This window comes from Anolis carolinensis, chromosome 4 (assembly GCF_035594765.1).
Source record: "Anolis carolinensis isolate JA03-04 chromosome 4, rAnoCar3.1.pri, whole genome shotgun sequence".
NCBI lineage: Eukaryota > Metazoa > Chordata > Lepidosauria > Squamata > Dactyloidae > Anolis > Anolis carolinensis.
This window is the reverse complement of record NC_085844.1, coordinates 226,530,888-226,590,173: the sequence shown is the minus strand read 5'-3', so window position 1 is coordinate 226,590,173 and position 59,286 is coordinate 226,530,888. Positions and strand designations below refer to the sequence as shown.

General features: G+C 40.1%; 1 protein-coding gene and 1 long non-coding RNA gene across 4 annotated transcripts; one reads left to right on the top strand and one right to left on the bottom strand.

The window, feature by feature from the left end:
- Positions 1 to 5,961: 5,961 nt before the first annotated feature.
- LOC100558475 (uncharacterized) lies at positions 5,962 to 9,136 on the bottom strand. The gene is made up of 2 exons (XR_506323.2): positions 8,116 to 9,136; positions 5,962 to 6,906 (listed from the first exon to the last, which is right to left on the bottom strand). It is a non-coding gene; the product is annotated as an uncharacterized LOC100558475 (long non-coding RNA).
- A 7,223-nt stretch (positions 9,137 to 16,359) lies between these two features.
- LOC107982815 (gremlin-1-like) lies at positions 16,360 to 19,341 on the top strand. Of its 3 annotated transcripts, XM_062978900.1 has the most exons (4): positions 16,399 to 16,468; positions 16,686 to 16,724; positions 17,241 to 17,288; positions 18,374 to 19,341. In XM_062978900.1, exon 4 carries the CDS (start codon positions 18,375 to 18,377, stop codon positions 18,951 to 18,953), a length of 579 nt encoding a protein of 192 aa, XP_062834970.1. In that variant the 5' UTR covers positions 16,399 to 16,468; positions 16,686 to 16,724; positions 17,241 to 17,288; position 18,374; the 3' UTR covers positions 18,954 to 19,341. The 3 variants fall into 3 exon arrangements, with proteins under 3 accessions (XP_062834972.1, XP_062834971.1, XP_062834970.1); XM_062978901.1 differs by lacking the exon at positions 17,241 to 17,288 and having other exon boundaries at positions 16,394 to 16,468; XM_062978902.1 differs by lacking the exons at positions 16,686 to 16,724; positions 17,241 to 17,288 and having other exon boundaries at positions 16,360 to 16,468.
- The last annotated feature ends 39,945 nt before the right edge of the window (positions 19,342 to 59,286 follow it).

Below are 59,286 nucleotides of genomic sequence, written 5' to 3'. Positions count from 1 at the left end.
ATTACTTTTTGGACTACATTTCACAGACTAGTCCCACCAGCATGGATCATAGAAGCTGAAATCTAGAAATTATAAAACTCATATAAGTACTGATGCATAAGTGATTAGAAGAATTATATCTTTGGCTTGGAAACATACATTTTCAGCGAACCAGGACCCCCAAAGTGATGTATAATTGATAAAAAGCAATTAAAACATTAAACACTACATATACTCATTTATAAGTCAGCCTCATGTATGTTTTAAGGGCATTTGGGGGGGGGGCACAATTATGGATTTTGATATGACATAATTGATAAGTCTGGGGAGGAAAAGTCTATGGAGAGGGGAAAGCATCCAATGCCACTGCAGGGGACCAGTTGCCCCAGTCACTGCTGCCATTTCTGCACCCAGGCATTCACAAAGGCAGAGAGAGTAGAGGATGCCAGGCCTTCTTTTATGCCCTTTCTGCAAAGGAGAGATGGTTCCTTTCTGCATAAGAGTTACAAAACAGTACTCAGAGCAACCTGTGGGTAATTGAAAGTACATATTCTGGGAATTGGGTTTTTGATTAAAATTTCTAAACTTATGCATGAATATATAGAGTGCATAAAAGCTTTTGAGAACAGCTTTAAAAACAGACTAGGAATACTTCTTGATAATAGTTTGAAACCAGAAAGATAAAACAACCAGAACTCTGAAAGTCAAGCAAAACAGTACTATCTTAGCTACCTGCCATAATTTTAAAAAGGGAAGAAGCCAACATGACTTCCCTTACTGCTATGAAAAGAATCCTGTGATGTCTTCCTTCCAAGCTAGCTTTGCCAAGAGGTGGAACTCATAACCAGGTCTGCACGGATCACAAATTTCACAGATTCATATGGCATATCCTCCAGTAGTCCCACATTATCTTGTTCATTTCTGATTAATCCTATGTCATTCCACTTTTTAAGATGCTTTTAAAATGTCTGAGTTTTTCTTCCACCCAGAGCCGGCCCTAGGTATTTTTCAAGTGTAGGCAAACAGAATTTTGGCACCCCACCCCAAACCAATTACTGAAAAATAAAAGTGCTGGATAAGCTAAAATGTTTGATAATAAGGAGAGATTAAGGAAAAGCCTATTAAACATCAAATTACATTAAGATTTTACAAATTAAGCACTAAAACATCATGTTTTACAACAAATCAACAGAATAAGCAGTTCAATACCTAGCGGAGGCAGGCCGCAGGAGACAGGAGTTGCCTCGATGGCGCCCCCAACAAGATGGCGCCACAGGCAACCGCCTCTGCTTCCACCCACTTTATCTTTTTATCCTGAGTGGCAAGCAAAGTGAAAAAGTAGGTTGATCTGTTAACTAGAGAAGTCTGTCAGCTCAGGCAAAAGCAAACTGCTACAGCATGTCGTAGTCTAGCATATCTGCTTTTTCCTCACTAGTAACGGTTGCCATCTTGAGCACAATCTGATTCTGCTTGGCCACAGGTGACCAGGTTTTCATCTGTGAAGTTGTGAATGGTATGATATGGAAGGAAACTAAATGAGATATGGAAGGAGGCAGTCTTTGAAATGTGTTGGGTCTAAACTACTTAGGAATTTCAAAATAAGTGTCTTGACCTGAGCAACTGGGAAGCTGGTGCAGTTCTTGTAAGATAAGGGTTATATGGTTTCTGAAATGCACACCTGGCAGCTGTAGTTTCAGAGTACATAAATACAAGTCTTAGATTCTGTCTCTATGATAACCACTTTCTCTGTGCAGCATACATATAACCTGAATATTTTCTTCCCCTCTCTTTGTTGTTATCAACTGGTGAGTGCATGATGTCTTCACCGACATGTTAATCCTTTCAAAGTGATCAGCTGGGATTTTTGCTAATTCTTAGAGATGTTCCTATATTGTTTGCACTTAAAAGCTGGTGAGAACGGAAGGATTTTCCCCTTCTGCTTTGTGCTAAATCATGACAGCTTGAGACACCCTTGTTAGCAAATGAAAGCAGAAATGTTACAGAGCCCGATAACTTATTCATAGAATAGCCTGTATCACCATGCAGCAGCTATTTAGATCCTTAGACAGCCTCAGGATGTGTGACTCACACTTGCTGCTTGAACCACTTGGCATTTTGAAAAGCAAGGCAGTATTCAGGGCTACTGTGCCACTTTGCACCTATGGGGGCACTGACATCACTTAAAGGAGCCTACATATATATATTTTAGAGTTGCTCAGAAAACTGCATGCCAACACTTATCAGTGAAAACAATGGCTCAATACAGTAGAGTCTCACTTATCCAACATTCTGGATTATCCAACACATTTTCGTAGTCAGTGTTTTCAATATATCGTGATATTTTGGTGCTAAATTCGTAAATACAGTAATTACTACATAGCATTACTGCATATTGAACTACTTTTTCTGTCAAATTTGTTGTATAACATGATGTTTTGGTGCTTAATTTGTAAAATCATAACCTAATTTGATGTTTAATAGGCCTTTCCTTAATCTCTCCTTATTATCCAACATATTCGCTTATCCAACGTTCTGCCGGCCTGTTTATGTTGGATAAGCGAGACTCTACTGTATAAACTTTTCTCATGTGCCTAATCGCAGAGGAAACAAGCACAGCATATACTCTCATTATGGCTCTGACAGGATGTTTTATTAACTACACATCAACCCATGGCTGTCAGGAGGGAACAAAGCTAGTGACAATTTGGAAAGTCTGTTTTGGAACAAACAGAGACTAATTAAAAACAGAGAAGCGCAATGTGATTTCTTTGTTATTATCATTTTCATTGTGCCCCTACCCTTTCCATTTAGGGAAAGTGAGTGTAGCTTCATAAAGCAAAGCCCTTATTCAAATGTAAATTGTGACTGGAGATATTGATGTGTTTTGGTGGTCTGAATCATCCAGTGTTGATTAGCTAGTCATTTCTTCCATTCAATTCTTCCTTTCCATAAGGAATGGTGCAGCAATGCAAATTGCAGGGTTTAATAATATAATAAAAGTATCAGTACTTCTAGAAAAGAAGTAGCATATATCTAGCATGTATTTTCAAACTATCAGCAGCATCTTAAAGCAAGTAATGTGTTCTTTTTCACTATTCATTTTGCAGTTAAAGAATGGAGAAGGGTGGCAGCGGTGATGTGTAATTTCAGGACAATAGGTGAATAGGCTGCCAAAGAATTATAAAGCACATTGCAAAAGCAAGGACAGAACAACAATTCAATCAAAAGAAAGGTACAAAGCAATATAAATATACAAGAGGCCATACAAAGCTATGTGACTTTGCTGAGAAATAGAGCATACTCTATCCAAGGGAGGTTACAAGCATAAGATGGTTTAATCAGAACATAGAAGAGTTACCTTTCGAATTACAGCTTCCAGAATCCTCTGGCAAACAGATCCAATAGATTTTTAAAAAAAGTTTAGTTCTGATTCTAGTTTTTTCACCCATTAGAAGCAGAAAGACCGTCTAAACAGGGCTGCCAACCTCAAGCCCATTATCCACATATTGAACACAGATATTTGAGCCATAGAAGCCAATGTGCGTACACACACTTCTATGGCAGTCTTAACCCTAACAATTGAGAGTCCTTGCTCTTATGGCAGGCTATGCAGAGAGGTCCACAAAACATTGGCTGTCCTGGTTTGGGTATCTATTCTTGCCAGTGGTGGGAAGCTACATGATTTGCAAAGGAAAACAATGGGGTGACTTCCCTAAGCATGTGGTCAGCTTTCATATGTATGAGAACTTGGATTTGCTTTTATAGGTTTTGCCCATTGTTTAATGTGTATAATATACCATGTATGTATTGCTTATTGTAGAACTCTTGCTAATGGGATGTGCCTTAAAAGTATCAAGTAGATTAAAGGTTCTTCTATCAGTCCCAACCCTATTTTCTTTGCAAACTTCTTGCTACTGCTGCTATTTTCAGGCTGCCCTGCAATTTCTAAGCTTGTCTTTGATGCATGTATCTTGTCAAGAGCTGTCAACTCAACCAACGTTGTTGTCATTTATCATAGATTTTCACAAATCAACAGGTTTATAAAGAATTTATAAATATAAAATCTCATGTTTTCTCTCAAAATTCTTCTACAACTTTATCCATAAAGTCCCTTAAGAATTCACCTGTAATTCTTCATAAGTTTTGCTACAAAAAGCTCCTTTATGAGATGTTAAAATTGCATTGTGTGGCACAAAATATAGGAAGAAAAATAAATACTAACCAATCTCACACAAGTCAAAACAAGACAGTATCTAAACCCTTGCCCAGAAGCAATTAGATAAAACCACTTCAATCTTGTGAAAGTGACAATGCCACTGTTCAATTGGACTAATTTCACACAGCAGAATCTGCTAGTGTCTCCTGTAATGCAGAAATTAGGAGGTTTCTACAGGAGCAGTTGTTGTGAACCTTCAAGCCACTTTTGACTTATAGTGAACCTATAATGGGATTTTATTGGCAAAATTTATTCTGAGGCTATGTGCCATTGTTTTCATCTTAGCCATAGAGTGTGTGACATGACCAAGGTTACCAACCAGTTATTAATTTTTAAATGAAGATTTGAGCCTTAGCTTTCTAGAGTCCTAATAGAACATTTAAACCACTACATCACCCATGCTCTCCAAGTCTGAGGTCACCTCTATAAAAGGCTGCAATTTAGGACATATCCCTGAAATGTCCATGTTTAAGTTTGTTTTGACTTTCCTAATTGCCATGTATTTGTTAGTTGCATATTAATATATGTAAAACTTGAAAGAGACATGAGAGATACATTCAGTGAATTCTTTGCTGTGTGTCAAGTCATTTCCAATTTACGGCAATTCTATCTCAGCAGAGCCTCTGGTGGCGTAGCAGGTTAAATTGCTGAGCTGCTAAACTTGCTGGCCAAAAGGTTAGTGGTGCAAATCCAAGGAGTGAGGTGAGCTCCTGCTGTTAGCCCCAGCTTCTGACAACCTAGCGGTTTGGAAACATGCAAATGTAAGTAGATCAATAGGCACTGCTCTGGTGGGAAAGTAATGATGCTCCAAGCAGTCATGCTGGCCACATGACCTTGGAGGGGTCTACGGACAATGCTGGCTCTTTGGCTTAGAAATGGAGATGAGCACTAACCCCCAGACTAAGACATGGCTAGACTTAATGTCAGAGGAAAACCTTTAACTTCACCTATCACATGGTGGTCTAACTTCCTCTGAGACTCAAAGAGATTTCAAATTACCACAGCTCCCCTCTTAGCATTTTCCATGTCTGAGAAGTGATTCAAACCCTGGTCCTCCATGGTCATACAGTAGTCCCATAGTTAAACAACAATACCATACTGGCTCCCATGAATTCGGCATTTTGAATGAAGCTGTGAATCTTCTTCAAGGTGAATTTGAAGTTTAACTAATTTACGACCTGGAATGAGGAAGTGCCGTCAGAGTGGATGATGAAGCAGCTGCTCCCCCCTGTGGCCAGAATCGAACATCCCCTCAGAAGAAGGTTAAATTGCCTCTGCATCTGTCTGTCTCGGTCTCTGTTTGATGTGTTTATGGGCATTGAATGTTTGCCCTATGTGTGTATAATGTGATCCACCCTGAGTCCCCTTCGGGGTGAGAAGGGCATAATATAAATACTGTAAATAAATAAATAAATAAATAAATAAATAAATAAATAAATAAATAGGTTGAACAGAAAATGTACACAAGAACATGGAAGCCAACTTTATCTGGAAAGGAACTAAGACCTGGAGTTAATGGCGGGAGTGCAAATTTTACAGAGAGGCAGAAGACTAAGTGGTGGGTGGACATGCCAGAACACAAAGTAAAAGAATAATAACAATGAGAGGGTGTCTGAAGCAGCAGCATCTAACTTAGCATGCAGTATGCTTTGAACAACTTTTTTTTGCTTCTCATAAAAATATACATTACGTTTAAGATCACAAGCAATGACTATGCTGAATAGGAAGGTCTTGAGAATTATAGTTCAAAAATATATTTCTCAAGCTTCTTTAAAATCACAATTGAAGCCTTTATTATTGTCATTAAATATTATTTACAAAAGGTGTTTCAATAACAATCCCCAACAGCATTCCTTTTAACTGCTCCTTTAGGAAGCAACAACTCTGAGCCCAATACACACCAGTGCCCTCCCCGCCTCCCTCCCCAACATGTTACTGAATATCATGAAAGTCAATAGTATAGATCCCGGCAGGAAGCTTAGCATGCAGGTGAATTGGTGAGAGACAGGGCCTGAAAGAAAAAGATTGTAAGTATGCAAGTAACAACCTACAGTCCAAAGTAGTAGTGTGACTCTGTACGCATGATTTTGAGATCGATATTTCTACATAAGCCTTCTCAATGAAGTTATTTAAGGAGTTGCCATGTTGTGAACTAGAAGATATCTCAGTAGACATCCACAGGCACACAGTGGCAGTCCTCAGCTTGCCTGACCCTCATTCTCTTCCTCGGGGGTAAAAGGTCTGGGCAGTGCAATATCACTGTGATGGTGGTGAATCGCTTCGGTTTGCAGAAATAACAAGCTTGGAAAACACCTCTCTTATCGTGGATGTGCCATGGGATGTAGAAGGAATTGCACTGGCCATAACAGAACCTGTTGATAAAGGTGTAGCTCTTGCAGCCTTCTTCATGGATTGTTTGACTTATCTCTTGTGTTTTGCACCAGCCTTGATTTAGGTAATTTTCCTCTGTTACATGTAGTGTGGCTGGGATTGGCTCAGTCTCTTCATCACAAGATAGAATTGTTTTCCCATTATCGCTGAACTTGGAGTCCTGGCATTGCTGTAACAGGTATGAATTATTAGCCATCCTTTTGTCCAGATCTTTCCCATGAATAAAGCTTTCACGAACTTGGATTTTCTGTCCCTCAAGTATGTGCAGCAGAAGTCCAAGCAGGACGAGAACTCCAGTAGCTGAAGATTTGTAATCCATCCTAGACGCATGGAAGGGAATTCAATTAGTTTCACATGCAAACAGCCTAAACTCTTAAGTTCCCAACTCTTAAAAACAACACGAAATCATTGCCATAAAATATCTCCAAAATACAATTTTGAATAAGAATTTTCTTCCACCTTAACTTCCCCTCATTTTCTCACCATCTTCACATGCTGACAAAATGGTGTTCCACAGAGACCATCCCATGATTTACAGCCACTTCTGGTGGCTGCCTATGAGCCACTTCTGGTGGCTGCATCTTGCCAGTGTGCGAAGATGGTAAGACGACTCCACTTTCAGGAGGTGGGTGTTTTGAAGAGGTGGAAAGTGGATGAAAGCCAGAAGAAGATGAGAAACATTGTGGGATGGCTGGCCATCCCTGAAGACGGACCTTGCCAGGTTAGATGGGTCCCCACTCCCCCACTTCCATAGAATCATAGAGTTGGAAGAGACCTCATTGGCCATCCAGTCCAACCCTTTGCCAAGAAGCAGGAAATCGCATTCAAAGCACTCCTGACAGATGGTCATCCAGCTTCTGCTTAAAAGCCTCCAAAGAAGGAGCCTTTCCCTCCCTCTCCCTTCCCATCTGTGGGATAATGTCATACATTTTAGATTCATGTTGGGCATTCAACAATATGATAAAAGATTAAAAAAACACTACAAGATACCCCCAGAGTCACTGACTTTACCTTTTGTGATTGGTCAGTTCAGTTTAATATTTGTTAAATATTTTAACAGCAAATTTAATTTCCTCCTTTCTATGTGTTCAACCTATTTCAAAGCACAGTTTATTTCCTCAAAAGATCAATATTGGCCAAAGTTCAGAGTTGCACAATTGAGTGCAAAGTACTATTTTGAGCTTGGGTTGCACCAACTTAAGTAATCTGAAGACAAATAGGGAGCATGGGGGAAGAAGAGAGAAGCTGGGATGTTTTAAAAGCACTTCAAAATGACAAGAGGATTATTTGAAATTGTCCCTGTGAAGTCAGGATAGTTGAAGAGTATGGTCATACTTCCATTTAATAACTGGGAAAAAACCAATGGACTTGCCATTTAAATACCACCAACTCCTTAGTCAAGGTTAAAACACTCTTTCACAGAACTTTTTGGAAAAAAAATACTAATTACTAAAGCTTAACAATAAATTTAACAAGATATTTTTAAACTAATACTGTACCTCAAAATTATGTTTCAGCAAAACACTAACCTTATGAAGAGCCTTCCTCTGGGAGAGATAAGCTTCAATCTATACTCTTTTCTTTCGTGTAGAGATATATATACACCAGCAAATGTCAATTACCTAATCATTAAATAGCAACACCAGACTTTTGACTGATCCTTTAAAAATTGCTCTCAAGGAATCCCTTTATACAGATATACTGCTACTTATGTGGAAACCTATGAAGAAAAAAAATCTTTAAGCAATCTGTCTTGCGCTTTTTCAAAGTTTATCTTCAGCAAGTTGGCCATGTGCAAATGAGATTGGTGAAAGAGAGAATGTCTTCAAATGACACTTGCATGAAAAATTCCACCTGCCATGCCTTCCAACCCAACACACACAAACAACTATTAAAGATACAACAGCCCTGTGCTTATTGTATCTGGCACCCTATTTTATTTACATTTTACCTACCATATAACTACAAGGTAGGTAAGAAATGTGTTTAAAAATTCAAATCTGCAAAAGGACAAACAATATACTATACCTGCATGCACTCTGGAATTAGAATTTGGGTGTATCTTCGCTGCAGAATTAATGAAGTTTGATGCCACCTGAAGTGCCATGACATAATCTTATGGAATCATGGCAATTGTAGTTTGGCGAGAAATTAGCACTCTTCAGTAGAAAAGGCAGAAGATCTTGTAAAACTAGAACTACCAGGATGACACAGCATTAAGCCACATCAGTGAAAGTGGTTTCAAACTGCATTAATTCTAAAGTGTGGTTGTACCCTTTGTTGTTGTTGTTTACCTTCGAGCAATTTCTGATCTATGGTGACCCTAAGGTCAATGTATCACAGAGTTTTCTTGACAAGACTGTATTTTACTATAGGCGATCACTCAAGGCCGAGTAGGATTCTCTTCTAAAGATAGAGTCCTGGTGGTGGGTTCATAAGTGACTCTTGTTGACCTATTCTAGATCCACATGGCTTGTCACAATGAGAACATAAGTTTTCAGGTGGAAGGCAGTCACAACAAAGGTTTGCTTCACTTGCCTTTCTCTCTTCACATTTCTCCCTTTCACCCTCTAGTCCAGGCATAAGCAAATTTTGGCCTCCAGGGGTTTGGACTTCAACTCTCAGAAGTCCCAGCCAATTTACCAGCTGTTAAGAATTATGGGATTTGAAGTCCAAAACATCTGGAGGGTCAAAGTTTACCTATGCCTGCTCTAGCCCTTCAAGAGACTTCTAAATGAACCCTTCTCCAAACAATACTTAAGGATCATATATGGAACACCCTGAAAATGTTGAGGAACATTGGAATGAACCAAAGACCTCTATCATTACAGTCTGTGAACAAACCATTGCATACCAAACTAAGAAACATCAGGACTGGTTTGATGGGAATGATAACAAGATCCAACAATCAATAAGAAAAGGGAAGCCTTCCAAGTATGGCAAGGAGTCATCAACTGTGCTGTTAATTTATTTATTTATTTTTCAAACTTATATGCCGCCACTCCCCTAGGGCTCGGAGCGGCTTACAAGAACCGGCTAAAATCAACAATTTAAAAAACATCTTAAAAACATCTTTAAAAACATCTTTAAAATATCCTAAAAGCACCTTTTAAAACATCAACAACAGAACTCAAAAGCCTGTCGAAACAGATGTGTCTTACATGCCCTGCGGAAGGCCAACAAGTCCCGCAAGGCACGAACTTCAGGTGGCAAGGTGTTCCAGAGCGATGGCGCCACTACTGAAAAGGCTCTGCGTCTAGTTGCAGTTAGATGCAAAGTCTTAAAACTGGGGACTTCCAGTAGGTCTTGGTCCTCAGAACAGAGGGATCTCTGGGGTTTGTAGGGAGTGAGGCAGTCCCTCAGGTACATTGGCCCTAGACCATGTAAGGCCTTGAAGGTAAGCACCATCACTTTGAAAGTGATCCGGTGCTCAATTGGTAACCAGTGCAGCTGGTTAAGAAAAACACCCTATGCTAGTGCAAAAGTTGAGGTCCAAAGAAGGACCATAGAATGTAAGAACATCTGGGGAACAAAAAAGATTCAAGAAATCCAACACTTTGCAGATGTCTACAACACACTGAGATTATTTTAAAGCCACAAACGCCATTTGGTAAGACTACACAGCTTCAAATTGCAAGTTAAGACACCAAGGAGACACTACACAGTGGTTCTCAATCTGGGGTCCCAGATGTTTTTGGCCTACAACACCCAGAAATCCCAGTCAGTTTACCTGCTGTTAGGATTTCTGGGAGTTGAAGGCCAAAAACATCTGGGGACCCCAAGTTGAGAACCACTGCAAGCAGACCCAGGCCTCCCTGATTAAAGCCATGTGGCCTGCACCTGATTCCAGGCAGAGGATTTCAGAACACACCTGTCTAGTTAAATTCTAGTGAAAAAGACTGTGACCCCAGTGAAGAAATCTTTGTTCAAAAGTCCCTTGCCTACATTCTGCAGAAAAAGGTTTTTGAGGCACTCACAATGCATTAAATGTTTTTCCCCCTGTGTTCAGGCATCCACAAAGGTCCATGAAATTATGAATTATCTGCATTCCCAATGTGTAGTTCTATGTCTCTGTAGGTAGACAAGCGAGTAAGACTAGGCAGCAGCTTTAGTCTCCCAGGTGACCTTGGAGGCCTGTATCTTCCCAAGAAAACCATTTATTTTGTCATCAAATGCCATCTAGGAAGTAGGGATAATTTCCCAAGTTTTTAGAACCCCAGTGCCATTTTAGCATATATAAGGTATCTATTAACAACAGCCTTTACAAAAAGATGGGGGTAGGGCAAAATTTTGCAAACATGCAGCTGTGGAGCAAAATAGTATGAATCTTTGGAAGGGGCACGTGTGGCCTGTACCTGTTTAATGTCTTCCTATTACTTCATGGCCACAAAATATGTTTGTTATACATATTTGGTAATGATGAAGTTGTCTTGTCTGGGCCTCTCTACATGTGAGGTGTCTGCAGTATTTTGATGTTCTTTCCATGCACAACTGTTTTTAAATATGTCAATTTCATGCATAAGCAACTCTGGACAAGCTCCTTGATTGCCTCAGTGTAACATAGACATTTTGCAATTACATTGAGCTAGTACTATACCATCCTTATGCTGAATATTACTAGGTTTGCAATATGATGAGCTGTCTATGAAATATTTACATGGTATATACTCCAAAATGAGTTAAAATGCATAGTTTAATCTATCAATTGTGGCTCAGGAAAGAGAACTACAAACTTTGCGCAGATTTTAAAGAATGAATTTTAATCAATGTAATTACATACTGAGATCATGCAGTCACAGGCAGATGTTTTGGGACACAAAGCATGATCCTACCATTGCTCAGATAAGTATGAATTGCTTTACTATATCATAATACTCATCCCTCTGAAAAGTAATGTTGCAAGATATATTTTTATTACCATTAACAGCCTCTAAATGAAGAATTGCAGTAGTGACTCAAGAAACATGAAAAATTTACATGGTATATATTCCAAAATTAGTTAAAATTCATAGTTTAATCTATCGATCCTTTCTGCTGCGTTCAGGGAAAAGTACTACAAACCTTACTCAGAGTTTGAAAAATGAATTTTTAGTAATGTAATTACATACTGAGATCATCCAGTCATTAGTGGATGCTTTGGGATAGAAACATTATCATACTGTTGCTCAGTTAAGAATGAATGGCTTCACTGTATTATTAGACTCGTTCCTCTCAAAAGTGATAATACAAAATGCCATGAACAGCATCTAAGTGTGATCAAGAATTGCAACAGTGACTCAAGAAACAAACCTCTTTATATAACAATGGTAGACCTCCAGTTGTGGGATTACAGCACTCAGAATCCTCCATCATTGCCTATGGTATGGATGAGAGATGCAGTCCTGCTTCATATGGAGGGCTATGCTGCCTATATGTGTTATATAGTACGGTAAGTTGAAAAGTGCTCCAGTTAAGGCTGGCCTTTAGAAACATCACTGAGCAAAGATAGTTAGTCAAGAGCTTGTTAGCCGAAACTAACAAAATGAAGTTCAACAGGGATAAATGCAAGATACTTCACTTAGGCAGAAAAAATGGAATGCAAAGATACAGAATGGGGGACGCCTGGCTTGACAGCAGTGTGTGCAAAAAAGACCTTGGAGTCCTCGTGGACAACAAGTTAAACATGAGCCAACAATGTGATGTGGCAGTTAAAAAAGCCAATGGGATTCTGGCCTGCATCAATAGGGGAATAGCATCTAGATCCAGGGAAGTCATGCTCCCCCTCTATTCTGCTTTGGTCAGACCACACCTGGAATACTGTGTCCAATTTTGGGCACCGCAGTTGAAGGGAGATATTGACAAGCTGGAAAGCATACAGAGGAGGGCGACTAAAATGATTAAGGGTCTGGAGAACAAGCCCTATGAGGAGCGGCTTAAAGAGCTGGGCATGTTTAGCCTGCAGAAGAGAAGGCTGAGAGGAGACATGACAGCCATGTACAAATATGTGAAGGGAAGTCATAGGGAGGAGGGAGCAAGCTTGTTTTCTGCTGCCCTGCAGACTAGGACACGGAACGATGGCTTCAAACTACAGGAAAGGAGATTCCACTTGAACATCAGGAAGAACTTCCTCACAGTGAGAGCTGTTCTGCAGTGGAACTCTCTCCCCCAGACTGTGGTGGCGGCTCCTTCTTTGGAGGCTCTTAAGCAGAGTCTGGATGGCCATCTGTCGGGGGTGCTTTGAATGCGATTTCCTGCTTCTTGGCGGGGGGTTGGACTGGATGGCCCATGAGGTCTCTTCCAACTCTACTATTCTATGATTCTATGATTCTATAGATAGAAACATAGCTACCTTGTTTTGTACCAGGTGCACTGAGCTTTTGGAACAATTTGAGATTTTGGAAGTAACTGTCTCCAATATATTTGTACTTCCCATTTGATGAACCTTCTGTTGTCTCTGCTAATGCTGCATCTACATTGACCATTTAATGCAGTTTGAAGTTGGCTTCAAACTGTGATAGCCAGATAGCAAACTCCAATAAAATGATGAGAAAGAAAGCTCTTAAGGCATAATAGTACTCTGTGGTTTGTATAATCACCACCTGGGCTTCAAACTGGTTCTAGGATTTCCAATGTAATCATCTGCACAATGAAACTTGGTAAAGGTAAAGGTTTTCCCCTGACATTAAGTTTAATTGTATCCAACTCTAGGGGTTGATGCTCATCTCCATTTCTAAGCCAAAGAGCCAGCATTGTCCGTAGCCACCTCCAAGGTCATGTGGCCAGTATGACTGCATGGAATGCTGTTACGTTCCCATCAGAGCGGTACCTATTGATCTACTGACATTGGCATGTTTTCAAACTGCTAGGTTGGCAAAAGCTGGGGCTAACGGCGGGAGCTTACCCTCCTCCCCTGATTCAAATCGGCGACCTTTCAGTCAGCACGTTCAGCAGCTCAGTGGTTTAATATCTATTTGAAACTGCATTAAATGGTCAGTATATGTGAAAAGGATATCAAGCAGTTGTCATATTTGTCTGTTAAAACTGCCAGAGGTACAGCAGATCTAGGTTCAAAGGGTCAAAGTCCTGACACATTTTTCTTTATGAGAAGGAATTACGGCATCACTCACCCACCCTCATAGGCTCTGTAATATTTCTCAGATAAAAAGAGGGATACAAATGGTGAAGCAACATCAAAGTGTGATCTAAAATTACAAATATACAAATTAAGCCAGCTGCTGCAGCCTCTCCTTTGTTTGTGCCAATAGGGAAGGGCAAAATTCCACCCCATCTCTCCTCTTCATTAAGCATACTGACTTTTCACTCAGTTTGCAGCAACTGAAGTAAGCAATTGTCTTCATAAAGGAAAACAAATAGTAGTAGTAGGAGAGAGAAACCAGGACACTTTAAAAGTAAGACAACTGGGATTGTCCCTGTCAAATCGGGAAGGCTGCACACACCACAATTAATTTAGCTGTCATATCTATAGTGTTTAGAAGTCAAATGTGTTCATCCAGCAGTAACATGTTTTTATAATCTATCTGCCCTGGAACCAATATATTGTGTAATGGCTTGGTTTTGAATTGGTAAGACTCATCAGCCATAACAACAGACTTAATCTTTGGGGGGGGGGGGGGGGAGAGAGAAATCTTTTACAATGTTTTAAAATACACACCTAATTTTTGGACTCTTTCTGGCAGTGATGTTAGGAAAATATCTTGCTGGCCTGCCTATGTTCAGTTTTACTTAATGAGTAGTGGCTCCCTGCTAATTGTTCCTCTCACAGCTGAGAAGAGGTTGGTCATCTCACTACCATCAACAGCACAATGGAGAGGTTATCAAATACAAGCTCCTGGTCACATTAATCTTGTTGGGAACATGAACTCACCTGGATCCATGAAACATGATTTTTTAAAGAAACAGAAGCATGTTTTCAGTAAACTTTCATCTCAGTTTAGTAAGTTTCCTTGGTGGCTTTGAGTTGTCTGTTTAATTGTATCTTGCTCTACAGAGTAGAGTACACAGTAAAAAGAAAACACCTAACATTTAAAATCCAAATTTAAATGGAGAAAGTTATTGGCTGGAGTTACACTTTCAAAATGTACCTGTTTTTACTTACAAACAAATTCAACTTAGGAGCAAACCTACAAAACTTATCTTGTTTGTAACTTGCGGACTGCTTGTATTAGACTGAATGCACCCTGAGCCATAAGGAATCACGGTGGCACAATGGGTTCATAGAATCATAGAATCATAGAATAGTAGAGTTGGAAGAGACCACATGGGCCATCTAGTCCAACCCCCTGCTAAGAAGCAGGAAATCGCATTCAAAGCACCCCCGACAGATGGCCATCCAGCCTCTGCTTAAAAGCCTCCAAGGAAGGAGCCTCCACCACGGCCCCGGGGAGAGAGTTCCACTGTCGAACAGCTCTCACAGTGGTTTTGAATTGGTTCTTCCTGATGTTCAGGTGGAATCTCCTTTCCTGTAGTTTGAAGCCATTGTTCCGTGTCCTAGTCTGCAGGGCAGCAGAAAACAAGCTTGCTCCCTCTTCCCTATGACTTCCCTTCACGTATTTGTACATGGCTATCATGTCTCCTCTCAGCCTTCTCTTCTGCAGGCTAAACATGCCCAGCTCTTTAAGCCGCTCCTCATAGGGCTTGTTCTCCAGACCCTTGATCATTTTAGTCGCCCTCCTCTGGACGCTTTCCAGCTTGTCAACATCTCCCTTCAACTGTGGTGCCCAAAATTGGACACAGTATTCCAGGTGTGGTCTGACCAAGGCAGAATAGAGGGGGAGCATGACTTCCCTGGATCTAGATGCTATTCCCCTATTGATGCAGGCCAGAATCCTATTGGCTTTTTTAGCAGCCGCATCACATTGTTGGCTCATGTTTAACTTGTTGTCCACGAGGACTCCAAGGTCTTTTTCGCACACACTGCTGTCAAGCCAGGCGTCCCCCATTCTGTATCTTTGATTTCCATTTTTTCTGCCAAAGTGAAGTATCTTGCATTTGTCCCTGTTGAACTTCATTTTGTTAGTTTTGGCCCATCTCTCTAGTCTGTCAAGATCGTTTTGAATTCTGCTCCTGTCTTCTGGAGTGTTAGCTATCCCTCCTAGTTTTGTGTCATCTGCAAACTTGATGATCGTGCCTTCTAACCCTTCGTCTAAGTCGTTAATAAAGATGTTGAACAGAACCGGGCCCAGGACGGAGCCCTGCGGCACTCCACTTGTCACTTCTTTCCATGATGAAGACGACGCATTGGTGAGCACCCTTTGGGTTCGTTCGCTTAAACCCTTGTGCTGGCTGAATTGCTGATCTAAACGTTGAGGGTTTGAATCGCACGAGACGGAGTGAGCTCCCATCTGTCAGCTCTAGCTTCCCATGTGGGGGACATGAGAGAGGCCTCCCAGCAGGATGGTAATATATTTGGGCATCCCATGGACAATGTCTCTGTAGACAGCTGATTCTCTCACACCAGAAGCAACTTCCAGTATGTTTGCTTCTGACACAACAAAAAATCCTGAGACATCTGAAAAACACATGGTTAGAGTCCTGTTTGATTGTCCTAACTAGAGTAAATTCAGGGATCAAATCCCCATTCAGCCATGACCCACCTTGGAGGAAGTAACACTCTCTCAGCCTCATAAAAATACAACCTCTCCCCCTTAAACAAATTTGAAGAATCACAAGATGAATACCGTGAAGGTTTGCTTCTTCAGAGGTTTCCTCATAAGTACTTGTAGCTCTGTAGAAGGATTACTTGAGAGAAACTCTTTTTGAAAAACTGCCAAAGGTCTGGTGTTTGTACTCAATTATTAGCTAATTGGCATTCACTGTTTTATATATAAAACAGGGAAGAATTTGGCTTAAACTCGTTTCTCCCAGAGGACGTCCTTTGGAAAGGTATGTACTTGGCTAAAAAATGTTTCTGTTTTAAAATCTTTTGTTGCAAGTATTGTTAAATTTTAAGTTTGGTATTATTAAATGGGATTGTTAAGTGATGAAATAACAATGTTAAAATGTTATCTGTGGGTTTTTCAATCATATTATAAAATGAGTATAATAATTGGAACAGATGATGTTATGAATATTACTTCAAATTTGTTTTCTTTCTTTGTAGCTTGTCCTTGAAAAGGAAAATATCCTTCACTATAGGAAGGTACTGCTTGCAGCTTGAATTTTCTCTCTTTTTTGTGTTATACTTGTTGTTAGGCTTTTGATATTTAGGATGGCAGTTCAATAGATTGCCAAGTTTCCTCCCGCACACTTTCTCTCTCTCCACAGCTATGCTCTGAAAAATACAAATCTATTGTAGTTAAAAAGTTCTTAATTCTTTTCCATAGCCTAAGGCTCCATAATACAATAATCCACATCTGAATCAGGGTAGCCTAAAAAAAATACATAGAACATGACTTGCAATTAATCTGTCTCCAAGTATTTATATTCAATTCAGCTTCCCTTGAAGTAGGTGTTAGTTATACAGGGAAGCATTGAAGCAGGAAGTATAAAAACCAAGTTGCATGTATTATTACTTGTTTTGGGAATATGAAACTCATTGTTTACTTAAGCCATTTCTGCTAGTGTTTCTTAATGCTAATTTTATTTTTTAATCTTCACACTGACATTTTTTTAAAGTAACTGATGTAAAGTAACACTTTAGGCATTTTTATTCCAGCTCCATTGTGTTTCTTCACCAATAACACTCCAAGCAACTTTGATCAAGGTTGGTCTTATGAAAAAATAAGCAGTGCTTTGAAATGGGCTTGAATCAGAAAAAACAAGGACATTACATTTTCAGATAAAGATGTTCAACTCATTTGAAAGCTGTAGACTGAGCAGACCAGCCAAAATGCTAGCTGACTTAATTCTAGGGTGCATTTTTATGGTAGAATTAATGCAGTGTAACACCACTTTAATTGCCATAGCTCAATGCTATGGAATCCTGGGAGTTGCAGTTTGGAGAGGTGCCAGATCTGTTGGTGGAAAAGGTTGAAGATCTTGTAAAACTGAAGCTCCCATGATTCCATAGTATTGGGCTAAGGCAGTTAAAGTGGCATCAAACTGCATTAATTTTACAGTGTAGATGCACTGTTGTTGTTTTTTTTTTAAAAAAAGATCCGAATCTCAACATTTTGTTGGATATTTGACTTAAATATGAAACTTGCAGTTCTGTACTTTGAACATTTTATTGGTGATTATTCTCATTTTATCTTTAAGAATTGAAGTTTTTCCAAGATTGAACATTACTCACAAGCAAGTAGAATGTTAAAACTCAAAGTCTTTCTCATAATGAAATCCATGAGATTTCATTAACTAACGAATCACTGGGTGTTATAGACTAAAAAGAGCGCTGGATAAAAGTTGTTTTCCAGGTGGTATATCTAATGGATAGACAGCCTGAGGTTGAAGGGAATTGTAGTATAACAATGTTACATTTTGCTCTACCCTTGCTTAAGGAATGTCATTTCTGAAAGCTCCACACATTTTTAAAAATAAAGTCACAATTTGCAAGAGAAAAACCAACCCTACAAAGGACAATTTTAGCTATCACATCTAATGTAATTTTATTTCTTGAGGCGTCCTTTTTTGCGGGGGAGGGGATAATATTTCTTGTTTGCTACAAAGGTTGCTATCTACTTAGTTACTTAGGTATTTTGCCATCTAATGCTAGTCAATGATCTGAGAAATCAAGATTCTGAAATAGGAGGTTGCAAGACATGTAATAGAGAAGCCATTCTATGTGAGCCTGAGGTTTAATTTGTGGTTGATGTGAAAGTGACTGAATTTCTTTCTCTGCTTTGCTTCTAGGATGGATTGCAGAGTTCCTATTGTTCAAATCCTTATTCTGTTAGGGTTTCTGCTACTCACAGTGAAGGGTGAGACCATCCAAGCTACAGAAGGTGTTATTCTTGATGAAGAACTTGGTAAAATGCTGGCCAACGACAGAGAACTGGCCCAGGAATGGTTGGTACTGATGAACTCCAGCGGAACTGATGAAGAGAAAGTAAAAACTCCTCCTCCTCAAAAGGCACCGGAATCGAACTCTGATACAGTGAAATCAGATTTGGGCACCTTTTATATTACAAAGAGAGACTATGTGAATCAAGGCTGGTGTAAAACACAGACACTCAAGCAAACCATTCATGAGGAAGGCTGCAACAGCTACAGCTTTATCAATAGATTCTGTTATGGGCAATGTAATTCCTTCTATATCCCGTGGCACATCAATGATGAGAGAGGTGTTTTTCAGTCCTGTTCCTTCTGCAAACCAAAGAAATTCATCACCACCTCAGTGACACTGCACTGCCCAGACCGTTTGCCCCCAAGGATGAGAAAGAAGATCAGACAAGTTGTGGAGTGTCAATGCATGACCATACATTTGGACTAGGAAGACAACTGCATATTCACCCTGGCATCTGCTTAATTGCTTCCATGAGTATGGTTCCTCACAGAATTATGTCTTAAAGAGAACAGATAATGTGCACTTTCTTTTAATGTGAACCACAAATATGGAAACTCATGGTGGAAGTACAGTAGCATGCATATCACCAGTTCACTTGTATGCTGGGTTTCTGTCCTGTGACTCCAATCTTTCACTAAGATCTATGCGGGTTAATATGTTATATAGTGGTGAACACTGATATGCTTTGGGGTGGGAGTTGATTCCTCTAGGAGGTGGTCTGAGTAATGCTCTAGGAGATTCTTCTTTTATACTCTGTGTAAATAGTATTTAAGAATAATAAATGGTTCAATTGTGATTTTTTAAAAAGCTTAAATGAGACCAAGTTTATTTGGAGGGGGAAAAGTGAGCTAAACTTAAACTTGGCCATGGACTAGATGTGGACTCAGCTACTTTGTTTTAGATTAGATTGGATCATTGCTGCAACATGACCAGAACAAGAAACTTAGCAGTCTAGCTGCCAAGCTCTCAGTGTCTTACCATTTTCCAAGCTTCCTGGGCATTGAGGTTTATCCAGAGTTTCTGACTGCGCCAGACTATTGCAGCAGTCAGGCTTAACATAAACACAGATATTGCCAGATAATTTTCAGGAGGAAAGGGCAGCTCTGGCAGGAGGGAAGGAAGGCAGATATTAGGGCAAACATAATTATGGTCTGAGCCCAAATATTGGAGGTTTGCTCTTAACTTTTAATCAAATCTGAATTTCCTGCTTTTTACTGAGCCTCGCTTATTCCAAAATCTGCTATGGTGGACATTTCGACTCATTTCGTACTCTGAGATCCCATAACCAAATATGACAGATAGTGTGGGCATGTGTGACTTCTTTTTAGTTGCAATAGGGTGGATATGATAGGCATGAAAACAATTAAAAACAATTAAAAACTATTTTAAGTTATCCAGCATTCACAGTTATCTGTAGCTCACTGAAGCATATATGATCTTCTGTTGTTTACTGTGTCTGTTGAAAGAAATCAGCTCTTTTTAAGAGATGCCAAGTTGGCTTTTCCACAAATCACTGCAAAATATCATTTTGGTTAGCTAGCCCAACATTCTTCAGGTTCATAGGTAGGAATTTCTCAATCCTGTGAAACGTCAGGCTGAGAAAGTATTGTGATGGCTTTTGTTGTCTGACACAGTAATTTTTTCTGGGAGTATATAACATTTTTAATCTAGCAAAAACTAAAGGGAGACTATGTACATGTAAGAACAAAAGCTAAGTCATGGTGGGTGCCACAGTCCAAAAGAAGTAATGTTTCTAAATCCTACTTAAAAGAATAGGAACTTCTCTGCATGATATGCAAATCATGTACAATAAAACAATGTGAAGGAGTATTATGTAATTTGGGGAGAGAGATTTATTTCAATTCATCCTTCAAGAGAAAAATATTGTTTCTGCTGTGAATGTAACAGTCCTTTGTTTGATTAACAACGCATTTTGTATCTGTTTTCACATTGTTGTATTGAACTAAATTTAGGTTTAATGATTTCTGTATTACTGTAATAGTGGATACTTGTCTTTATAGTTCCAGGGAATCCATTTTCTATTTTCTTTTTTGGTATTTATTTCAATAGTGCCAGCATGATGTGCTGGTCTAAATGTTGGGCCACAGCACTGGAGACTAGGGTTTTAATCTTCACTCATCTATGTAAACTCACTAGGTAGCCTTGAGCCAATGTTCTCTCAGCCTCAGACAAAGATAGTCCCTACTTTGAACAAATCACATCAAGAAAACACCATGATAAGGCATGACAAGTTGGAAATGACTTGAAGGCACACAACAAGAAACAAGGGAAATGGAAGTAGAGTAAGCCTGTTCTATGCATGTTAGATCTATAGCATTAGTAGAACTTAATATTAGCACTAACGATGCTAATGTTTCAGTCATGTCTTCATGGATTTCTGAGGAGCAGAGGAAGAAAAAGGGAGGAAGACGGAGCTAGAAGAAGTGGAAATAGAATGAGAAGAAAAGAGAAAGAAAATTAATTTGGACGGCTGGGAAGTGCAGGATCTTGAAGTTATCTGTTAACTATGACCACCTGGGAAGCAAAAGGAGCAATAACACAAGCCAATTGGTGATATAGGTTGTCGTTCTATTTAACTTCCCAAATTGAAGGAAAAAGGAAGAAGGGCCAACCAAGGCCAAGATGGATGGATGGTATCCTTGAAGTGACTGGTTTGACCTTGAAGGAGCTGGGGGTGGTGACTACCGACAGGGAGCTCTGCCGTGGGCTGGTCCGTGAGGTCACAAAGAGTCAGAAGCAATTACACGAATAAACAATAACAAACTATACCTACATGATCTTCTATGCAGATATAACAACACATGCAATTATGTATTAATTATCCTTTTCTCAAAAGTATTGAAGAGGGAACCTTAATCACCATCTAGATTCAGCCAGAAAAACCAGATTCCTGAAGAAACATGAACAAGATTCAGAGGCGAATCAGGTAATTTTGCTCACAATTGTAATTGTGGTTTTCATTCCATTTTTCCTCTGACGATCAAATGTTGAAGTCTTTAATTTCATTTGGAAAGGGAATTACTAGATTCCCTTGTTACCATGCAATGCATCCCTTTGGGATACGAAATGGCTACAAGGAGTTTATTTTACTAAACAAAATCAAGTGTTATGAATAATGGGTGAGTCATTTTCTAAATGGGTTCCCTTTAAGGAGTAATTTATAATTTTTGTAAAGATACATAACTAATTATTCTGAAACTTAGTTTGACTCAGATGATAGTTTGTTATTAATACAAAGCTCCCTTATTGCCCATCTTTCCAGACTGGTTTTGTACTGATGTTCTAAACTAATTAAGCAACAACATTTTGTGTTTATTTTTTCTTATCCTTCTGTCTCTTAGGATGCTATCTTTATGATTCGGATTATGGCCTAGTTTGAGTTATATTGCTCAAGCAATTGTCCAAGGGGGAGAAATTGAACAAATGAATTTGCATCTTACTGGAAAGGAGGATGATATTCTTTTTGAACCTCAGAGCTTTAGCTGAGATGGATAAATGTTGGCTCACAGTAAGATTTGCATATCCATTCATTATAGATATGCAAATCTCACCATGATAGTAGGAACTGATATTGTAGAAAAAAGCAAACACAAAATAAAATGTCAGTCAAGAAAAGCTCATTATAGGTAATCTCATTCTGCAATGTTCGTGGAGCAGCATCTGTTCTACTGTCTGTAAGGCAGTCATGTATTCTGTTTTACAAAGGATGGTCCTCTGTTTGAAGACATGCAGTCCCATTGTTATCTGCAGGGGTTTGGTTCCAGGACCTCCACCTCCTTGGGAATTGTGGATACCCTAGTTTCATTATATACACTGGTGTAGCAAATGATATCTCTCATATAAAATGACAAAATAATGATTTGCTTTTGGGGAGATGGCAGAGGAATATTTTCAGGTCATGGATACTGAAAACTGGCTGTACTCTGAAGAGCTGCCCATTCAAAATCCAATTTAAAATGAATAAACGAAAGAAAGAGTATACACTATTAGTCAGCCATCATATGAGAAAAGATGCAACTACACTGCAGTTTGACACCACTTTCATTGTTATTGTTCAAAACTATGGAATCATGGTAGTTATAAAAATACAAGGTCTTTAGCCTTCTCTGCCATAGGTGACGGCGCCTCACCAAACCACAAATCCCAGTTTTATTAGTCAGTTTTAACAAGCTCATATAGATAATTCATGTACATTCCCAGTTCTAAAGAAATTAAAATTCATCATTTACTATTTTTCCATGGATGATTTAAATTTCCATTAGTCAATAGTGTCCCCAAACCTTTAGGCTCATTCTGAAGCCTTTGGAAACTGGGGTGTTTCTCAGGCTCCATCTACACTGCCATATACCATAATAGTTTCAGAGTGCATTTTAACTGCATTATATGGCAGTGTAGGACCAGCCTAAGAATCCTCTCTTCTCTGATCTCTTTATTTTTTAAAATTAACATGGATAGGGCATTTCCTCAACAAGATGAGGCCTTCAAACAGAGGACCATCTCATTAAAGGTAGGACAACAGTCACGTTAGAGGAGCATGATTGGGTTTACTCTTCCATAGTCAGTAGCATGAGATAAGGATCTGCAGAGAAGATGATAATAATAATAATAATAATAATAAAACTTTATTTATATCCCGCCACCATCTCCCCAATGGGGACTCGGGGCGGCTTACATGGGGCCATGCCCAGAACAATACAATATAGCAAAATATAAAAACAAACTATCATAATACAATTACAACAATACAAAAATAATCATGTACAGTACAACACAAAATCAAAAAAGCAATATAACAGGGCGGGCCGCATGAACACTCAGTTAAAACCTGGGGTGAGAAAAAGATAAGAATAAAACCACGGGGAGCAGAGACATAAAATAGCAAACAGTCTGGAGGATAGATGATGGGGGGAGTAACAAAAAGTGTGTAACAGTTACTCTCCGAAAGCACATCGGATGAGCCATGTTTTTAGATCTTTCCTAAAGTCTAAAAGAGTGGGGGCTTGCCTGATTTCAATGGGCAATGAGTTCCACAAACGGGGGGCCACAGCGGAAAAGGCCCTCTCCCTTGTTCCTACAAGGCGGGTCTGGGATAAAGGCAGTGGCGACAGGAGGGCCTCCCCTGACGATCGAAGAGATCGGGCAGGTTTATGGTAGGAGATACGGTCACGAAGGTAGGTGGGTCCCAAACCATTTAGGGCTTTATATATGATGGTCTGCACCTTGAATTGGGATCGGAAAATGAACGGTAGCCAGTGGAGCTCCTTAAACAGGGGAGTAGATCTCTCCCTGTAACTCGCCCCCGTTATTAATCTGGCAGCCGAGCGTTGGACCAGTTGTAATTTCCGAGCCGTCTTCAAGGGAAGCCCCACGTAGAGCGCATTACAGTAGTCCAGTCTAGCGGTAACTAGGGCATGGACCACCGTGGTCAAGTCAGACTTCACGAGGTATGGTCGCAGTTGGCGCACAAGTTTGAGTTGTGCGAAAGCCCTCCCGGCCACCGCCGACACCTGAGCCTCAAGCGTCAACGCTGAATCCAGGAGGACCCCCAAACTGCGGACCTGTGATTTCAGGGGGAGTGCAACCCCGTCCAGCACAGGTTGCCACCCAATACCCCGATCTGACGAGTGACTGACCAGGAGGGCCTCTGTCTTGTCAGGATTGATCCTCAGCTTGTTCCTCCTCATCCAGTCCGCCACAGCGGACTAGTAATAATATTTATTTATTACTAGCATGAAGTGATGATCCCATAAAATACAAGATATCATAATGAAATTATGCTCTAATACCATTCAGGAGAAAAGTGTCAAAGATATTTTCCTTATTCTTTGAGTCTCTTTGTGCTAATTTGTCAGAAACAATGGTGAAACTTAACAAATTTTAGGCCATGTCCTCAACAAGGAGAGTCCAAAATGCCTGTAGCTATATCAGTCTGTTTTCCAGTGTATATGTACCCAAAGAGCAGCAAAGAGTGCAATACCCAATGGATTGGATGCCCTGACAGTCATAGAACAAGAAAATGACAAATGCAATGGAGTGGTTAAGTATGTTGGCTGGAGAGACCTGACAAAGCATGAAAAAAGTAAGGAAAAGGATGAAATATTATCAAACAATACAAGATTTTCTGGGAACTGTTTTGGGGGTGAGAGGAGTCTCTGAGCACAACAAACAAACAAAATTAAAGTTATCATATAAGCTAAAGCATAGAATCATAGAATCATAGAATAGTAGAGTTGGAAGAGACCACATGGGCCATCTAGTCCAACCCCCTGCTAAGAAGCAGGAAATCGCATTCAAAGCACCCCCGACAGATGGCCAACCAGCCTCTGCTTAAAAGCCTCCAAGGAAGGAGCCTCCACCACAGCCCCGGGGAGAGAGTTCCACTGTCGAACAGCTCTCACAGTGAGGAAGTTCTTTCTAATGTTCAGGTGGAATCTCCTTTCCTGTAGTTTGAAGCCATTGTTCCGTGTCCTAGTCTGCAGAGCAGCAGAAAACAAGCTTGCTCCCTCCTCCCTATGACTTCCCCTCACATATTTGTACATGGCTATCATGTCTCCTCTCAGCCTTCTCTTCTGCAGGCTAAACATGCCCAGCTCTTTAAGCCGCTCCTCATAGGGCTTGTTCTCCAGACCCTTAATCATTTTAGCCGCCCTCCTCTGGACGCTTTCCAGCTTGTCAACATCTCCCTTCAACTGTGGTGCCCAAAATTGGACACAGTATTCCAGGTGTGGTCTGACCAAGGCAGAATAGAGGGGGAGCATAACTTCCCTGGATCTAGACGCTATTCCCCTATTGATGCAGGCCAGAATCCCATTGGCTTTTTTAGCAGCCGCATCACATTGTTGGCTCATGTTTAACTTGTTGTCCACGAGGACTCCAAGGTCTTTTTCGCACACACTGCTGTCAAGCCAGGCGTCCCCCATTCTGTATCTTTGATTTCCATTTTTTCTGCCTAAGTGAAGTATCTTGCATTTGTCCCTGTTGAACTTCATTTTGTTAGTTTTGGCCCATCTCTCTAGTCTGTCAAGATCATTTTGAATTCTGCTCCTGTCTTCTGGAGTGTTAGCTATCCCTCCCAGTTTTGTGTCGTCTGCAAACTTGATGATCGTGCCTTCTAACCCTTCGTCTAAGTCGTTAATAAAGATGTTGAACAGAACCGGGCCCAGGACGGAGCCCTGCAGCACTCCACTTGTCACTTCTTTCCATGATGAAGACGACACATTGGTGAGCACCCTTTGGGTTCGTTCGCTTAGCCAATTACAGATCCACCTAACCGTAGTTTTGTCTAGCCCACATTTTACTAGTTTGTTTGCCAGAAGGTCGTGGGGGACTTTGTCGAAGGCCTTACTGAAATCCAGGTACGCTACATCCACAGCATTCCCTGTATCGACCCAACTCGTAACTCTATCGAAAAAAGAGATCAGATTAGTCTGGCATGACTTGTTTTTGGTAAATCCGTGTTGACTATTAGCAATGACTGCATTTGTTTCTAAGTGTTCGCAGACCACTTCCTTAATGATCTTTTCCAGAATTTTGCCTGGTATTGATGTGAGGCTGACCGGACGGTAATAGTTTGGGTCGTTCTTTTTTCCCTTCTTGAAGATAGGGACCACATTCGCCCTCCTCCAATCTGCTGGGACTTCTCCCGTTCTCCAAGAACTCTCGAAGATAATTGCCAGTGGTTCTGAAATAACTTCCACTAGTTCCTTCAGTACTCTTGGGTGTAGCTGATCTGGCCCTGGGGACTTGAATTCGTTTAGAGAGGCCAAGTGTTCCTGGACAACTTGTTTCCCTATTTGGGGTTGGATTTCCCCCAATCCTTCGTCCATTCCATGTTGCTGAGGTTGAAGATGGCTTTCTTTTTCTGAGAAGACCGAGGCAAAGAAGGCATTAAGTAGTTCTGCCTTTTCCCTGTTCCCTGTCGCCATCACCCCATCTTCTCCTTGCAATGGCCCTATCGCCTCCTTTTTCTTCCTTTTTCTACCAACGTAAGCAAAAAAGCCTTTTTTGTTGTTTTTTATGTCCCTGGCAAGCCTGAGCTCATTTTGCGCTTTAGCCTTGCGAACCTTTTCCCTACAGGTGTTGGCTATACGTTTGAATTCTTCTTTGGTGATTTCTCCCCTTTTCCACTTCTTGTGCATGTCACTTTTGAGCTTTAGCTCAGTTAGAAGTTCTGGCTTCTTTGCACTTTCATTTCAAAGCAGTTTCATTTCCACCGGGAACAGGCCTTTTAGTAAACAAATGGGTCTTGATTGCCAATTGAAGACAAAGCCACTCCAAAATACTATATTATAACAGGACATTTCACAACACTGAATGGAAAATCAGTTTTCTGGCAACTACCATGAAGATGGCAGTGAGGCTCAGAGAGAAGAAGGAAATGTTAGATAACATTTTCTCTGCTTCCATCCTGGCTCTGTTATCCCAATGGTGGCTCCCAAATGACATCTGCCAGAGACCTGCCTTTTCCAAATGCCTAAAACTAACAGAGAAGAAGTGTGACTTTTTGAGATGAATGTCCATAGCCCAGCTTTGTTTGAATTGCAGTTCTTTGCTTCTTAAATTAAAATGATGGTTTTGGCCTAGCCAAAGATGAATCTCTCTTGTTGAATAACTGAGAATTATATTTAAATTTAGCTGGAATTTACAGTATCTTATATTTGAAGAGATAGTGAACTTGTTAAAGCAACCCATTTTTCTGATGTGCAATTCCATCATATTGATTACTTTAATTTCATGCCAGCAACCCTGTCTCTTCCAAACAGTTCAAAATCACTGGTTCACTTCATACTAAAAACACAAACTCATCTACCATTGATGTGCCAGTACACCTGAAACCTAGAATTTTCATTAACTAATCTCTGAACATCTTGTTAAATAATTGTAACTAATTGCTTTGAGGGAGACATTCATCCAAGCATGAAGTGTCTTCTAATACATTTTGCTGCTGCAGAATCCAAGTGAAACAACTGTCAGGGGGCTGAGAATCCATTTATGAAAAAGCTACCATGCTGAGAGTTACCTTTTCCAGGAAAGCAAAGATCTGACAGAAGCGCAATATTGGGGAGCATCATTCCAAGTTTTTATTTCAGCCAGTTTATCTGCAGGGTAATTGTCCCGGGTCTGACAAGTGGAGTGAGAATACAGATTTTAAATTTTCCTATTATTTATGGTAGATTAGCATGAAACAAATTTGCCAGTTTTTGCCCTGTGTATCTGCAATGATGGGCACTGCCAATCTTTTTCTTCTAAATCAAACTAAAAAGATACCCATAAGCATTTTGTAGTGACTTTGGAGAATGTTTAAGGAGGGTGAGGAAGGCTTAAGGACACGTGTACCTTTTGATAATCTATCACTCCTAGGACACTATGACTCCCCCCCCCTTCCCGATAACATTTTTGAGGGCTAGAGGAAGGCTACAGGGAGACTCAGGTTGTGTGATGGGAAGGGAAGGATGGAGGAATTGCTATGGAGTGTATAGCACCCTGTCACTTCTCCTCATCAGATGGGGAAGCATGAAAGTAGTGTTAAAAAGAGAGAAAATTGCAAAAACATACCTATATCTTAGGCGCTGCCTGTGATATAGAAATTTGTGGCGGCCAAAGCGGGGTACTGCAAACATGGCAAAAGCAGGTGAAAGGGGCATGGCCAGCCATGCATCGTGTGAAGGGATGAGTCAGTGACCATAAAAGTGGATAAAAGAAGCAGAGACCAGTGTAAAATTGCTTTAAAAATCCCATCTGATGAGGTCCCTAAAGCCAACCAGGAATGGCTATTGAACTTTTTGAAAGCTGTTAGTGTGGTCTGCTAGAAAGACAAATCAATGGGTCCTAGAGCAAATCAAGCTTGAACTCTCTTTAGAAGCCAAGATGACTTAATTGAGACTATCAAACTTTGGCCATATCATGAGAAGACATAACTCACTAGGTAAGACAACAATACTTGGTCAAGTAGAAGGTAGTAGGAAAAGAGGAAAACCATATTGCAGAAGGAAAGACTCAGTCAAGGAAGTTCTGAGTCTGCAAGACCTGAGCATGCATTGATGATAGGAAGACTTGGAGGTCTCCCATTCATGGAGTTGCTATGAGTCAAAGTAAACTTTGATGGCAGTTAGGTAAGGATTGGGAGCTGCAAAAAAAGACCTCAGACTGTGGCCCTCTCATATCCCTTCTTTCCTTGTAAAGAGAATATAAGAAAAAAGAAAAAAAATAACAGGCAGAGAAAGGAAATTAATTAATCTGAGGCAGCTCCTGAACCGTGCTCCTCGTTTAAAGGACAACCCTTCCATGCAAAAGTATTTCATTTCCTGCCAACAGCTAAGGACAGACTGAAGATCTTGTGTTGTTATCAGTGTGTGCTTACAAAGTGAATCTTTGCAGTCAGTGTGCATCTATGCAGTAAATGAGTGAATCTATGCAGTGATTCTATGCAGTAAAGAGTGCTTAGTTTTATGGCACTTCTTCCACTATATAACTATGCATAAGATTGCAAATATGCTATTTAAAGCTAATTGTGATATTTTATTAATGGCTTGTGCATAGGAGTGTACATTTTGAAATGTCTGTGTTTCACAATAAAATTTCTAACTGTAGTGTTAGCTCCTTTCATTTCAACAATAGAAAATGTGTGCATTGTGAATTATATATCTCCAAACCTTATATTGCTCCAGCATTTTAGTTGCTCTTTTCTGAACCTTTTCAGTTACAGTGGCAAGAACTGTAGCCAGAATTCAAAGTATGGTTGTATTAGACAGCTGTTTTGCAATAAGAAATTGTGCCTGGTGTAGAACTTACTGACATAGCTTTCCAGAAGACATACTGCTGCTGCTGGAGATGAAAACTGGTTTGTTGACTTTTGAATGAAGCCTGAGATCATGCATTACACTTGCCTTAAATCTATATTTGTGTGGCAACGCATTGGCTGCACTATATCATCTTTCTGCCGAATATGACAAGATGCAACTTATTGTGTATCTTCCGATGTGCTCTCCTTTTGTTCGATTATGAAATGAAGAATGTACAGCAGCTATTTCAGCAGTCCCAATGAATACAGTACAATACTGATAACTGTGATAAATAGTTATGCACCATTCAAGACAGTTGCATGGGATCATGTTGCTTTAATTTCCACTAGCATAGATCCATCCCACTGAAACATTTGTTGAATGGTGGGTCTACACATAGGAAATTCCATTTGGTTTTATAATGTCATACCTTAGTGAGGAACAGCAATATGATTCTTGTCCATGTGAAGTGGGTATGCTGATGAAACTCTATTTATGCAACCATGAATCAAATATGTGCATTGGGCAATAGCTACGTACAACCACGTGTGTAAAGATATTTATGTAGGTGAATAATACTAACAGAACTCTGGACATACTATTTCTTCCTCATCCTAGGAAAACAAAGTCTTGAAAGATCTTGGGTGTCAGTTTTGTGTGAATTGGAAATGTGGCTGATTGCATTCTTGTCTCCTCCTTGGATTGTGGTTCATGATGACCAACCTACTCATCAAATTTTACAATGATATTGCTGTTTGGTAGATTCATTCATTGAGATGTTTCAGGGGTCATTCAGGTTTGTCAATCTCGCCTTTCTTTACTGCATTAATTAATCCATGAATTTCTTTGTATCCACGTATATGTTGTAGTTACAAGTACCGCCATAGCACTTTCCTTTGGAATACAACCCAGTTTTAATCAGCCGTCCTAAGTGGATGATTTATGGTTTGAGTTCCATGCAGTCCCACAGTAACATAAATGTTTGCTGGCTCAAAAGACCTTTGCTGAGATGCTTCTCTAATTTTCCCAAGCAGCTTCATTATGTGAGTTGGCTAATTATCTCATGATTTCCTTGTGCAGTGTTACACTTTAAAACTCCTGAGTAATTAAAAGGTATTTTGAAACACAAGAAGCTAGAAGGTCTGGCAGATGATGGTCCAGGAACTTTGCCAAATGCACAGTTCAGTGTAGGCAATAGCTGGCATGTTGGTCCCAGAGAATAAGACATACCAAATAAGCATGGTTTGGCATCTGATTAAACCACCAATTAGTGGAGGAGGTGGTAAGCGTTCCAGCAACACAGAACACTTCATTAGAGTAAATAATATAGTCTGAAGCACAGGTTTTTATCACCATTCCACATCACATGCTCACCTCATCAAAATATATTTAGATAATGATGAATTCAAAATAAACACCTTATTCAAACATAATAATCTCCATGTTCTGTAAGATTGTACTACCCCAGATTGCATTTTTAACTTGCTTTTATATTATATTTAGAAATGCGGTATTTAATTTTTTAAAAAAACAACAACATGCAGATATGCAAATCCTTCCTTATGAGCAGAAGTGGTATGGTTGATTCTATTACCTGCAGATTGTTCTCACTAACCACATTCTTCTGCAGCACAAAAGTTTATCAAAATCTGTAGTGATAAAAATTAAAAAGAAACATGAATTGTTCATAAAACCCACTGCAGCTTCCATGTAATAAAGTAGTATATGTGTCAGCCATTAACCATGGCATGCAGACTAAGTGATGCTCCTCCTGTGTATCATCATAGAGCAGTTATGTAGTGAATGGTGACATCCCAGACTTTACTGAGCCAAAATATAGTGGCAGATGCTAACTTGGACAACTTCAAAAGGGGAATTGATATAATTTTAGGGATATAGATACATTTGGAAAAATAAATAAATCCCAAACTTTGCTGCCACCAAATATAGTGACAGATGAAATTTGGACAACTTTGAAAGGGGAATAGATAAATTTAGGCCATCAATAATTCCTAGTTGGGATGGCTATATGCCAATACAAGTACCAGAAGAATCTGCAGTTAAAAGCATCAAATAATAGTTTCCATGAAAGTTCTGAAACTCTAGCAGTCAAGGAAGATAACATTGTGTGAGACTAGTAGTGAGTCTGTAATACAGTGAAATGTATGAATTGGGTTGACTTCAAGCAGCCATGCTGAAGAACCTCATCCCATTTGGGTGGTGGGGAAAAGAAGGGAAAATAATCTACTTTGTGTGGTGTTTCATGGGTCTCTGTCTTTAAGGAAGACCGAGAATTTACTCAGGCCCATTGCACAGGATTGCCTCCTTCCCTTTCTAACGCAACCATCCACTTAATTTCTCATCACAGAGGCTGTCAATTGTTGCCGTTTTAAAATATTCCTTTCAATGGAATCTTTGCTTCTTCTCTTTGAATCCCACATCTTGAGTAGACCAGTGGACATTTAACACCCTTTTCCATGATCTTCCCCAACACATTTTTAAAACACTTCATTCAATGGGACCCACACTGTCTTTAACCCACTAATGCACAGAAGGTTCATTGAGGGGTACTTTATAAAATGGTGTATACATTGAGAAATCGACCACTTCCTATCCCACAGACAGATATCTGTTTTTAGGCATGTTGATTTATGCACAGCTTTAAAATCCTCCAATTTCTACACACTGTGGAGACAGAGCTCCATACTGCAGAAATAGAGTTTCATGAGCAACCATGGAAGCAATCCTGCATTGCTTGATGGGCTCCATGGGAGACCGTCTTTGAACCATTTCTGAAGTATGTAGAAACTGAGGAGGAAAACCATCTGAAAAAGTTCATATTTGAAGCTGATCAGGGACTTGATAAATAATTTATTTAGCTATTTACTGAGTATAGCAGAACATGAAGCTTACTAAACACCCAGCAGGATGCAGTATGTGAAGAAGTTGTATTTGGCACAACTTAGCTTTACTGCTACTCCTGAACTCCATATTGATATGCAGAGTGCTACCATTTGCTGCCTTAATTATTCCTTCGCAGAGCAAGAACATTATGAGAATTTCAATTCCTTTAGTTTGCAACTCTAGCTCCTTGAGAGATCTTCTTAGTGCAGTAGTAACTGTAGGATGTTGGCTCTCTCTCCAGTCTACTTCGTATTGCATTTTTTCCTGTCTACTCCTTCATATTGCACTTGTCATCACTCACTCCACTAGATCACCCAACACGATCAAGGCATAGAAACTGTGAAGTAACTGAGGCTTCTTTTAAATGTATAAGACTTTACATCAGTAGAGTGAAAGGCTTTGCAGCTGCAGTGACTCTGTGTTTGGGTATATGGAACACTCCAGATCTCACATTTTACCCACATTAGGCACTCAGATGCTGTTTTCAGTTCTAGAATATGATTGTTTTTAATTGCTGGTTGACAAAGAATATGCCATTTCCAGTATGCTTAATTGTTCATGCAATGAATGTATTTGAAATATTCCTGAATTAAGTGAGAGAATCAGTAGTGGTTATTGTATCAATGGGATTTAACAGACCAACTTTGCAAGATATTTTCCAAATGAATCCGTAAGCCCTTAATTCTGTATAGATTCAACTAGTGAGCAGCTAAATTGAACACAAAACAGATGACTTACAGACTTACCAAGATATTTGAGTGATGATTGCTCATAGAATATGCATATATCCTGTGAAAAAGAAATTGAAATCACTGTTGGATCCCCCTCCCCAAAAAAGAGTAATTTTCCAAGCTCTGGTTCTAATATGCAGTGGCCATGTTGGAACCAGTCTCGAAGGATTTTGAAAGCTATTGTCCAAACATTGCTCTGGGAATTAGAGTGCATTTGATGTTGGCTGTTCTTAACTATGGATCTGTTCCAGTCAAGTCTGATATAGGAAAAGGATGTAATTTATTTATTAAAAATGTGCCCCAATGTCTCAAAATAAAATGTATCACTAAAGCCACAGTATTAGCAACCAACACTTTCGACTATCACTGAGCTCATATATCAAACATATCTCCTAATAAAAATGGGTTTTCCATGTTGGCAGAAAGGCAACAGAGAAGAAGCAAGCCTAGCCTTCATTGACAGAAGGATCTGAAGGAACAAAAAGGAATATCTGGGAGAGGCAGCACTGAATCCTTCTCTAGCACAGGGCTTCTTAAACTTATTAAATTTGTGATCCCTTTGGCCTAAGAAATCTTTATGTAACCCTGGGTATATCTATACACATAATAAAAGTGAAAATATGTATGTGTGTGTAGTTGGGGTGTCCACTTCCACAGAAAGCTATAGTTTCCACTACTCAGAAAACACCAATGGCCCTCTCTCCAGTGACATTGCAGGTTATAGCGAGTGCCATGAATGTGTAAAAGAGCCCTACGAATGTCCTCTACAAACACCATACTGCCCACCACTTAAGTGAAGGCTTTCATATGGGGACAATTTCCTCCTAGATTTTCTGTTTTTCCTCCACCACAGACATCCCAGTGTTTCTTACATTGGTGTGGAATTTCCATGACCCCACCCACTGCCTCTCCCATAACCCTTTTTTATTCTTTTCTATGGCACACAGCAAACAGAGGAATTGATCAGCAACTGAATATACTAGAGAGGTTTGGAGATAATTCACCATGATTTATAGGAGTTGTAGGTACTGGGATGTATAGTTCACCTGCAACCTAAGAGCACTTTGAACTCCACCAACAATGGAATTGGACCAAATTTGGCACCCAGAGCCCCTATGACCAGCAAAAAATACTGGATGTCTTTGGGGAAAATTCACCTTGATTTGGGGGAGTTGTAGTTCACCTACATTCAGAGAGAACTGTGAACCCAAATACTGATGGATCTGGACCAAACTTGGCACACATACCTGACATGCTGAAATTTGATTGCTGGAGGGGTTTGTGTGTGTGTGTGTGTGGGGGGGGGGGGGCTGACCTTCTTTTCTGGGAGTTGTAGTTCACCCACAATCAGAGAAACTGTGACCTCCACTGGTGATGGGTCTGGACCAAACTTGGCACACAGAATCCCTATGACTAACTCAAGCTACTGGAGGGGTTTGAGGGAACTGACTCACCATAGTGGGAGTTACCCTAACCTGATATGATGTCAGTTGTAGTTCACCCACAACCTCATGCATTTTGTACAATTAAAAAACTGACTTTTTCAAATAGCCAGAGCAGTGCCGGGTACCCAAGCTAGTAGGTATATAAAATAGATATAGAAATCTGTTAAAAAATATATCGATGGTTAAATCCATGGAAAAGGAGGGCCAGCTGTACCACAATACCAGTTAGTGCATGTCTAACTCTCAAGAACACCCCTGAAGTAAAATCCAGTGGGCCTCAGTATTTCATCACAGGCTATCACTCGTGACTGAGTATGATTGCTTTCCAAGTATAGGGCATTGGCAGTGGGTCTGCAGGTGACTGTAGAGACCTATTCTTGATCCACATGTTCTTTCACAGAGAAGACATGGATTTCCAGATGGAAGATAGTCCTTGCAAGGGTTGGCTTGACATGCCTGTCTCTTGACACATTTCTCCCATTCATGCCTCTTTGGATTCCACAGCTCAAGAGCCAGAGCTTCCCAGTTCTTAGTGTCCATGTCACAGTTTTTAAGGCTGGCTTAAAGTCCATCTTTAAATATCTTTTCCTGTCCACCAACATTCCATTTTCCATTCTTGAGTTGAGAGCATAGTAACTGCTTTGGGAGTCGGTGATCAGGCATTTGGACAACATGGCCAGTCCAGCGAACTTGATGGTGGAGCATCATCACTTCAATGCTGGTGACCTTTGCTTCATCCAAAACACTGACATTTGTACACCTGTCTGGCCAAAAGATTTGCAGGATTTTTTGGAGGCAATGCTGATGGAATTGTTCCAGAAGTTGAGAGTGACATTCGTAGATGGTTCACCTTTTACAGGCATATAACAGGGTTAGGAGGACAATAGCTTTATAAATAAGCATCTTGGTATCCCTACGAATGTCCAAATCCTCAAACACTCTCTGTTCGTAAAAATGCTGCACTTGCAGAGCCTCAGTATCTACTGGGATTTGGTTTACGAAGTTCTGTGCTAGCACATACTTTTCCCCTTTGAATTCCTTTCCCAAGATGCTTTCCTCCTGATGACCTACATTCTAGTCACTGGAACAGAGGAACTTAGTTACAGATTACAAGAATGCAAGGGCACAATTAGTACTTTCCCTGCATTCCTTTGCCCTTTAAATGTCATGTTCTAGTTTGCATATGAAAAGAGCATACCCACATTTAAAGACAGGGAGGTATGCTGCTTTCAAGTGTACCATGGAGGTTGCTCTGTGAGAATCTGTCTTCAAGAGCATATGCATTGGAAGAAATGGGGAAAACCATGTTTGGATATTTGGCTTGAGCAGATCATCCAGGTAGAAGTCTTCTTTTATATTTTCCTCATGTTTTAAACCATATTTTTTCTTGTTTTGATTATTCATCAGTGTAAACAGTACCATAAGCCACTGGTACAGTGGTTTGTGTGCTGGACTAGGACTATAGGAGACCAGAGTTTGTATCCCTCTTCAACCATGGAGTTGTTGTGAGGTGTGAGAAATGGTTTGGAGGTAGAGAATGCATTTATCTGCATGTCAGTCAAAACAGCTATGTGCAGGGCACATGACAGCCACACAGTATGTTAGACTGTGGATGAATTTGGAGGAGGAGGAACACAGAGAAAGTTATGATGATCAGAAATGGGGAAAGCCAGAGAGCATGGTCTTGTATTTTTAAACAGCATGATATTAAATGTATTATCAACTGGTTATGTGTGATCCAGCAGATTGCTTTCTGAATTGCACTGACATGACCTTCTGGATAATTATCAAAATAAAGATGAATATAACCATTAAAAAAATAAACAGTCCAAGCTCTTCTAATGATTGGGCTCATTCCCTAGGTTTTCAGGTTATGGGATTACTATCAACTGAATAATTTTAGCAAAATCAGCAAAGTCCACAAAGTGAAGATAATGGTACACAATACACAAACTTCTTTAAATCCATTGAGTTGCTAGAAAAAATCACCACTTTTTTATGCTTGTGTAAATCCATACATGGGATCAGAGTACTTCATTAGTTTTGGACCAATATTTTTTGCTCTCTTGCTCTAGTACAGTGGTTCTCAACCTGGGATCCCCAGATGTTTTTGGCCTTCAACTCCCAGAAATCCTAACAGCTGGTAAACTGGCTGGGATTTCTGGGAGTTGTAGGCCAAAAACATCTGGGGACTCCAGGTCGAGGACCACTGCTCTAATACAACCTGACTGTTTTAAAACCCAAATGACTCAAGCAGGGCCATGGACAGAAAAAATGGGGGGGGGGGGGTGAATTTTTTTTTTAGTGAATCACGAAAAGTAGTTCCATAATACAAAATAATTTAGAAATCAGGCTCCATCAATAAACTTCAGTGGGCACTCAAGACAGATAAACTTCATTGGACACTCATGGGGATTTGGTTAGCCAATTAAAATTCATGAGTAAACCAGTTTTTTTAAACCTGAAAAAAATTGGGGTGGGGGGGTTGAACCCCTAACCACCTCCTCTTCCCTTGGCTACAGCCCTGGACACAGAGCCATAGGTCTACATTGGGCAGTCACACTCTCCCTCATGACTTATCCCACAGTGTAGTTGTAAGAGTAAAGTAGAAAGGAGTAGAGTCAGCCATGTCTTCTTAAGTTCACCGGAGAAAAGACAGGAAAAAAATGTAACTGATAGATAATACTGTAAGCAAGCAAGTAAGTAAACAAACAAATAAGTAAAGTTTCTGCAATCCTACACTCTTCATGGCACAACTACCACAATTTTCAGTGTAAGGACTTGGGAAACCTAACAGAAAATACTGAGACATTTTCTATTTGAGACTAATTGGGAATTGGAACATTTTCTTATTGGTTTTAACTTGTCATCTCTTTATATACTGCAGGGAAAATAATTTCTACCAGTTATGTGAATCTGTGCATTATTGAACAAAATTCTAGTCAATATTTAATAGCTGCTCCTATACTTGTTCCCAAGATATCCTAAATTGTTATTTCGGACGTGCTTTACTGTTAAACTATTTTTTCTGGAACTTTTTTCCCTAAGGTGCCATATTTCTTTGCTATAATGTCTTTGGTGTTAGATTTTTTTGTTTTTTTATGGGAAGAAATTCTTTCTTTCTTTTTTTTTTTGTACACAAGGACAGCTGGATCAATTATTTGCTGCTTAATGAAGTTTTCCTGTAGAACTTAACTAAGGTATTGCCAAGGAAAAATAAGAGCCCTGCTTAATGTAAGAGCACACTACACTGTTGATGATCAGCTATTACAATCTATATTTATTTTGCTAATTTCCTTCAAAAAAGAACTTACTAGTCTACTATAACTTATAAATGATGAATGTTTGAACAAAAATTGTGTGTGGAGTACTACTGAAGTAGCCAAACTACTGTGCTCTTGTAGTACAGTTAGCACTCCACATTTACGGATTTCATTTTTGTGGATTTGCTGGAAGGTGACCCTTGATTCACTCTGGAGGACCTAGAGATTCCCAGAGAAATGTTCTCTCGGGTTTTTTATTTCCTACTTTCCCACTTTCATAGAGATACTGTGCCCCTAACCCTATTGTACTTTGTGACTGAGCTCATGGAGAAGCTCAGTACTAAGACCTGAGTATTCAATAATGGTTGAAAATGTGCTTTTTGAGCATCAAGAAACCCTGACAAGAAGAATCCTGGACTGGCAAGAATCTTTAAGATTTCAGGAGCCATTGTGCACAAGATTTGAATATGGTGATGTGTACAGAAAACTAGGGTTTTGTTTTATTTTTTTGGCAAAGGGACAGTTTTCTGTTTTTTATTGTGCTCAAAACAGACACATATGAATTTTGCATAGAGTAAATCCCAAACTGAGAATAGAATTTGAAAACTGTATGGTTTCCATAGACATGCAGCAGGTTGAAAATTTCTAAAGTTACTTACTGCTTCCTTGAGAAGAAAATTAGTAAAGAACTATATCCCCACTCATGGACACATAGAGCACACTTGTGATGACTGTCTCACACATATATAACTTATAGAGTGCCCACTTACATAATTTGTTGTGGTTAGTGCCACAACAAAATATGCATTTTCCCTTGCCCCCAAAAGACCCTTTGGGCTAAATCCTAATTTTAGTCCAAGCCAGATTTATGTAAATTACATTGATTCAGTTATTCTACTTGAGCTGAACCTGTGTGGTGTAATGGTTTGAGCATTGGACTACAACTTTGGATAACAGGGCCCTAATCCCTTCCCAACCATGGAAACTGAATGACCTTGGGCAAGTCACATCTGCTCAGGTTCAGAAGAAGTCAAAGGCAATCACCCTGAACATACCTTGCCAAGAAAATCCCATGATTGATTTGACTCAGAGCCATCTTAATTTGGAAATGATTTAAAAACACACAACAACAGAACTTTAGCTGGGACCAGCAACTAGGTTTAGGTGAGATGATAATTAGAGCTTTAAATACTGACATTTAGAAACAATTACAACTTAAATAGAAAATGTCACCTCTTCATTCTGTGGAAGGGTATCATCTCAGTAAAAGTTGAAGAAATGCAATCTCTAAGAAGCATTGAGAAATTATTACTATTGCAGGTAATATTTTTCAAATATTTGACTTCTAAGCTCTATTTTTAATGATACACTGACAATTGTGTGGTTACTAAATACACATAGGAAACTCTTAGGGGTGGAGATAAATGGACGTGCATGGTACACATTATTGTCTAAATGTCTTTTCTTTTGATGAAGTTTTTATTACCATTTACAAATTAGTTGCCCTGTTGTGCTTTCTGAGCCAGAGCAGTATAATGTAGTTTGGGTGTTGGACTCATAGTCAAGTGATCAGAGTATGAATTTCCACTAAGCCAAAAAAACCCATGAAGTGACCTGTATTTATGGACTGTGCGTGTGTGTGTGTGTGTGTGTGTGTGTGTGCTATCAAGTCAGGGAAAGGCAACTTGTGATTACATTGCTTTGGGATAGCAAATTCTCACTGGATTTTATAGAAGTTACTCCACTGAAATGTGATGCAGGAGGAATGTTCTGTGTACGTCAGGGGTTGTCAAAATCAAACAAATCATGCCTGAACTCTCAATAGAAACCAAAATGTCTAAGCTGTGCCTATTTTTTACCCTATAAGAAAAATACAAAGCAAAGAAATCCCTTTGTCAATTGTATGTTATAGAGACAAAAAGATACAAGGGCCACTTAAAAGTAATGCATAACATTTTTAAATCCAAATTTTATTCTACATCTTCGCTATTTGCTGAGGGCACAAACGAATCCTTCCCACTTCTATTCAAATTTTATTGAAGCTGCTCCCACATATGATGTTGTCATAGCACTTCTCCAAGATGGCTGATATTGTCAGAAACAACGTGCTGTAATTAAGTTCCTGATTTGTGAGAATGAGACAATGTCAAACTTTCACAAGGGACTGAAGAAGGTGGTATGGAGGTGTATGTAGATCACACTGTCGATCACAGTACTGTTAGTCACTGGGTGCGCAGGTTATCTGGTGACAAAGGGCATCCCATGAAGCTAAGACCACTTGCCACACAAACATCTGACAATGTGGAGCATGTGAACATCGTGGTTAAGGCTGACAAACATGTAAGTGTTAAAAGAAATTTTACTTCAACTGGGCATTGGGGAAGCAAGTGTGTGCAGAATACTGAAACACTTACAGCTGAAGAATGTCTGTGCAAGATGAGTCCTGAAGAAGTGGACAGATAAACACAAGGAAAACCAAAAATCCATATGCAGTGAACCCTTTCCCCAGTATGGGAATGATGGAAACAAATTTGTTTCAAGAATCATGATGGGAGATGAAACATAGTTACACCATTTTGAACCAGAGATGAAGAGACAATCAATGGAGTGGAATCATGTGAATTCTCTCACAAAAAAGGAAATTCAAAGCTGCACCTTTAGCAGGAAAAGTTCAGGCCACTGTCTGCTGGGATTCAGAAGGAATCCTGCTGGTGGGCATCATGCCCAAAGGGATCACCATGAATTCAGAGGCATATGTAAAAACTTAAGAAACTTCATGCTCACCTGAATCATGTTTGTCCACACTGGCAGAAACAAGATTTTTTGCTGTTGCACAACAACATGTCAGTCGGAAATCCCAGTGTGAGATTGGAAAATGTGAGTGGGCATAGTTGTCAAACCTCCTTCTAGCTCTGATATTGCACCATTGGACTACCATTTATTTGACAAATTGAAGGACTCCCTGCGTGGAACAAGGTTTGAAGGTGATGCCCCCTTTGTGGCAGCTGCTATACAATGGCTCTGAAGAGCCAATCCAGAGTTTTACCGTGCAGACATATAGGCCTGAGTTTGTAGGTCGTGTAAGACTGTTAAAGGGGATAGGGATTATGTGGGAAAGTGGCATTTTGTTCCAAAAGCATTTATCAATGTACTGCATAAATAGCAAAGATGTAGAGTAAAATTTGGATTTTTTTTAAAAATGGCAACCCTTTCGAAAAATTGTGAAATAACATGACATTGGAGAAATGATAATCTACTTGGTAAAGTAGAAGACAATAGGAAAAGAGGCAGACATTATAAATGAGTTGACTCAATAAAGGAAGTATTTGTAGTGCCTTGATGACCAATCACAGTCAATTTGATGGTAAATAACAACTCTGTTTTATTTTGTGGGAACTATCCAAGGTGCTGAATCCTATTCCCCAAATAGGTTGCCCACATTGCTGTAAAACCTGAAGTAGCTCCTATAAAACTCACCATTGACTCACTACTGTGTTAACTGGTTTGTTAAAATTTGGTTTTAGATGTGGCATTTAAATTAGTTTAAATGTGGTTTTTAAAAATTTCAGGGGACATAATTGGTAGGGAAGCAATTAACATTTATATTCTAATTTAATAGCCTTAAAGGTGCACTATACTCTGCTCTTTAATTTATGCAAAAGATCAATGCAGCTAGTTTTCTGGAAATTAGCACGCATCACAAGTTTCAGAATGTTCTGAGAAAAGTAGAATTTAAGTTTCTATTCACAAAAGATTATCAGATTTGACATCTTGATTGCAAATTCCCACATTTAACACTCCTGTAGCTTAGGGGTTTCAATTGGTTTATTCATCAAGAGACAAAAGTACTTTAAAGTTATTGTGTCATACATGAATCTTTTGTACCGCCAAGGGTCAGATCCAACTTTAATTGCCTCTTACAGCCTTATTAGAAAAGCTATTGATTTGAAATAGAAACACAGAACAGGTATCATCAGTTTGTTATAATTTTATGTCCTTAGGAGAACTTTAGTAATGGAAAATTAAGCCTTGCTGCTTGACAAATTATGACAATTCAGCAATGATAATTATTAGAACTGGAAGAAAAAGACAACATAATTTCTTTTAAAGATACTGTCGATCTGCAAGTTTTTAAATTGTACTTTATACTCTTGGGAAACTAGTCATGTACAAAAGTGAAAGACAAATCTTAAAAGAGAAAACTCTCTGAAACCACAGAATTATCCAAATCTACCTGAAATCAACTAGTCTTGTACTTCTGTGTGTTCGTTTGGTCATAAAGATGATGATGATGATGATGATAATGATGATGATGATGATAATTTTATTTCTTACCCGGCTCTCCTCATGGCTCGAGGAGGGTTACAGAACAATTAAAACACATAAGCACATCAAAACCACAATGGATACACATATTTAGACATACCTCTATCAAAGTTACACTGCAAAACGTATAGGCTCAACACCTTATTTAGCCACATAATTTACTGGGTTATATTGGACAAATCAGACTAACCTATTCTGATTTACTTTATGAAGTTATTATATATTTTCAAGAGTTTCTTTAACATCTCAGCAGGGACCAGTCCAAATGGTTGGGAAAAGGCCCAAAATGGTTCACTGCCAAACTGCTTCATACTTTGATTTCTCTTCAGCTCGTATAAATCCAACATCAAGCTTCATCTTCCACATGATGGCACCTCTGTCAGATGCAGCCAATTTTGGCAGAAACAGAGCAAAGAAGAAGACCCCCCACGGCCAGAGAGGTGGCAAAGCTGCAGCTGTTGAGTCAGATATACTTTAGTCATTATCAAAAAGTAGATCTGTCCAGGTGTTGGCTGTGTAAATATAAATGAAAAGCATCTCTTGTTCTTTGCATTTGGCTTTATTACTCTTTGTCTGTGAGATTAGTCTCGGTCTTCATTTGAAACCCTTTGAAATTTTATGTTGATTACTAAGTACATGAAAAAGTGTTGTTCTTGCAGGGAAAAATAATTGAAAGGTACAGTCGTTTGATGTGCCTTCTATGTTTAGGTAGCAGCACAGCGTGGGGACCCAGACACACAATAATCTGACTTCAAGGCTGAAACCTCTCCTTTGGGAGTAAGTCCTTTGTTTCGGTTTGATGATACATGTAGACCAGCAGAAGATTAGTCCTTTGTATATTCAAGGGTAACACAAGTAGGAGAAAATGCAAAACTCAAACTTTACTCTTGTGCAGCAGAGTCCATGGGGAAAAAACAGCAACTTCAACACAAACATTCTAGTAATAATATAGTCACCGTTTCTCTGGAGTATCAAGCTCACATATGGTCCTTGCATTTAATTCATGCAATGCTTTTCATCTGAAAATATGTCTTCTCCTAATCTTCATATCTTGTTCATGGAGACAAGCATGGAGGACAAACTTGCCAGCATCAAATAGGCTGCAAGCTTATGCTGAGTAAGCTCAGAGGCAAACATTCAGTAAGCCCAAAAACATACAACAAACCCTCCCCAGTTATACCCCTTCAAAAGTGGCCCAAAACTTGTTGACCTTAATTACTCCAATTACTCAGCCTGTGGATTGTAATCAACCAGGGTGAGTCTATTTCTCTAAACACACGCACACGGTAGTGATCCTACAGGAACTTAACCATGAACTATAATATTCTTCTGTCCACTGACCATGTGGGCAAACATAGGTTTCCATATTTAGCCTCAGATAGCATTTGCTCACCATCTCTTTCTTCACTGATGGTGCTACCTGGCTTGTAAAATATAATTTATTTCTTGCATACAGGAATGAAATTTTTCAAAGTATTTTGACCTGCTGGGTGAGAAGAGTTTTTTCCTCATTTGCTTATTACAATCAATAATATTTATAACATTTTGTTTGTAGATCTTTCTTTTCCTTCTCTTTTTTATTCCTCACTTCTCTTTTGTTTTGCATCAAGCATGTTATTTTTGTACAAAATCCTAAGATTGCTGCTGTTCCTCCCTTTCCATAAGGATAAAAAGTCTCTATGTAGTTGATGGTTTATCACAACAAAACATGCCTTTTCATTGAGGGAAATAACATTTTTAATATTATTTACATTCCTATGATGGAGTGATCAAATGGTGCTGGCAGTGCAGAGAGGCGAGGAGAAGATGCATCTCAGTAAATGTAAAAGCTTTGTATGCAAGCATCTTTAATGTTATTTTCAGAAATAAAATTACAGTATTTAATATTAATGAAAAGACAGTTGAATGCCTTATGCTGCCAACTTGTACTCTATTGTTTCAGCAGAATTCCTTCGGTACTGGGTCCCCTCTACAAAACCCTTCCCTACTAGTGTTTATAAAGTTCAGAGCTGAAGTTCTGCCAAAACAAAACATTGTTATGGCCAAAATTAAGGAGCTCTGAAGAATAAAGATTTCAAAGTAAAATGGGACTGAAAAACTGAACTTATTTATTTATTTATTAGACTACTCTCAAATTTGGCTCGGAGCGGTTTATAGAAATAGATTAAAACAATACACTTAGCTTTACAATAACAATAAAAACAATAAAAACAGCAATAAAAACAACAATAAAACAGACATGGCCCCAAGTTTTTCGTCCATTGAAAGCTTGTCGGAAGAGCAAGGTTTTGCAGGCTTTCCGAAAGGCAAGTAGGTCTCAGATAGTTCGAGTTTCAACTGGCAAGGCATTCCATAAATGTGGGGCTACAATCGAGAAGGCTCTCTGCTTAGTAGAAGACAAATGATAAGTCCCTATGTTAGGGACTTGAAATATATCTTGCTTTCCTTCCCTGGTCTTGTAATCCTGTTTGTTGTGTGTATTAAGATGTCACATGTATGCAGTTGACAGACTCTTTTCCTGAATCCAAATTCAAATTACATTGCCTTGGATTTACCCAAAGCAGATAGAATCATTTTGATTAAGATTTGGATTGATCACTTGGTTTCAATAATTCAAACAGGCAACAATATTAAGCTAAAAAGGCAGACAGTATGTTTCCACAGCACTAAATAAGGAAATTTCCACAATGAGAAGAAGTTGGGGAAAAGGGCTAGATTTTGCTCACTGATGGCTCCAGTTTCTCATCCAGAGCAAGAGCCTTGCTATTACTCTCCTCTTGTAAGGTGAGGGATAAGTAAAGGTAAAGTCTAGTCATGTCCAACTCTGGGGGTTGGTGCTCACCTCCATTTCTAAGCCAAAGAGCTGGCGTTGTCCGTAGACACCTGCAAGGACATGTGGCCAGCATGACTGCATGGAGCACCGTTACCTTCCCACCTATTGATCTACTCACATTTGCATGTTTTCGAACTGCTGGGTTGGCAGAAGCTGGAGCTAATAGTGGGAGCTCACCCTGCTCCCCAGATTCAAACTGCTGACCTTTCGGTCAGTAAGTTCAGCAGCTCAGTAGTTTAACTCACTGCACCACTGGGGACTCCAAGGTGAGGGATAATAATTTGTATTTCTTGAATTTCCCTTTCGTGTTGTGATCTTCTGGTGCCTTGTCTATTAGCACCAGACTTTTTCATTATTTTTGTTGGTTGGTCCTTTCTTAAATTTACCTTTTTGATTCAGTTAAGTGTTCTGTCCAAGTGGTTATTGTTAGTAGACCCTTGCAATCTCTCAAGTAGAGCCATAAAATGGTAAATCTTAAAGTTAAATCTCTGTGAGTGATGGACATGCCTAACAGTTGTGTTGCTATGTGTCCTCAATTTTTTTCTGAGGTAAGGTGATCATATCACAGGGCTTTCTTGGCAAGATATGTTCAGAGGGGTTGTTTTTTAGACATGGTATATCATTGAAGCCACAAGTATCCCTGATTCTCCTCCCCAAAAGATAGGAAGGGAGTGGATGTGCAATTCCTCAGCATCAGGCTCACCAATGATGTAGAAATCCATCCTTTGGTGTGTCTGACTAGGTTTTAATTTGGGATTCAGGAGTCAGTCTGGGAAACAGATCATAACCCCATGAGAATGGTAATGTGTCTGATTTAGGAGCCTAACCATGGGTTTTCACATTTCGAGCCAAAATATACAACATATCCAAATAGATCTGTAAACAGAAGGTGTCAGATTTTGTCTATTGTGCTTACATCTAAGTACAAGAGAGAAAAGGAAAGCTCACACATATTCATGAATAGTGGATTGCTAGACTAAGACAACAAAATTTGCATTCATTTTTGCTGTCAAATGCTTTCAAGTCATGTCCTGGAATGAGGAATTTCTATTCAGACATTACATCTAATATAGTGCATACAATCTTATATGCATTCATTGACATTTACAACTTTGCAAGCTTAATCTTTTTCAAGTATGCTTTGAAATAACCTTCACAGAGTTCAAAATGATTTATGTATTAATAAGTGTAGATACATGGGCACCCTTTAATGAAATGGCAAATTCACTAGTATGTGAATTTTTTTCAAACAATTCTGATGTCAATGATAACAGGGAATAAAAAATAAAATAACCTTTCATTCCTCTATTACCCTTCCTCCAAAGAGTATTTTTTGCAATTTTGTCTTCCTCACAGATTTATTTCCATGGAGCCATTCATATTACACAAATATAGTACTATATTGTAGTTCAACCACTATGGCAATGTCCTCTAATTCTGATATTTGTAGTTTAGTGGGGCTCTAGATTCTTATAGCTGAGCATACTGAATGCCTTTGCCTAACCTGCCAACCCCAGGATTTCACAGGATATTGCTATGGCAGTTATTACAGAATATAGTGCTATGCTTTTGCAGTGTAAATGATCCCATCTTCCAGATTCTTACCTCATTTGCAAAAGAACCTTCTGTATTCTGGCTCTTGGAGAAAGAAGGAGATAAAAACATAATATCAAAAATGCTTTTAAATACTTTGGAACATAATTAATTATGTTTTAAACTTATGCTCAATCTACCTTTTGCAGCAACCAAGAGGCAATGGACAAATTTAATAGTTGCTATTTGGTAGCCAGGCACTCAGAAAAAGCAACATCTTCCTTCTCAAGAATTCATTTCAAGAAATCTCCCAGCCAAAAACCCCCCCTCTAACACAGTGGTTCTCAACCTGTGGGTCCCCAGCTGTTTTGGCCTACAACGCTCAGAAATCCCAGACAGTTTACCAGCTGTTAGGATTTCTGAGAATTGAAGGCCAAAACATCTGGGGACCCACAGGTTGAGAACCACTGCTCTAACACAACACGAATTAACCTATTCTGCATTAATATATTTAGACTCCTTTAACAGTTGTCCATCAATGATGCAGAATTATAACAGTTTGATGCCACTTTAACTGCCATGGACCTCTTCACACATTGTTCCATTTTGCCAACAATCGCCAGCAAAATGGCAGGCACATGGGGCATCTCATAGTGCCCCGCACACCCTTCCTCCTTCCCCATCAGATGGAGACCATGGGACAAAGCGTTTTGGCACCCTGACCCCATCGGATGGGAGAAAGGGCAGCAACACTTGTTGCCTCATTGACCTTTCCCCATCAGTTGAAGCTACCCAAAACCCTTTTACCTCTCCATAGAAGAACTGTATAAAAAGGAGAACTAGTTGCCATCAGTATACTGATGGCATCTCACTTTACATCTCTAGAGAATTTCACGTAACAGTTTCATGGAGATATGAGTGTGAGAAACAAGATTCAAATGCCATTTGAAATCCCTCAAATGCCATTTCAAATGCCTTTTCCTTGAAATATTTTTCAGAACATATTTGCCTATCTCTGACAAGCTTTTAAAAGCTATATCAATCTGCACATACAGCTATAAACAATCTGTGTGCCTTTAAAAGTTGTTAGAACCCTACCTACATTACTGATTGGAGGATGATGGGGACTGCAATCCAAATACAATTGTAGGGCCATATGTTTCCCAACACCTCTTTTTCAGAGTCACCAATTTGGATGCTAGATCAACCTTTGACTTGTTCCTCCAAAGAGGTAAATGCACAAGATCCTTTTTTCTTTTTCTTTTTGCTGCAGAATAGCTGCAAACAAAAGGACACCAAAAATCTACATAGAAATGTGCATATTCCCAGCCTCCAGGCCTATTAAGAAAGAACTAGACACCCTTGCCATTTCCATTTAGAAGCAAGTGCTGCCTTCCATTAGGAGAAGCCAAAAGTGTGCTCTTAACATTTCTGTACATACTAACAGAAAGCAATGAGAAGAAATAATGTCTGTAGCTTCATTTTTCCCAAGGGGTATAATAAACCAGAGTGATGTGGTTTTACAGCTGAAGGATTTTATTATTGCAGTGTTAAAAGTTGACACTTAGGTATTGTAGGCATTGAAATCGACTGTAATTACAATCCCATTATTGTGCCAGGGATCCCTGCCCTCCTAATCATGTATTTGAACCTTATGTCTCCTCCTGACATTAGCCCTATCATTATCTCTTCAAGAACATTTGATACAATAGCTTAAACATGCAGCAGACTATTTTCAGGAGCCAAATTTCCCTATCCACTATATTTTGATGTACATCAACTGTTGCCTTTAAGAGTGGAAGCATTGTCTGATCTAAACAATTGTCTGGCTTTCCTTTATAACTGTTCTCTTTGGTGGGTGATTTAAAAAGTGCTTCTTAACACAATACTGAATTAAACTTTGAAATTTGCAGAATATAGCAATGGCAATAAAACTTGGACAACTATTAAAGGAGTCTAGGCATATTAATGCAGAATAGGGCAATTTGTGTCATGTTAGAGTTCTTTTTGGCTGTGAGGCTGGGAGATTTCTTGAATTGAATTCTTGAGAAGGAAGATGTTGCTTTTTCTGAGTGCCTGGATACTGAATAGCAGCTAGAAACTGCCTGGCCACGTTTTTGTGGTATTCCAGGAAATTCTGTAAAATGGGCATTTTGTTATGTGCCTCTCTGACTAATGGTGACCTTATTGTAGGGTTTTTTTTGGTCAGAGTTGGTTTGTCATTGCCTTCCTCTGGGCTAAGAAAATAAGACTTTTCCAAGATTACTCAGTTGACTTTTGTGGTTGAGAAAGGAGTTCAGGAGAGCCTGAACTGGACTCCTAAACTCAATACTAAAATTTCCTTGATCCCATAATAGCGGAAGACAATATATAATGTAAATAAAGGAAATTGCAGTATGCCAGCTCTCAAAAGAGACATAAACTGGTGTGGAATACTTTCCTGTTACAAGTTAAACTCATTAAATATGAGTTGCCAGAAGTCTACATCAAAAAGCAGAGTAGGGAATGCTATCCTAGATCTCTGGCCATATTTAAGAAATCAAACCACATTTAATTTTCCTTCAAAAGACCTCCCTCTTGCTGACAAGGAAATAGTCTCATTGTTACTGTTGCACCCCTAGACTGCAGAGTGTCAAGACCCAGGCTGCAGAGCACCAATAACCATGCGCAGAGACCAGAATCTATCTAATATCTTTATTAAAGAAATATATAAAGTCAATAAAAACAAGTGAAGAGTATAGTTCAGAAGCAGACCTTTCAGATGAGGTCAAATATAGTCCAGGAAAATAATGTCCAATATAAGATATTAGAGTTCAAAGTTATAATCCACTTGACCGAAACACACACTTTGCCAAGCAAAGTGTGGGGAAATGACAGGGTCTCTAAAGTCCAAGGTAGCTTGACAACAAGGCTGGAAAATAGGCTTGAATCTTGGCTAGATCAAACTTGAAACAAGGCAAACATGAAACAAGAACTGAGTCCATAGAAGTCCGTGAAACAAGGCAAGGCTGGAATCTTGATCCGTGAAACAAGGCTAGGTTGAAAACTTGATCCGTGAAACAGGGAACTGGGGTACGAAGTCTACACACGATCTCTCTCCTCAAGCTGAACAAATTGACTCCGCAAGGTTCCCCTTGCGGCAAAACCCCTATATAGGGTCTTGTTTTCCCGCCAATAGAACACTTTCCCTGGAGAACAAGAAGTGAAACCCAAACTGTGTCCAGATGCATGACTCCTTAGAATTTCCCAAGGGAAGCAGACCTAATCAGCTAATTGTCTGGCAGCGATTCTGAGGCTCCGGCGATTAGCCTCCCTCACCCCTCTATCTCTATTATAATTGTCCTTTCGGGAAAACGGGGGAGAATTCTGCCCAAGGTTTGTTTGGTTAACTTCCTGAGGACAAACATCCTCCAGGTGGCGAGGCTCCGATTCAAGCTGAACTGGTGGAAATCCCAAATTTTCCTCCTCATCTGCCACAATAGCACTAGGAACGGGACTACAAGGCCCATGAGACATCACACTATCCCCCTCCTCAAGGCCCCTCTGCAACATGGCCGCTCTCCTCGAGTCGCGGGGCCGCGGCTTGGCGGGGTAGGTCTGATGGAAGCAGCGAACTAAGTCGGGGGCATGGACCGTGGAAGCGTCTTCCCAAGAGCGTTCTTCGGGCCCAAAACCCACCCAGTCAATGAGATACTGAAGGCAGCGGCGATGAAAGCAAGAATCCAAAATGTCCTGAACCTCGAATTCTTCCTCCCCGTCCACCAAAACAGGGGCGGGGGCCGGCCGGTCCACATCGGGGCGTACCCCATCCGCCGGAAGGAGCAGGGAACGATGAAACACCGGATGAATGCGCATGGAGCGCGGAAGTTGGAGTTTGAAAGTCACGGGTTAAGTTGTGCCACCACTGGGTAGGGACCAATGAAGCGGACATCTAACTTTCGGCAAGGACGGTGGGAGGGCAAAAAGCGAGTGGACAACAGAACCCAATCTCCTACCTTGATTTCAGGGCCTGGCTGGCGATGGCCATCAGCGTGGTGTTTATAGTCCTCCTTGGCTTGATCCAGTTGCTGGTGCAAGAGTTGTTGCACCGCTGTGAGTTCTTGCAGCCAGTCCTCCGCTGCAGGGACTTCTGAAGTTTCAATGACAGAAGGGAAGAAACGTGGATGGAAGCCGTAGTTCGCAAAGAACGGGGTTTCTTTAGTTGAAGCCTGGACACCATTGTTGTATGCAAACTCCGATAGAGGTAATAGGGAAGCCCAATTGTCCTGTTGATAGTTTACATAACAGCGAAGGTATTGTTCCAAAGTGGCATTGGTGCGCTCAGTTTGCCCATCTGTTTGCCCATCCCCTTCTCTGATGCGAACTAGATTGTAAGCCCCCTGGAGATCCAGCTTGGTGTAAACCTTGGCCCCTCGGAGCCGGTCTAATAGATCTGAGATCAAAGGCAGGGGGTAGCGGTTCCGTTTCGTGATATTGTTCAATGCTCTATAGTCCACAACCAAGCGTAGGTCCCCTGACTTCTTTTTCACAAACATCACTGGGGAAGCGGCTGGGGATTGAGAGGGTCTGATGAACCCCTTGCGAAGGTTTGACTCTATAAACTCCCTGAGAGCTTCTTGCTCTGGTTCAGTCAGGGAGTAGAGGTGTCCTCGCGGAATCGGGGGCCCCTCCACCAAGTCAATGGCACAGTCGTAGGGTCTATGTGGGGGTAGTTTCTCGGCTTCGTTTTCATTGAAAACATCCCAAAAGTCCGAATATTTCTTGGGCAAGGTGATGATGGGCTCAGCGTCCGTGGCATGACAGACCTTGGCTACTAGACAATGATTTTGGCAATATCTTGAGGCAAACTGTAATTCTCTGTTGGACCAGGAGATGTTAGGGTCGTGGAGTGTCAGCCATGGAATCCCCAAAATCACAGGGAAGTGGGGAACCTCGGTAACAAAGAAGGAAATTTCTTCCATGTGTTCCCTTATCCACATCCTGGTGGGTTCAGTCCATTGGCTTACTGGACTTGTCTTTAGGGGACGGCCATCTATGGCCTGCACCACCCGGGCATTCTTGAAATCATGATATTGTAATCCTAGAGAGTCGGCATACTCTCTATCGATGAAGTTGTTTGTTGCCCCTGAGTCTATCATGGCATGGATCATGACGGGTCCTTTTTTCACTGACCACAGCGTGACCACCAGGAGAAATAGGACCCCGGTTTGCGGCTCTTGAGTGGGGTTTTTGACCGGGTTGGCGAGCCTCTCTACGCCCGGTCGCTGTCTTCCCCCGGCGGCTTTGCTCCAGCCGCCTCGGCCGTCTCCGTCCCCGTGGAGGACGCCGCCGCCAGGCGGGCGGCGGGCTTTCTTTTGGCTGGACATTCTCTGGTGAGGTGGCCCCCGTTCCCGCAGTACCAACACAGATTCAAATGTTGGCGGCAGGCCTTTTCGGCAACATCTAGTCTGGAGCGCACATTGCCCAACTGCATTGGTTCCTCCTCGCTTCCCATGGGGGTTGGGGCTGGCGGTGGGGATCTCCATACTGGACGTGGTTGAACACTGGCAGAAGCGGGGGGTTTCACTCCAGCTCTTCCACTCTGGCCTCGGAGCCACTGTTTTTTGTTGGCTATTAGGGCTTCAGCTCGTAAACACTGGTTGATGAGTCTCTCGAGAGTCCCTGGAGGATCCACCTTAGAGATCTCTTCTTGCATCTCGAAGTTGAGGCCCTCACGAAACTGTCCTCTAAGGGCTACATCGTTCCAGCCGGTGTTTTGAGCCAGCACCCGGAACTCGGCTATGTACTGGGACAACGGCCTGTCCCCTTGGAAGAGACGCCGGAGTTTATGGCCGGCCGCCTCCTCGTCGTCCTCGATCCCCCAGGTCTTTCTAAGGTGATTCAAAAATTTTTGCGCAGAACTTAGGTGTGTGGAACCCGCATCAAACAGCGCCGTCGCCCAATTGGCCGCAGGTCCATCTAGGAGGCTGTAGATCCACGCCATCTTGACGTCTTCTTGAGGAAATTCAGCTTGGCGGGCTTCTAAGTACGCTTGGCATTGGCGACGGAAAACATGAACCTTGGAGGCTTCTCCAGAAAACTTGGTTGGTAGCGCTAGGGCAGGGAGACGCGCTCCGCGTTCCTTCAAGCCCAGAATTTCACCCTCCTGCGTTCGGAGAGTATCAATGATCTGGTCGAATTCTTCCCGGGAAATGGTGTAGCTGAGCGGTTGGGCATCCGCCCCGGTTCCCGTGGACATTCTGGCCTTAGGTTAATTGGTGCTTAGGATGGCGGAGTCAAACTGTCAAGACCCAGGCTGCAGAGCACCAATAACCATGCGCAGAGACCAGAATCTATCTAATATCTTTATTAAAGAAATATATAAAGTCAATAAAAACAAGTGAAGAGTATAGTTCAGAAGCAGACCTTTCAGATGAGGTCAAATATAGTCCAGGAAAATAATGTCCAATATAAGATATTAGAGTTCAAAGTTATAATCCACTTGACCGAAACACACACTTTGCCAAGCAAAGTGTGGGGAAATGACAGGGTCTCTAAAGTCCAAGGTAGCTTGACAACAAGGCTGGAAAATAGGCTTGAATCTTGGCTAGATCAAACTTGAAACAAGGCAAACATGAAACAAGAACTGAGTCCATAGAAGTCCGTGAAACAAGGCAAGGCTGGAATCTTGATCCGTGAAACAAGGCTAGGTTGAAAACTTGATTCTTGAAACAGGGAACTGGGGTACGAAGTCTACACACGATCTCTCTCCTCAAGCTGAACAAATTGACTCCGCAAGGTTCCCCTTGCGGCAAAACCCCTATATAGGGTCTTGTTTTCCCGCCAATAGAACACTTTCCCTGGAGAACAAGAAGTGAAACCCAAACTGTGTCCAGATGCATGACTCCTTAGAATTTCCCAAGGGAAGCAGACCTAATCAGCTAATTGTCTGGCAGCGATTCTGAGGCTCCGGCGATTAGCCTCCCTCACCCCTCTATCTCTATTATAATTGTCCTTTCGGGAAAACGGGGGAGAATTCTGCCCAAGGCTTGTTTGGTTAACTTCCTGAGGACAAACATCCTCCAGGTGGCGAGGCTCCGATTCAAGCTGAACCGGTGGAAATCCCAAATTTTCCTCCTCATCTGCCACAATAGCACTAGGAACGGGACTACAAGGCCCATGAGACATCACACTGAGACACCTCAAACCACACTGGAGCCCCAGACTATAAGCAATGCAAGTTCTTTATTGAAAAATGTATGTAAGCAATAGCAAATCAATGTTCAAAGTCAATGAAACAAGGTTTTAGTCCACCAGGTACAAGGTACTTGAGAATCTTGAATCTAGGTTCCGTGAAAATCAAACACAAGAATAAACTTCAACAAGGTATCAAAATTAGTCCAAGATCAAAACTGGAACAAAGAACAGGATCTTTAACTGGAACAAGGGATCCAAATTGCAAAACTTTCAGGAACAATGAAACAATGATAGTCCAAAATTCCCAAGAGTAAGAACAAGAACTAGAACAAAACTCAAGATACAAGGAAGTTGGCATGAAAGTCCACAGGAACATGAAACAAGATTCCATGAAGCATGAAACAAGAGTCCATGAAACAGGAAGAACACTCTCGATGAGCAAAGTTACCACCTCTGAAAATCTCTCTCAGAAGTGGTTCCTCTTAAAGCTGGAATCATGGCCTCTTTCCATGGGAAGTTTGTTCAAAACCCGTTCTCATCAGCAACTGTCTGCTCCTTCTCAAAACCTCCCTTTCTTATCTCTATTGACATATTGCTTTCTTTCTGTCAACATCATTACTCTTATCACAACTGGAATGCTCGTCTGCCAAGGGATAACTTGATCTTGACTCTCCCAAGGAATGTGGTTCAAGCTGCCTGCTTGAAACCATTGTCTGCCTGCTCCCAGAATCCTCAGGAACAAACTTTGGCTGTCCAGGAACAGCAGCCTCATCCAACTCTGGCTGCATGGGAATCATAGGCTCCAACCCAGATTCATCTGACAGGTCAGGTGCAGGTACAATCACAGGCTGAACAGGCCCAACCTCAGGCAGGCTGGGATACAACAGTTGCATTTGAGAGAGCAATCTGTACTTAACTATCTTGTTTACATGTAGTGACTGGAGATCTTGCAAACTACCTTGGACTGAAACACCTATACTTTGGAGTTTTGCCAAAGCTCTGAAGCAGTCCTGCACTTTGAGCAGTCTGGATAAAAGACTGGCTCCAATGAGAACCAAACTGTTGTCCACACAGGCTGGCACTACCATTCTCTTTTCCCTGCACTCATCAACACAAAGAAAAGGGGATGAATTGGGTCATGTCGTCCCCCTTGCCATGACAGCTGGCCAGATTGCTCAGGAAGGCCCTTGACCATTGTCGGGTACCTTTTTTGACATCAGCAAAGGAGCCCAGCAATGGCCAGGAACTCTCCCAGAGTTCTATGGCCATCTGGCAATGGCCACAATTACAAGAAAGGGAAGGTGATAGTTCAGTAGAACTGAGCCCGTTTTGGCCCAACTGGACTATGTGGTTTCTACCCCACCACTGCCACAAGTAGAAGAAAGAGCATCTGAATATCTCTGGGGCCAGTCCAAAGCATTTCTGCTCCAGATTTCACTGAAATTCCAAAAACAGAGTCTTCCCTAGGAAATTAAAAGGGAGTATAGAATATAATAATATATCTTATTCTAATTCCGAGCCCAATTTAAGGTGCAGGTGCTTACCTACAAAGCCCTGAACGGTTTGGGACCATCCTACCTCCGTGACCGCATCTCTGTCTACGACCCACGCGTTCACTTCGGTCATCTGGAGAGGCCCTGCTCGTGATCCCGCCTGCGTCGCAAGTGCGGTTGGTGGGGACACGAGACAGGGCCTTCTCCGTGGTGGCCCCCCGACTCTGGAACACCCTCCCCAAGGATCTCAGACAGGCCCCTACATTGGCAGTCTTCAGAAAGAACTTGAAGACCTGGCTGTTCCAATGTGCCTTCCCAGATTAATAGGAAACCTCCAATACCAAGTCCCATAAGCACTTTATTAGAATTAAGATCGCATATCGCACTCTGCACTTGCCCTATAAGCCTTATATATCACCTGTCACATCAGCACTTTTAATCTTGTACCCATTACTCTGGCCCGGCCCAGTTCTATTGTGTTTTAGCGTATTGTTATTGCTTGTGGTTTATATTGTTTTAATTCTTTTAATTTGCCTTTGTTTGTATTGTTATATTGTGTGTTGAGGCCTTGGCCTTTGTAAGCCGCATCGAGTCCTTCGGGAGATGCTAGCGGGGTACAAATAAAGTTTAATAATAATAATAATAATAATAATCTTATTCTAACTTCCTTTTCCTCCGTCACTTCAATATAAAATAGTATGATTTAAGGCCAAGAAGTGCAATGTGAAAAAACAGACAGATTCTTTCCACCTGAATTGCTCATATATTTAGAAACATCCAATTCCCATAAAAATGTAACTCATTATTTCCCAAAGTCTTATTGAGTCTGGAATCTGACACTTGCAAATTCCAGTGGTAACCCAGGATGTTAGATATGTTTTTGTTTTTGATTTTAACACATATATATTTCTCCTTGAGAAATTTTTACTCAGGTGTCGCAGGAATTCACAAACACAAATTCATGTCTGCTTTCCAGTGCAGGCTACCACATTAACAAATACCTTACCTACAGAGAAAATAGCTATTTTCTCAGCATGCTCTGATCATAGCCACCGATATCTTGTAAATAAAAAACACAATTCATCTGAAGTTAGACAATAAAAATAATTGTAACAGAACCAAATGCTGGCTGTTATCAGGAGACAATCCTTCATTGAGAGATATCGTATTGCTGGATGCAGAACAATGTCACTCACAGACAGTGATATCACTGCAGTCGGGGTCACCTAGTGTGATAATTCATGGTGTCATTCTTTTGTATCTCCTACCATGCCAGACCTTGCAGTATCCTTAGTATTGTGTTTTGTACTGAAGTAACTTGTAAATAATAATTCCTGTATATTATTGAGTTGAAGGACAAAAGCAGTGGATATAGAAAATAAACATCAGCAATGAAAATGACTGTGACGAAACCACATGATTTAAGGCATCATTGTAACTGGGTAATAATGACTGTTCTGATCTCAGTGCATGAACATTAGAAGCTTCAAAAAGTAAATTTGCATATAGTTTTAGCTTTGTAAGTACTGTATATTGATGCAGTACATTTAAAATGGGCTTAAGAAAAATGTTTCTACGGCTGTAACTAACTACAGGGATTTTAAAAATAAAAGATAATAAATTTCTGCTGAAGAACTACACAAACATTTAATAGATAGTCATTTTGCCACTGTGGGGCTGATTTGAGTTTACACTGACATCAGTGTCACTGGCCAGTGTAAGTTGCCAGTATAGATGTGGTCCCAGAGCAAATCAAGCCTGAACTATAATAAACTAATAATAAACTATCACACTTTGGGATATATGCAAAGGCATGGCTCACTAGAAAAGACTACTGAGCTTGGCAAGGTATAAGACGTAGGAAAAGAGGAAGACCTTGGTATAGATAGATAAACTCAGTTAAGCAAAGTGTTCACTTTTTTTAGTTTTAAATATTTTAATTTTTAGAAGTTGTAAAACACCCACAATAAGCATTACAAACATATACACATACACATACAAAGACAACCCACCACCCACAATATAATTACCACTCAACCCACTCCCAGTGCGACCCACCACCTTTACTCCCTACACTGAACAACATAGAGTTTATACATAATTTTGTTTAACCCTCTGTGCTTCTGGATCAATAAATTCCCCTTGTTTTTATCATTTAGATTCCCCCGTCAGATATTCTAAGCTTCCAATTCCTTTCAAAAACTTCATGACTTTCATGTTTCAGATTGCTAGAAATCTTGGCCATCTGTGCATAATCCCTCAATTTATCCTTCCAATTATTAATAATGTTTTTTCACCTCTCCAGTCAATGGCAATTGTTATGTGTGCAGCCGCAAAACTGTACAGGCAGATTTCTCTTTCTGGCTGCACTAATTCATAACTAAATAGCCCTAAAAAACACATCCCTGGATTTTTTTTTACTTTCTTGTGGATCATTTTATTTGTTTCTTTTATAATTTTTTTCCCAATAGACTTGCACCAATTCACAAGACCACCATATGTGAAAGAAGGTCCCTTTCTGTGTTTTACACCTCCAACAGCATCCTGATTGTGATTTGTCTGTTTTGGCTAGAAGAGCTGGGGTTGTGTAACATCTGTAAAACATTTTATATAAATTGTCTCTTATTGAGGCCGCCACTGTAAATTTAAAGCCTTTTTTCCATAGATTCTTCCAATTATCAAATCTATGTTTCTTCCTAGATCTTTTGCCCATGAAATCATGGCGGTTGTAACCTAGAATACATTTATAAAGTCTGGCTATTAAACCTTTTTCCCCTTTGTCTAGTATAGTTTCCAGTTCTGAATTTTTTGAAGCAAATCCCTTCTTTTCATCCTTTTTAAAATCTTTCATATAATTGGTGATAACGAAACCAGTCTTTGATACCCAGTTCTTCTTTTCCCCTCAGAGCCCATTGGCCCTTAGTTCTGGTAAGTAATTCCCCGTAAATTCTTACATAATCCTTCGAAGAAGGTCTCACAATAGCTTCTAATGGTCTCAACCACAAAGGTGTTTTTGGTTCCATAACTAACTTGTACCTATTCCAGATATCTATTAGGCTTCCTCTAATTATATGTTTATTAAAAGCCATATTTAGCCTCTCTCCTTCATACCATAGGTATGCATGCCACCCAAATGGCAATCCATATCCTTCTAGGTTAAGTAAATTGGTATTGTTTTGAACCAACACATGCAGACGGCTTCATAATAAGTTCTTAGGTCTGGTAATTTTAGTTGCCCCCCCCCCCCCCTTCTCTTTGGTGTCAATTAGATTCTTGTGAGCAATCCTGACTTTTTTCCCTGACCAAACAAATTTCATAATATTCCCTTTCCATATGTTAATTTTTTAGTCCCTTTGATGATAGGTATGTTCTGAAATAAAAAGAGCATTTTTGGGAGCACCATCATCTTAATTATTGCTACTCTGCCCAACCAGGTTAATGGTAACTTCTGCCACTTCTGTTCACTGTTATGACCCTTGACTTCGGATATATTACTACAGAAATAGCTAGTGGAAACTATATTGACCATACTGCAAACTATTAGAATTTTTTTAAAAAAAAAACCCACTGTGGTGATATCTTTATTAGGCCAACCAAAAGATGCAAGCTTTGAAAGTTTGTGTAATGTATCCTGTGTTTGTTGGTGACCCAGTAGCAACAATACTACAAGGTGATTTGTTTTAGATTTTATTATATTTTACAAACATTCTATTATTATATTTGTTTTATATCATATTAACTATCATGGTTTTAATGATGCTGTAGCCCACCTCAAGCCACAGGGAGATGCAGGTGATAATAATAATAATGTTGTTGTTGTTGTTGTTGTTGTTGTTGTTGTTGTTGTTGTTGTTGTTGTTGTTGTAAGGGATCCTGGATTTCTTGTTTGGAAAAGCTATAGGGTCTATTTATATAGAAATTTATGTTTCTTACCAATAGTACATGCTTTCCTGATGAATCTATTAATGAAACAAAAACTTGCCATTTCTGCTGGTCTTTCTGCTTTTTTTATACAAGAGCTTAAGCTATAAAGACTTAAGCTCTTCCCCTCATGACCTCACACCATGGGGATAAATTGTGCAGGGCAAAAATATCGTGCAAATGAATACATTTAATTTAGTAGCAGAATTGTTTGTGGAAAGCTTTGCTTTTTATCAAATCTTTGCTTAAATGGGCTGTAAAAATCTGGTATTTATTATTGCTTATCTCTGTAATAATGGTTATGGAAATTACTGACTTCAGAGAGCAAAAGT

Coding starts and splice junctions, on each gene's coding strand:
- LOC107982815 (XM_062978902.1), top strand. CDS start 18,375: ATGGATTGCAGAGTTCCTATTGTTCAAATCCTTATTCTGTTAGGGTTT.